The sequence below is a fragment of the Oncorhynchus kisutch genome, linkage group LG18, assembly GCF_002021735.2.
Source record: "Oncorhynchus kisutch isolate 150728-3 linkage group LG18, Okis_V2, whole genome shotgun sequence".
Taxonomy (NCBI): Eukaryota; Metazoa; Chordata; class Actinopteri; order Salmoniformes; family Salmonidae; genus Oncorhynchus; species Oncorhynchus kisutch.
The window spans coordinates 52,603,364-52,675,452 of NC_034191.2; the positions used below are offsets into that span (position 1 = coordinate 52,603,364).

The following is a 72,089-nucleotide window of genomic DNA, read 5'->3' on the forward strand; positions in this document are numbered from 1 at the left end:
TAATCGCTGTTCTGATGTCCAGAAGTCATAAGACACGGTAGCAACAACATTATGTACAAAATAAGTTACAAATAACTTGAAAAAAAGTAACAAAATAGCACAGTTGTTTAGGAACGGCCGCCATCCCCTCCGACGCCATTCTACATGTCTTTTCCATAACAAAGGGGATTACATGATGTGATGGGCCAAATTCCAACTACAGATGCATGCAAATTGGGATTTGATCCCTAAAGTAATAATCATGCATTTACATTGTCTTTCCAGAGCGGGACAGTGCTTTTTTTAAATGTAATTTTTTATTTGTGCTTTATATGTATCATCAACATTGTTTTACATACATACACAGTTGCTCAACTAAACCAGCCAGTAACAAGGCCTACATGAATCTCATGAAGGAAAGTTGAGAATTTCCCTGTTTTTTTGTTAGAAACATGGCATCCAAGGGGCCCTGGATCCTATCACCTGGTGCATTTTAAAGAGCTCATACAAGGCATCCCCAATGTACTACAGTATGCATGAGGAATCCCACAGACGCAGCTGCCCCGCCGCTCAGCCCGAATACATCAGGAAACACAGAAGAGATCTAAAGAGAATGCAAAAGTGAACACTAAATACCTTCTGAAACAGTCAACGCACATATTCTGATATCTCAGAACATGGTCAGAGAAGACCCATTCGTAACCACCAAATGTTGTTAATGTTTTTTTTTAAAGTGAGAGAAAAAAAGAGATCCTTGCAGCGAACCCACTGGACACAAAATGGTTGAATCAACATTGTTTCCATGTCATTTCAACAACGACAACAAAATATATATATATTTTTTTACATCTGATGACATTGAACACATTTTCCCAGGACATAGACATGTCTTATATGGGCAGAAATATAAAATGATTGTTAATCTAACTGCACTGTCCAATTTACAGTAGCTATTACAGTGAAGAAATACCATGCTATTGTTTGAGGAGAGTGCACAACAACAAAACACTTATCATGGCAACTGGTTTCATACATTCACCACTGAAGGTGAATAATGTACTTACATTCAGCAATCTTGCTCTGATTTGTCATCCTGAGGGTCCCAGAGATAAAATATAGCATATTTCTGTTTGATAAAATCTAATTGTATATTCAAATGTAGGAACTGGATTCTACAGTTTGAAACCCTGCTGTTTCTGGCTCCACACCCACCCTGCCCGGCCATCTAGATGAGTGAAATTTAGTGAATAAGCTAATGATCCATCATGTATGATATTCCTGGGAGTTTGAAAAACTTAAATGTTGTATTACCATATCATTTTTGTATGTTCTCTATAGTTATGTATCAATTGACCAATTTGGCACATTTGGGCAATATTGTTAACTTAAGTATTGACATGCTTCACTGGATCAATCTGAACTTTGCACACACACCGCTGCCATCTAGTGGCCAACATCTAAATTCGCTGAACTACAATACTAGATTATGGCCTTTCTCTTGCATTTCAAACATGATGGAACAAAAAAATATATATATTTGACCAGATCTAATGTGTTATATTGTCCTATATTAATTTCACATTCCCACCAACATCAAAGCTTTTCCTTTCAAATGGAATCAAGAATATGCAGATTTAGGTATGTCATTTCAGGTGAAAATTGAAAAAAGGGTTAGATTCTTAAGAGGTTAAAGGGCATGGTCAAAGACTTAATTGTTGTCATGATCTGGTTACCGTACAGTGCATTCGGAAAGTATTCAGACCACTTGACTTTTTCCACATTTTGATACATTACCGCCTAATTTTAAAATTGATTCTGTTTGGATTTTGGTTCACTTGCCCAAACACAATATCCCATAATGTCAAAGTGAAATTGGGTTTTAACAAATTTTCACAAATGAATTAAAAATGGAAATCTAAAATGTCTTGAGTCAATAAGTATTCAACCCCTTTGTTATGGCAAGCTTAAATAAGTTCAGGAGTCAAAATTTATAAGTAATAAGTTGTATGGATTCACAGTGTGCAATAATAGTGTTTACCGTGATTTTTGAATGACTACCTAATCTCTGCACCCAACACATACAATTATCTGTAAGGTCCCTTAGTCAAGCAGTGGATTTCAAACACAGATTTAACCACAAAGACCAGGGGCGTTTTCCAATGCCTCGCAAAGGAGGACACCTGTTGGTAGATGGGTAAAAAAACAAACATTAAATATCCCTTTGAGCATGGTGAAGTTATTAATTACAATTTGGATGGCATATTAATACTTTCAGTCACGACAAAGATACAGGCGTCCTTCCTAACTCAGTTGCCGGAGAGGAAGAAAACCGCACAGGGATTTCACCATGAGGTCACAGTTACAGAGTTTTAATGGCTGTGATAGAAGAAAACTGAGGATGGGATCAACAACATTGTAGTTACTCCACAATACTAACCTAAATGACAGATTGAACAGAAGGAACCCTGTACAGGAAAAAAATATTCCAAAACATGCTCCTGTTTGCAATAAGGCATTAAAGTAAAACTGCCCCCAAAAAATGAAATTTTTGTCCTGAATACAAAGCGTTATGTTTTGGGCAAATTCAACACAACACATTACTGAGAACCACTCTTCATATTTTCAATCATGGTGGCACTGCATCATGTTATGGGTATGTTTGTCATCAGCAACTATTAGGAGCTAAGCCAGTGGCGACCTGTCATTCAGGGCAGGTGGGCAGAGCCCCACCTATTTTGAGTCCCAACAGTTTAGCCCCACCAATATATATACAGTGGGGAGAACAAGTATTTGATACACTGCCGATTTTGCAGGTTTACCTACTTACAAAGCATGTAGAGGTCTGTAATTTTTATCATAGGTACACTTCAACTGTGAGAGACGGAATCTAAAACAAAATCCAGAAAATCACATTGTATGATTTTTAAGTAATTAATTAGCATTTTATTGCATGACATAAGTATTTGATACATCAGAAAAGCAGAACTTAATATTTGGTACAGAAACCTTTGTTTGCAATTACAGAGATCATACTTTTCCTGTAGTTCTTAACCAGGTTTGCACACACTGCAGCAGGGATTTTGGCCCACTCCTCCATACAGACCTTCTCCAGATCCTTCAGGTTTCGGGGCTGTCGCTGGGGAATATGGACTTTCAGCTCCCTCCAAAGATTTTCTATTGGGTTCAGGTCTGGAGACTGGCTAGGCCACTCCTGGACCTTGAGATACTTCTTACGGAGCCACTCCTTAGTTGCCCTGGCTGTGTGTTTCGGGTCGTTGTAATGCTGGAAGACCCAGACCCATCTTCAATGCTCTTTCTAAGGGAAGGAGGTTGTTGGCCAAGATCTCACGATACATGGCCCCGTCCATTCTCCCCTCAATACGGTGCAGTCATCCTGTTCCCTTTGCAGAAAAGCATCCCCAAAGAATGAAGTTTCCACCTCCATGCTTCACGGTTGGGATGGTGTTCTTGGGGTTGTACTCATCCTTCTTCTTCCTCCAAACACAGCGAGTGGAGTTTAGACCAAAAAGTTATATTTTTGTCTCATCAGACCACATGACCTTTTCCCATTCCTCCTCTGGATCATCCAGATGGTCATTGGCAAGCTTTAGACGGGCCTGGACATGCCCTGGCTTGAGCAGGGTGACCTTGCGTGCGCAGCAGGATTTTAATCCATGACGGCGTAGTGTGTTACTAATGGTTTTCTTTGAGACTGTGGTCCCAGCTCTCTTCAGGTTATTGACCAGGTCTTGCCGTGTAGTTCTGGGCTTATCCCTCACCTTCCTCATGATCATTGATGCCCCACGAGTTGAGATCTTGCATGGAGCCCCAGACCGAGGGTGATTGACCATCATCTTGAACTTCTTCCATTTTCGAATAATTGCGCCAACAGTTGTTGCCTTCTCACCAAGCTGCTTGCCTATTGTTCTGTAGCCCCTCCCAGCCTTGTGCAGGTCTACAATTTTATCCCCGATGTCCTTACACAGCTCACTGGTCTTGGCCATTGTGGAGAGGTTGGAGTCTGTTTGATTGAGTGTGTGGACAGGTGTCTTTTATACAGGTAACAAGTTCAAACAGGTGCAGTTAATACAGGTAATGAGTGGAGAACAGGAGTGCTTCTTAAAGAAAAACTCACAGGTCTGCGAGAGCCGGAATTCTTACTGGTTGGTAGGTGATCAGATACCTATGTCATGCAAGAAAATGCAAATTATTACTTAAAAATCATACAATGTGATTTTCTGGATTTTTTAGATTCCGTCTCTCATAGTTGAAGTGTAGCTATGATACAAATTACAGACCTCTACATGCTTTGTAAGTAGGAAAACCTGCAAAATTGGTGTATCAAATGCTTGTTCTCCCCACTCCCCACTCCCCACTGTATCTATATATAAATCTACGTTTTTCACAATTCCTTACATGTAATCTAGTGAAAATTCCATGTATTAGGTCAGTCAGGATGACCACTTTATTTTAAGAATTTGAAATGTCAGAATAATAGTAGAGGGAATTATTTATTTCAGCTTTTATTTCTGTCATCACATTCCCAGTGGGTCAGAAGTTTACATACACTCGATTAGTATATGGTAGCATTGTCTTTACATTGTTTAACTTGGGTCTAACATTTTGGTTAGCCTTCCACAAGCTTCCCAAAATAAGTTGGGTGAATTGTGGCCCATTCCTCCTGACAGATTTGGTGTAACTGAGTCAGGTTTGTAGGCCTACTTGCTCGCACACACTTTTTCAGTTCTGCCCGCAAATTGTCTATAGGATTGAGGTCAGAGCTTTGTGATGGTCACTCCAATACCTTGACTTTGTTGTCCTTAAGCCATTTTGCCACAACTTTGGAAGTATGCTTGGGGTTATTGTCCATTTGGAATACTCATTTGCGACTAAGCATTAACTTCATGACTGATGTCTTGAGATGTTGATTCAATATATCCACAATTTCCATCCTCATGATGCCATCTATTTTGTGAAGTGCACCAGTCCCTCCTGCAGCAAAGCACCCCCACAACATGATGCTGCCAACCCCATGCTTCACAGTTGGGATGGTGTTCTTCGGATTGCAAGCCTCCCCCTTTTCCCTCCAAACGTAACAATGGTCATTATGGCCAAACAGGTATATTTTTGTTTCATCAGACAAGAGGACATTTCTCAGAAAAGTACGATCTTTGTCCCCATGTGCAGTTGCAAACCGTAGTCTGTCTTTTTTATGGTGGTGTTGGAGCAGTGGCTTCTTCATTGCTGAGTGGTCTTTCAGGTTATGTCGATATAGGACTTGTTTTACTGTGGATATAGATACGTTTGTACCTGTTTCCTCGAGCATCTTCACAAGGTCCTTTGCTGTTGTTCTGGGATTGATTTGCACTTTTCGACCACCAAAGTACGTTCATCTCTAAGAAACAGAACGCGTCTCCTTCTTGAGTGGTATGACGGCTGTGTGGTCCCATGGTGTTTATACTTGCGTACTATTTGTACTGTTTGTAAAGATGAACGTGGTACCTTCAGGCATTTGGAAATTGCTCCCAAGGATGAACCAGACTTGTGGAGTTCTATAATTTTTTTTCTGAGGTCTTTTTTGATTTCTTTTGATTTTCCCACGATGTCAAGCAAAGAGGCAGTGAGTTTGAAGTTAGGCCTTGAAATACATCCACAGGTACATCTCCAACTGACTCAAATAATGTCAATCAGAAGATGCCTATCAGAAGCTTTTAAAGCCATGACATCATTTTCTGGAATTTTCCAAGCTGTTTAAAGGCACAGTCAACTTAGTGTTTGTAAACCACTGACCCACTGGAATTGTGATACAAAAAAATAAGTGAAATAATCTGTCTGTAAACAATTGTTGGAAAAATGACTTGTGTAATGCACAAAGTAGATGTCCTAAATGTCTTGCCAACCTAAGTGAATGTAAAGTTCCGACTTCAACTGTAATAAAAGACAAGGCATGTTTCGCATGTTATTTTGTCATTCATTTGTGTCACATATCAGTTTGCAAACAATGTAAAAAAAAAAAGCTGCATACAAACACGGTCTCTTTCTTGAGTAAGGCAGCTCCAAAATGCAGGTGTTTCAGCCTACTTCAGTGCTTTTTGTGGTGGTGGGGCGGTGTGTAGGCGTGGGAAATATTTTCTAGTTGCACAGTGATTGGCTCAGCATTCTGTCACTCATGGGTACACTACGTCACCGCATAATCTACCGGGAGAGCTTGGCAGTTCAAGCCCCCCTTGGGTGCTGCCATAGATTTCCAAAAAAGGTGCCCGTCCAAGAAGGCTCAATGTTATTGGCCACAGATACATTTAAGTCAAATCGCATTATATCCACCGTAGCTTTGATTTGACAGATGTCAACATCATACTTTCAAGCAGACAAGCAGTCATCATCATGAATCACTAACAATCTACTGGAAAATCCTTTTCAAGTCTTGTCATATGAGCAATTATAGATAAAACGTATCCATGCTCAACGGACATTGGACATAAACATTCTACAAGTCGGAAATTGCAAATTCAACAATGAGTGGTTTGGAAGGAATCAGTGGCTAACTGCGAGCGTCACGAAGCAATCACTATTTTGCTTCTACTTCTTGCTATTCGGTGGAGAGCTTGTGTAGTTCAAGTCGGGGTTTAAGGATTTCAATCATTTGCCTGAAAGGGTCTCTTTTCCAAGATTAAAAGGATAAATATTGGCATTCAATACCAGTTGACAAAAAAGGTTGAACACATTGGCCATGCTGTCAATCCAGCATGACTTCATCCAGAGAATGCCAGACTTTGATGACGAAGTTTGATGTCAAAGTTTGCCCACAAGAAGGACCGCTGCGAGCACAGCACAACAACAGTGAGTCCAAAAATATGTCTTGAATGCTGCTGCGTTGAGCATCAGTGAAGTGTTGGTGTTGTTTTCTACTTTGACCACCTGGGGGTGGCCCACCAGGAGTCCAGGGCCCAGCTGCATAGGGTGGGGTTCAGACCCAGGGCCCCACGAGTAATGATGTGCTTGGAGGGTGCTATGGTGTTGAAGGATGAGCTATAGTCAATGAACAGCATTCTTATAAAGGTTATTCTTCTAAGTCAGAGGGTACAGCAAGTGGGTACAGCAGACTATGGCTATGTTTTGGTTTTTTGCATGTCCATTCACCTTATGTTTACTGTGTTTCTTTACTGTTAATGTAACTAACCTAAATATAGATTGTGTCATGCCTTCATGAAGCTGATATTTTGTTTACTAGGTCTGCTACTTAGTACCGCTGTTTTGTTCTGTTGCATTTATTCGCATTCATTTGTGCTGGTTTTCTAAGCCAAACTGCTATTTGGTATTTTTGTTTGCATGCATGAATAACTAGGTTACTACATTCAGCATTTGATTTGCATTATTTTGGTAAAACAGTTGTGTGTACGGCTAGATTCACATAGACTTTTTGTAGCCTATATTCATTACCAAAACCGCCTAGCTGTAGCGCGCTGTCCATTATGCTAATACAGCGCAGCAGAGAAAAGCTACAGATTTTAAAAGCTCTCAATGATCTTGGAGTCTCGGTATTTGATCTTTGTTTATATTGGTATAGCGTGATTATATAAGCAGAATTCAATATAATTCCAAAGCAAGAACCCCCAAAAATATATCCCCCTCGCCAATTTACTGCCCCCTGAGTCACTTTATCCTGACACCGGGTCTGTGTTGGAGCTGTCTGTCTGTCTGTCTGTCTGTCTGTCTGTCTGTCTGTCTGTCTGTCTGTCTGTCTGTCTGTCTGCCTGTCTGTCTGTCTGTCTGTCTGTCTGTCTGTCAGTGTTGGAGAGCATAAAAGACAAAGTGAGAGAGAGAAAGTGTCCCAGGCTAAGCAGTCTTCTTTCTAGCTGACCGCGACCAATTAGAGTGGACTTCCCGCTTCCTGTGTGTTGTGCTTCTCTCCTCCTCTCAGCTTCTCTTCCCTCAGCCAGCCACGGACCCATCTCCCAGCCCAACTCCTCCAAACATCCCCCTAAGCATCACTGATCTCATTGCTCTGTCACTCGTGACAGTAAATACACAACAAGTCCTAGCCCTTTACCAAATAGGTTATAATGACGTCATGATTACAACCACATTACGTCCAGTTTGTGAAGCAGTCTGTTGGATACCCTCTTCACTCTTCACTGAAAATAGGTATACTCACTCCTGAAAAGTGTGGCCTGGAGAGTTACACAACATGTAATCAACAAAATCACAACGTGTGTCAGGAGAACTGTATTTGTTTGACCACACATTTTATTGAACAATTTGTTTTTACATTGTCAGCTGTCTGACTCGAGTGTCCCGCCACAACAAAGCTCGCTTTGCATCACTGCATTCCTGATTACAGCACCTCAATCTTTGTTAGATAGTTTTCTCATATCTGCCCTGCCGGCCTTGGAGGCCAAATCCTATGCTATGCTCCTGGACAGCTCTGTTTTTCTCTGCTCTGCTCTGTTTTTCTCCCTTTGGAGAAACCGGCTGGTTGACTGTAGGGAAATAAAATGGAGACTTCTACAATGAATAGTGATTGTATTTTGTGTTTGGATCACTGTTCACCTTCTGCGCACTGAATTATTGAACAACTGTGCGTTCTGTGGAAATGTCAGGTGCTCTTTTTGCTAAGACAGACGGGGGAGGAGTGGGGAGAGAGAGATAGAAACGATGGAAGCTATGCATGAACCAACCGCCGTGGATGGAGACAATGGAGACAACAAATGCCATTTCTAATGGGGTGTCATGACCGATCACTGATATGTTGATAGAACTTCAGCAGCCTAGTCCTCAAATTTGCTTTGTTACAATCCCCAGCTACAATAAATGCAGCCTCAGGATTTGTGGTTTCCAGTTTGCATAAAGTCCAGTGAAGTTCTTTGAGGGCCGTTGTGGGTATTCTAGGTCGTGTGAACAAAAGCACTTGAGTTCCTGTATGTTCCTAGAATTACACCATGAGTAGTTAATCATGAAACACACCCCTCCACCCTGCTTCCTGGAGTGATATTTATTCCTGTCTGTGTGATTTACTGAGAATCCTGCTGGCTTTACCGACTCCGACAGAGTATCTCGAGAGAGCCATGTTTCCTTGAAACAAAGTATGTTACAGGTCCCGATGTCTCTCTGGAAATAAATCTTTGCTCTAAGCTCGTCGACTTTGTTACCCAAAGACTGAATATTAGCAAGTGATATACTCGGAAGCGGTGGGTGGTGTGAGTGCCTCCTAAGTCGAACCAGCAGGCCTCCTCGAGTGTCTCTCCTCCACTGGCTATGTTTTGGGTCGGCCTCTGGAATAAGTTAAATTGCTCTGGGGATAGTGACCAAAGGATCTGCTCCAGGGAAGCAGTATTCCTGGTCGTAATGATGATAGTTCTGGTGAGTTACCGCCGCTCTAATATCCAATAGTTCTTCCGGGCTGTATGTAATGACAGAAATCATTTCCTGAGCCAATAATTTAAAACAAATAGCACATAAAAAACAAAATACTGCAAAGTTTCCGAAGAGCTAGTCGCGATAATTGCCTAATAATTGCATAGTAATTAAATTACTTATTTTGAGATTTATTGACACAAGTGAAACTATGTAGCCTTTTGTATTATGTGGTTACCAATTAAATGATTTCCAGTAAGTACCAGAAAATAGACAAACAAAGAGATGTAATGGGTTCGCACAAAAAAATGACATTGCATAAAGCTTCATTATTCAATGTTTTTAATTTTTTACTGCATCAGGGATAGCGTACACAGATGTTTCGGCTTCACAGCCATTGTTTTTCTGAATTTGCGGGAAAATCCCTCTGATTGTCGTCTTGTGGCTGGAGCCGTGTGTCGGAGAGAGGGTGCTGTTTCATCTGCTCCTTCTTCGGCGCTCTAGGTCAGCGGGTTCCCGCGTCCCCGGCCGGCTCGACAGGTTCACGCACTTCGGCAGAGGTGGCTAGTCCGCTTCTGATCCCCAGGATCGTCCCTGTTGTCGGCGTCTTGCGTCAGGAGCCGTGCGGCAGGGAGAGGGTACTGTCACGTATACACCCTCTCTGGCCTCTATGTCCCCAGACTGCTGATTATTACATACACCTGTCACCATCATCACACGCACCAGAGCTTATTGACACTCACCTGGACTCCATCACCTCCTTGATTACCTGCCCTATTTATGTCACTCCCTTTGGTTCCTTCCCCAGGCGTTATTGTTTCTATTTCAGTTTCATGTCTGTGCATTGTTCGTGTTTCTTGTTTTGTATTGTGTTTATTTTATTTATTAAATTATTCACTCCCTGAACTTCCTTCCCGACTCCCAGCGCACACATTACATCAGGAGCTAGAAGCAGAGCTGTCATGTCTGTCGGCGCCATGTCTGTATAAGAACAAATATTATACATCTACTAAACATAACTGTAATAATGTATGTGTATGGTGAATTATGATTGAAGGAGAACGCGGTTCTTATCGAGTTACACAAATATACAAGGAGACAGTGGAAACCATATTTACTTAAGCAAGTCAGCCATATCAACTATTGCTTTTAAAAAGTTAGGAAATGAGGCCTAAATAACTATTTTGCTGCCAGACGAGGATCCGCTGATATCCAGGTGTCGTGGCCACTCTATGGTGCTGAAAGGAAAGCTCTGCTTTTGTTGGCTCTAACAGTTTGTGGACACCGTTTGTTACCGTATAGTGCAATTCATGTATTGTCTAGTGTTAACGTTGTGTAGTGGATTTGTTGGCATGCATCTAAAAAAAATGTTGAGTTTGACCCGCCAATATTTATATTCTGAAATCAGCACTGAGCTAAGCACAGGGAACATTCTAGAGGAAAACCTGGTTCAGTCTGTTTTCCAACAGACACTGGGAGACAAATTCCCTTTTCATCAGGACAATAACCTAAAACACAAGGCAAAATATATACTGGAATTGCTTACCAAGATGACATGAAATGTTCCTGAGTGGCCTAGTTACCGTTTTGACTTAAAGTTGTCTTGAAAATGCATTGAAGATTGAAGATACATTTTCAAGCACATAACTATAGATAACATACAAAAATGATACGTTAATACAAAATTTAAGTTTACATACTCCCAGGAATGTCATACATGATGGATCATTAGCTTATACACTAACTTTCAAACATCTAGATGGCCGGGCGGAGTGGGTGTGAAGCCAGAGACAGCAGGGGTTCAAACCCCCTACATTTGAATATACAATTTGATTTTATCAAACAAAATTATACTACATTTTATCTCTGGGACCCCCAGGATGACAAATCAGAGCAAGATTACTGAATGTAAGTACAGTATTTAACTTCAGATGTGAATGTATCACACCAGTTGCCGTGATAAAAGTGTTTTGTTGTTGTGCACTCTCCTCAAACAATAGCATGGTATCTTTTCACTGTAATAGCTACTGTAAATTGGACAGTGCAGTTAGATTTACAAGAATTTACGCTTTCTACCCATATAAGACATGTCTATGTCCTAGAAAGGTTGCTGTTACAACTTCATTCTTGTCACATTAGCGCATGTTAGCGCACGTTAGCAACAACTGTCCCGTTATAGGGACACCGATCCCATAGGCGGAGAGGATATCATACACTGCATTTTTGAGGAACAATGGGAAAGTAATTCTGCTTTGAAAGATGATAAACTTGTAAACTCACTTTTGAGAAAAGGGGCTTTGAATGTTTTGGTACCTACTGGAGAGCTCTCCTTTGTCTTCACCCATTCAGCATTGTTCACACACTCATAAGCCAGCCCCACCCATCACTTTATGGATTCACATGTGAGGTCATGTGCTAAACACTAAGTAGTGTAGTAAAGATTAAGACTAAAAGTGGTAGTAGCCTACAATAAGAAAATAAAAATTCCAGGTAAACACAGTGTCCAGTTAAAAATATTTTCTAAATATTAGATGACGCTTATCCAGACACACAAATTGATGGGTCATGTGAAAGAAATGCTATAACCCCCAGCCACATCCAGTGATGGAAAAAGTAAATTGTCATACTTGAGTAAAAGTAAAAGTATAATCATCTCAAATTCCTTATATTAAACCAGACGGCACAAATTGTATTTAAAAAAATAATAATTATTGACTGATAGCCAGGGTCACACTCAAACACTTAGAAATAATTTACAAACGAAGCATGTGTGTTTAGTGAGTCTGCCCGTTCAGATGCAGTAGGGATGACCAGGGATGTTCTCTTGATAAGTGTGTGAATTTTCCTGTTAAAATGTAACGAGTACTTTTGGGTGTCAGGAAGTCTAAAGTACATTATTTTCTTTTGGAATGTAGGGAAGTAAAAGTAAAAGTTGCCAAAAATATAAATAGTAAAGTAATGTACAGATACCCCCAAAAAGACTTAAGTAGTACTTTAAAATATTTTTACTGAAGTACTTTTCACCCCCGTCCAAATGCCTTCACACCAGTACATTAGTGTACTTTATATACTGTTACACACGCACTTATCACATAATATTCCATAAATAAGTTAAGGCCATGCAAGCTGAGTTGAAACCTGAGTGAGGTGCACATGTACAGTCCATAAACAGATGCATCCGCCATATATTAATGTGGTGGACACTTGATATTGTTGTGGTATGTCACAAAATCATGTTACGACCACACATATCAATATTATTTTTATATATCAATAAGTCATGCTACATGAATGGGTCTCTACAGAAGGTGTAAACGGTAGAGCCAATATCACATTCCCAGTGGGTCAGAGGTTTACATACACTCAATTAGTATTTGGTAGCATTGCCTTTAAATTGTTTAACTTGGGTCAAACATTTCGGGAATCCTTCCACAAGCTTCCACAATAAGTTGGGTGAATTTTGGCCCATTCCTCCTGACAGAGCTGGTGTAACTGAGGAAGTATCATGTTGTAGGGGTGCTTTGCTGCAGGAGGGACTGGTGCACGTCACAAAACAGATGGCATCATGAGGATGGAAAATTATGTGGATATATTTGAAGCAACCTCTCAAGACATCAGTCAGGAAGTTAAGGCTTGGTTGCAAATGGGTCTTCTAAATGGACAATGACCCCAAGCATGCTTCCAAAGTTGTGGCAAAAGGGCATGTAATCCGTTACATGTAATTCGTTACAAAAAACAGTAACTGTAATCCGTTACGTTACCAGCAAAAATATGGTTAATCAGATTGCAGATACTTTTGAAGAACTAGATGATTATTTCAAGGATTACTTTCTAATTCAGAAAGGATTTTGGTTTTTGTAGGCTACAGTCCAAGGTATGTCTTCCAATGATGCGACTGCTGTCAGCATCCAAAGATGAATCAAGGTAAGAACGACAGCAGTTGTGTAGTCTACGGGAATATGGATATCACTTATTATTGATATTTACATAGCGCATTGATGTGCATCATACTGCTGCTCTCATTTAGCTATTTGCGCCCTACAGATTGTGGTTGTTGTGAATGGTTGTTCACAAATCTAAATGTGTATTTGAACCCAATAATGGTTGAATTCAAGATGTTTTTCAGCTGCCTATCATCATTGTTTTTGAACCAGCCAGTGAAAAATGCGCTGTTGCAGCAGCTGCATAGTGCGGATCCCAGCATTTGGAATAAAAGTTGGGCTTTTATTGCTCAATCTAATTAATGCTGATTTTTAAAAAATCCATAGGGTTAATGGACACATACTCAAACTCACATTTTTCATAGACTTAAATAGCCAATCTGTAGTTACTACATCCATTTATTAACTTATAAATTAATTTTATATATACATTGATTCTTGATGAAAATAACTTGTGGCATTTACAACTTAGCTTAGTTCAACTGTTACACTCCATGAGAACCCAAAATATAAGCTTGTTTTTCTCCAATGTTTGTCAACATTGTAAACGTAAACAAACACTTTTGACTCATAGCATGGTTAAAACATTACTTTTGATATCATGGATGGTCAGTCATTACATCCACAGCTCTGTCTATTAATATGAGAGTGGTTACATTTCTCCAGGCCCATCCCTCCAAAACAGAGGCAGGGTGTTGTTTTGTTATTGTTTCAACTGTGGATTTGCCCTTTAAACAGCTGCAAGATATCAAAGTGTCACCAACAAATCAAATCAAATCAAATTTTATTTGTCACATACACATGGTTAGCAGATGTTAATGCGAGTGTAGCGAAATGCTTGTGCTTTTAGTTCCGACAATGCAGTAATAACCAACAAGTAATCTAACTAACAATTCCAAAACTACTGTCTTATACACAGTGTAAGGGGATAAAGAATATGTACATAAGGATATATGAATGAGTGATGGTACAGAGCAGCATAGGCAAGATACAGTAGATGATATCGAGTACAGTATATACATATGAGATGAGTATGTAAACAAAGTGGCATAGTTAAAGTGGCTAGTGATACATGTATTACATAAGGATGCAGTCGATGATATAGAGTACAGTATATACGTATGAATATGAGATTAATAATGTAGGGTAAGTAACATTATATAAGGTAGCATTGTTTAAAGTGGCTAGTGATATATTTACATCATTTCCCGTCAATTCCCATTATTAAAGTGGCTGGAGTTGAGTCAGTGTCATTGTCAGTGTGTTGGCAGCAGCCACTCAATGTTAGTGGTGGCTGTTTAACAGTCTGATGGCCTTGAGATAGAAGCTGTTTTTCAGTTTCTCGGTCCCAGCTTTGATGCACCTGTCCTGACCTCGCCTTCTGGATGATAGCGGGGTGAACAGGCAGTGGCTCGGGTGGTTGATGTCCTTGATGATCTTTATGGCCTTCCTGTAACATCGGGTGGTGTACGTGTCCTGGAGGGCAGGTAGTTTGCCCCCGGTGATGCGTTGTGCAGACCTCACTACCCTCTGGAGAGCCTTACGGTTGAGGGCGGAGCAGTTGCCGTACCAGGCGGTGATACAGCCCGCCAGGATGCTCTCGATTGTGCATCTGTAGAAGTTTGTGAGTGCTTTTGGTGACAAGCCGAATTTCTTCAGCCTCCTGAGGTTGAAGAGGCGCTGCTGCGCCTTCTTCACGATGCTGTCTGTGTGAGTGGACCAATTCAGTGTGTCTGTGATGTGTATGCCGAGGAACAACAAAAAGGTAAACAATAGGCCTAGAGCAAATGCAGAAAATGGCATTCATTTTTCACATGTAAATAGCACTTTTCAGTAATGCTCAAAGCATGCCATTCCATGAGCGCAGCATTTCTGTATCAACTCAAATCAATGAGCCCAATCAGTCCTCCATGACAACAAAATCATAAAGGGCTGGCTAAGTCCTTCATTTTTGGGTTATGCTCAGGTAAAACATTTCCAAGTCCTATTCTTGAAGATCAAGGGGTACAACATTTATTGGAATGACTGGAATTCTGATATATCTTTACATTAAAAACCAAAGTCTAAGTTGTAACTTAAATAACTTCTTATGGATGGGGGGCAGTATTGAGTAGCTTGGATGAATAAGGTGCCCAGAGTAAACTGCCTGCTACTCAGGCCCAGAAGCTAAGATATGCATATTATTAGTAGATCTGGATAGAAAACACTCTGAAGTTTCTAAAACTGTTTGAATGATGTCTGTGAGTATAACAGAACTCATATGGCAGGCAGGTTTGTAGGTTTGCCTATCCAATATACAGTGTCTATGGGGTCATATTGCACTTCCTAAGGCTTCCACTAGATGTCAACAGTCTTTAGAACCTTGTTTCAGGCTTCTACTGTGAAGGATGAGGGAATGAGAGCTGTTTCAACCAGGTGTCTGGCAGAGTGCCATGAGCTCACTCAGGCGCACCCCCATGAGAGGTAGCTGGGTTCAAGACAAAGACAAAGGAATTCTCCGGTTGAAACATTATTCAAGATTGATGTTAAAAACATCCTAAAGATTGATTCTATACATTGTTTGACATGTTTCTACGAACTGTAATGGAATTGATTTACTTTTCGTCTGGCCTGCGCGTCATGAATTTGGATTTTTGAACTAAACGGGTGAACAAAGAGGAGGTATTAGGACATAAATGATGGACTTTAACGAACAAAACAAACCTTTATTATGGAACTGGGATTCCTGGGTGTGCATTCTGATGAAGATCATCAAAGGTAAGTGAATATTTATAATGCTATTTCTGACTTCTGTTGACTCCACAACATGATGGGTACCTGTTTGGCTTGTTTTTGTGTCTGAGTGCCGTACTCAGATTATTGCATGCTGTGCTTTTTCCGTAAAGTTTAAAAAAAATCTGACAGCGGTTGCATTAAGGAGAAGTTTATCTAAAGTTCTATGTATAACACTTGTATCATTTATCAATGTTTATTATGAGTATTTCTGTAAATTGATGTGGCTCTCTTAAAATCACCAGATGTTTTGGAGGCAAAACATTACTGAACATAACGCGCCAATGTAAACTAAGATTTTTAGATATAAATATGAACTTTATCGAACAAAACATACATGTATTGTGTAACATGACGTCCTATGAGTGTCGTCTGATGAAGATCATCAAAGGTTAGTGATTAATTTTATCTCTATTTCTGCTTTTTGTGACTCTTCTCTTTCTCCTCCCGATCTCAGCCGTAAGAATTTAATCGTATTATTATTATATGTAGGATAAGGCGATGAGTTAAAAGCAGCCTACTTATCCAAAATGTAACATCCATATAAGGCCAGCTATGTAAACTTCAACATTGATTTATCCTGCAATAGATGTTGTTCAATTGGTAACATACATTTTTGTCTTCTAATGTCTCTTAAGATTACGTTACTGAGTTTGGGGTGATCCAAAAGTTACGTTACTGATAAAAATTTTGGACAGGTAACTAGTAACTGTAACAGGTTACATTTAGAAAGTATCCTACCCAACCGTGGTAATGTCACGATTTCAAAGAGATACAATATTACAGAGGACAAGTTCATTATCTCAAATTCTGTGAAAGATTTGTAATGTTGAGCTTCTTGTTCACGTAATTCGTGCTCATGTTGAGTTTTTGTGCCAGCTCCCAATTGACTCCCACCAACTCCTGGAAGGAAAGCGCTCTTTGTCGGAGTGTACCTAGAATGCACTATGCGGCCCAGTGAGGCAACGTCCACAGTGGGCTATAATACGATTCAAATGGAGTTTCCTATCTCCTCAAAAGTATCTCTGACAATAAGCAGTCCGTTTCATTGCGCCAGATGTCATTAATTTCAATGGCAACCATCCATACTGGATGGAATCACAACACCTTTCCATCGAAGAACAGAAAATTACCATACACAGAAGGAAAAAAATGTGGTTTTCTTCTTAACAATTACCCAGTCCTATAACTGAGTACTATTTTAATAGTAATGTTAAGCCAATTATATTATATGACTGTTGCCTCTTGTTTAAGTTTATCTGGCTGGTAATGATTTTTGTTTTTGATGATAATTATTAGGTGGAGGTTGCTAGATACAGTGGTATCTTCAACCTAGCCTTTAGCTAGCTAGCTGCTCTGTTGATAGATGTACCGAGGTACTGGAGTCTGAACGCAATCATTGACATCGTTGAGCCGGCGCAAGATATGTGTTGTAAAACATATATGCAGGGGTGAGATATGCCTCTGCTAGGCCTCTCCAAATGTTATCTTTATCCTCACTGCTCCATCGAGAAGATTTTAAATACTGCTAGTTTTACTGTAAAACTGCCCTTTAAATCCTCATGCTAGCTAGCAGTAGCCACAGCAGCCGTCATGGAATGACACGCCGTGTTGAACAAACGAGCTGATTGGCTGACACGTTCATTCCAAACCCCTGGATTGAGGTACGTTTTCTGACCCATATGGGCGGCTCCACAGTCTCTTAAAGGGAAATTTCACCACTGCTCTATTACATTCGGTAATAATTCAGCCCTATTTGGTAAAATACCAATTCCATATTATGGCATGAACAGCTCAAATAAGCAAAGAGAAACAACAGTCCATCATTAGGTCAGTTAATGGTCACTCTGAAAAAGCTCAAGTTCCTCTGTGGAGATGCGAGAACCTTGCAGAAGGACAACCATCTCTGCAGCACTTCATAAATCAGGCCTTTATGGTAGAGTGGACAGACGGAAGCTACTCCTCAGAAAAAAGGCATATGACTGCCCATTTGGAGTTTGCCAAAAGGCACCAAAAGGACTCTTGACCATGAGAAACAAGATTCTCTGGTCTGATGAAACCAGGATGGAACTCTTTGGACTGAATGCCAAGACTCACGTCTGGAGGAAACCTGGCAACATCCCTACGGTGAAGCATGGTGGTGGTGGCAGCATCATTCTGTGTGGATGTTTTTCAGAGGCAGGGACTGGGAAACTAGTCACGATCGAGGGAAAGATGAACAGAGCAAAGTACACAGAGATCCTTGATGAAAACCTGCTCCAGAGTGCTCAGGACCTCAGACTGGGTGGAAGGTTCACCTTCCAACAGGATAACGACCCTAAGCACACAGCCAAGTCAATGCAGGAGTGGCTTTGGGACAAGTCTCTGAATGTCTTCGAGTGGCCCAGCCAAAGCCTGGACTTGAACCTGATCAAACATCTCTGGAGAGACCTGAAAATAGCAAAGCAGCGACACTCCCCATCCAACCTGACAGAGCTTGAGAGGATCTGTAAATGGGAAAGTAAAGGGTCTGAATACCTATGTAAATGTGGTAATTCAGTCTATTTTTACTGATACAGGCAGTTAGATTTGGGTATGTAATTTTAGGCAAATTGAAAAAAAGGGTTCGATCTAAAAATGTGTCAGAACAATTGCAAATTTCCTCACTACACGTAAATATGAGTGTTTCTGCAACCTCCAGCTACATTGCCTGATTGTAAGCAAACCACATAGCGATTTCAGGAAGAGGAGGACCGCCCCGTGGTGTGAGAAATATCTAAATGTCTGTGTTTGTAGCCAGCAGGTTCAACCAGTCTTAACTTCTCTAGGAAAGGGGGAAGCATTTGGAATTTTGGATGAAAATACACTTCCTGCTACTCATGCCCAGAAGCTAAAATATGCATATTATTAGATTTAGATAGAATACACTCTGAAGTTTCTAAAACTGTTTGAATCATGTCTGTGACTATAACAGAACTTATTTGGCAGGCGAAACCCCGAGAACAAACCATTCAGATTTTATTTTTTAGGTCACTCTCTTTTCAATGGGTTTTCATTGGGAATCCAGATATCTAAGGGACCTTCTTGCAGTTCCTATCGCTTCCACTGGAAGTCAAGTCTTTAGAAATTGGTTGAAGTTTTTCCTTTGAGAAATGAAGAAGTAGCCATGTTCAGAATGAGCCTTGAGGGAAGTGTACTCTTTAGAGGCGCGTGACCTGAAAGCATACTACACTTTGATCGATTATTCATAATATTTGGCGCGTTTTCTGGATCAAACACGCCCAATAAATGGACATTTGCATATATATCGACATAATTAATCGAACAAAAGGACCATTTGTGATGTTTGTGGAACATATTGGCGTTCCAACAGAAGAAGCTAGTCAAAGGTAAGGCATGAATTATATCTTAATTTCTGCATTTTGTGTCGCGCCTGGAGGGTTGAAATATGATTGTCTGTGTTTGCCATACACTCCACAGAGCTGTGCTTTACGGAAGAGTGGTCAGAAAAAAAGCTATTGCCATATGGAAGAAGGTACTCTGGTCAGATGATAATAAAATTCAGCTTTTTGGTCATCAAGGAAAATGCCAACTCTGGCGCAAACCCAACATCTCTCATCACCCCGCGAACACAATCACCATTTTTTCCATCGGCAGGGACTGGGAAACTGATCAGAATTGAAGGAACGATGGATAGTGCTAAATACAGGGAAATTCTTGAGGGAAACCTGTTACAGTCTTACAGAGATTTGAGACTGGGACAAAGGTTAAGCTTCCAGCAGGACATTGACCCTAAGCATACTGCTAAAGCAACACTCAAGTGGTTTAAGCGGAAACATTTAAATGTCTTGGAATGGCTAAGTCAAAGCCCAGACCTCACTCCAATTGAGAATCTGTGGTACGACTTAAAGATTGCTGTACACCAGCGGAACCCATCCAACTTGAAGGAGCTGGAGCAGTTTTGCCTTGAAGAATGGGCAACAAATCCCAGTGGCTAGATGTGTCATGCTTATAGAGACATGAAAGATGGCTACAAAAGATGGCTCTACAAGGTATTGACTTTGGGGGGGGGGGGGGGGGTGATGCACGCTCAAGTGTTCTGTTTTTTTGTCTTATTTCTTGTTATTTTCACAAGAAGAAATATTTTGCATCTTCAAAGTGGTAGGCATGTTGTGTAAATCTAAATGATATAAACACGCAAAAGGCAACAAAATAGGAAAAATGCCAAGGGGGGTGTATACTTTTGTTAGCCACTGTAGCTAGCTAGCGAAGATTTCTTTTTACCTAAACCAAAATCTAGCTAGCTTTCATAATATGCTGGCTAGACATTCCAAAGCTATCAATTTAATTAACCACCTGCTATCTGGCGATGTGATTTGTGAATGATTTGCAAGCTAACATTAGCTTTTGGTCAATATCAAGCTCAGCACCAGGAACTACTGTAAGTTGCCTATAAAAATGTTACTAAAATCCATTAAACCTTTCCATGACGAACAAATAAATATACTGGAGCCAGGCATAAACAAGATCTGTGCATGTCTTGCTGTCATAGTTGGGGCAGCAGGATAGCCTAGTGGTTAGAGCATTGGACTAGCAACCGCAAGGTTGCAAGTTCAAACCCCCGAGCTGACAAGGTACAAATCTGTCATGCTGCCCCTGAACAGGCAGTTAACCCACTGTTCCTAGGCTGTCATTGAAAATAACAATTTGTTCTTAACTCACTTGCCTAGTTAAATAAAGGTAAAATACATTTTAAAAAAATGTGTAAAACATCTCACGGTCCAAGAAATGCCTAAGACATAATCAAAACAAGCACAGATTCCCCCAGGGGGAAATTCCCCTTTTAAAATGGTCATACCAAAGATAATTTAGCTATTTGATTCAGAATTTCAGGACCCCTGTAAGTATAAAAATAATTTGTCCTTAATCCTATTAGCCTATAAAAACACATTGAATAACATACACACAGTATGTATGATATATATATATATACAGTTGAAGTCAGAAGTTTACATATATAGCTTTTATTTCTTTCATTACATTCCCAGTGGGTCAGAAGTTTACATACACTCAATTAGCATTTGGTAGCATTGCCTTTTAAATAGTTTAATTGGGTCAAACGTTTTGGGTAGCCTTCCACAAGCTTCCCACGATAAGTTGGGTGAATTTTGGCCGTGTGCAGTTGCAAACCGTAGTCTGGCTTTTTTTATGGTGGTTATGGAGCAGTGGCTTCTTCCTTGCTAAGCGGGCTTACAGGTTATGTCGATATAGGACTCGTTTTACTGTGGATATGGATACTTTTGTACCTGTTTCCTCCAGCATCTTCACAAGGTCCTTTGCTGTTGTTCTGAGATTGATTTGCACTTTTCGCACTGAAGTACGTTCATCCCTAGGAGATAGATAACGTCTCCTTCCTGAGCGGTATGGCGGCTGCATGGTCTCATAGTGTTTATATTGCGTACTATTGTTTGTACAGATGAATGTGGCACGTTCAGGCGTTTGGAAATTGCTCCCACGGATGTACCAGATGGAGGACTACAATTGTTTTCCTGAGGTCTTGGCTGATTTATTTGGATTTTCCCATGAAAATCAAGAAAAGGCCTTGAAATACATCCACAAGTACAGCTCCAACGGACTGAAATGATGTCAATTAGCCTATCAGAAGCTTCTAAAGCCATGACATCATTTTCTGGAATTTTCCAAGCTGTTTTAAGGCACGGTCAACAATGTAAACTTCTGACCAACTGGAATTGTGATACAGTGAATTATAAGTGAAATAATCCTTCTGTAAACAATTGCTGGAAAAATGACTTGTGTCATGCACAATGTAGATGTCCTAACCGACTTGCCCAAACTGTAGTTTGTTCACAAGAAATTTGTGAAGTGGTTGAAAAACTAGTTTTAATGACACCAAGTCATTAAAGTGTATGTAAACATCTGACTTCAACTGTATGTATATACAGTGGGAATAACAAGTATTTGATAAACTGCCGATTTTGCAGGTTTTCCTACTTACAAAGCATGTAGAGGTCTGGACATTTTTATCATAGGTACACTTCAACTGTGTGAGACGGAATCTAAAACAAAAATCCAGAAAATAACATTCTATGATTTTTAAGTAATTAATTTGCATTTTATTGCATGACATAAGTATTTGATCACCTACCAACCAGTAAGAATTAGTTAGTTAGTTTTTCTTTAAGAAGCCCTCCTGTTCTCCACTCATTATATATATTAACTCCACCTGTATAAAAGACAACTCGTTACCTGTATAAAATACACCTGTCCACATACTCAATCAAACAGACTCCAACCTCTCCACAATGGCCAAGACCAGAGGGCTGTGTAAGGACATCAGGGTTAAAATTGTAGACCTGCACAAGGCTGGGATGGGCTACAGGACAATAGGCAAGCAGCTTGGTGAGAAAGCAACAACTGTTGGCGCAATTATTCGAAAATGGAAGAAGTTCAAGATGACGGTCAATCACCCTCGGTCTGGGGCTCCATGCAAGATCTCACCTCGTGGGACATCAATTATCTTGAGGAAGGTGAGGGATCAGCCCAGAACTACACAGCAGGACCTGGTCAATGACCTGAAGAGAGCTGGGACCACAGTCTCAAAGAAAACCATTAGTAACACACTATGCCGTCATGGATTAAAATCCTGCAGTGCACACAAGGTCCCCCTGCTCAAGACAGCGCATGTCCAGGCCCGTTTGAAGTTTGCCAATGACCATCTGGATGATCCAGAGAAGGAATGGGAGAAGGTCATGTGGTCTGATGAGACAAAAATAGAGCTTTTCTGTCTAAACTCCACTTGCTGTGTTTGGAGGAAGAAGAAGGATGAGTCCAACCCCAAGAACACCATCAAAACCGTGAAGCATGGAGGTGGAAACATCACTCTTTGGGAATGCTTCTCTGCAAAGGGGACAGGACGACTGCACCGTATTGAGGGGAGGATGGATGGGGCCATGTATCGCGAGAGCTTGGCCAACAACCTCCTTCCCTCAGAAAGAGCATTGAAGATGGGTCGTGGCTGGGTCTTCCAGCATGACAACGACCCGAAACACACAGCCAGGGAAACTAAGGAGTGGCTCCATAAGAAGCATCTTAAGGTCCTGGAGTGGCCTAGCCAGTCTCCAGACCTAAACCCAATAGACAATCTTTGGAGGGAGTTGAAAGTCTGTGTTGCCCAGCAACAGCCCCAAAACATCACTGCTCTAGAGGAGATCTGCATGGAGGAATGGGCCAAAATACCAGCAACAGTGTGTGAAAATCTTATGAAGACTTACAGAAAACATTTGACCTCTGTCATTGCCAACAAAGGGTATATAACAAAGTATTGAGATAAACTTTTGTTTTTGACCAAATAATTATTTTCCACCATAACGTCGGGCCCTCATACCACCCTCATGGAGTCATTTGAGCAGACACATGCACATTTGTGGCCTGCTGGAGGTCATTTTGCAGGGCTCTGGCAGTGTTCCTCCTGCTCCTCCTTGCACAAAGGCGGAGGTAGCGGTCCTGCTGCTGGGTTGTTGCCCTCATACGGCCTTCTTCACGTCTCCTGATGTACTGGCCTGTCTCCTGGTAGCGCCTCCATGCTCTGGACACTACGCTGACAGACACAGCAAACCTTGCCACATCTCGCATTGATGTGCCATCCTGGATGAGCTGCACTACCTGAGCCAGTTGTGTGGGTTGTAGACTCTGTCTTATGCTACCACTAGAGTGAAAGCACCACCAGCATTCAAAAGTGACCAAAACATCAGCCAGGAAGCATAGGAAATGAGAAGTGGTCTGTGGTCCCACCTGCAGAACCACTCCTTTATTGGGGGTGTCTTGCTAATTGCCTATAATTTCCACCTGTTGTCTATTCCATTTGCACAACAGCATGTGACATTTATTGTCAATCAGTGTTGCTTCCTAAGTGGACAGTTTGATTTCACAGAAGTGTGACTGACTTGGAGTTACATTGTGTTGTTTAAGTGTTCCCTTTATTTTTTTGAGCAGTGTATATTGATTTACCAATATTTAACCCCTATTTTGTCAGTAAACTATTTCCTTATATACTGTACTTCCATTTTCTTTATTTGACTTGTACCGGTCTACCTTCAGACATGTCTTGTGGGCAAAACAACTGACGTATGTGTTTGTGAGAGCCTCACCTTTCCATAGATGGCTCATATTATATTGAACAAAAATATAAACGCAACATGTGAAGCACAGGACGCTGCTGAGGGGAGAATGGCTCATAATAATGTCTGGAACCGCTCAAATGGAATGGCATCAAACATATGGAAATATGTTCACTTGAAAGGTGTGGCATATCAAGAAGCTGATTAAACAGAATGATCATTACACAGGGGTACGTTATGCTGGGCACAATAAAAGGCCACTCTAAAAGGTGAAGTTTTGCCACACAACACAATGCCACAGATGTCTCAAGTTTTGAAGAAGCGTGCAATTGGCATGCTGACTGCAGGAATGTCCACCAGAGCTGTTGCCAGAGAATGTAATGTTCATTTATCTACCATAAGCCACCTCCAATGTTTTAGAGAATTTGGCAGTATGTCCAATTGGCCACACTACCACATGTAACCACACCAGCCCAGGACCTCCATATCCGGCTTCTTCACCTGTGAGATCATCTGAGACCAGCCACCCGAACAGCTGAAGAAACTGAGGAGTATTTCTGTTTGCAATAAAGCCCACTGGGGAGACAGGCCCAGCGATTCTCATTCGCTGGGCCTAATAGCTGGGCCTGGCTCCCCAGTGGGTGGGCCTATGATCTCCCAGGCTCACCCGTGGCTTGCCCCTGCCCAGCCATGTGAAATCCATAGATGAGGGCCTAATCAATTAATTGAAATGAACTGTCACTCGGTAAAATCTTTGAAATTGTTGCATGTTGCGTTATATTTTTGTTCAGTGTAGTTAGTAGGCCGCACCGTTTGACCCGACAGACATTTTCATGGACTGTTCTGACAAACACCCCTGTAGCTCTGCCACCTTCCACCACAGCTGTAGAAGGCCGACATCGTTATTGCAAAAAAAAACATTTCCCTAGCTAATTAGATTTCCGCAGACATCAATTCTATGGATTTAAGCCACTTTTTGACTGTTGCCTCCCACTTTAGTTTATTGTGATGGTAATGACGTTTGCTTTTTTACTATAATTATTAGGTGGCAGTGGCTAGCTACAGTATCTACAACCTAGGTTAGAGAAACAATTTGAGGATGACAGGTGATGGCTGCATGGTACAGTTGGTGAGAAGCAACTGCAGTTTCATCAAAAACTCCATGACCATTGATCACATGATTTTTGTAATGTTCTTCATTTCTTCCACATGGTTGCAAGTATGATCATTTTATAACCAGATAATGCATCACAATTTGAAAGGTTGTGACCAACGATGGTCAACCGCTTGACCGCAGTGACCAGCCGAAATGCGCCCAATATTTTTCTCCTGTCTGAATGAAAAGGTCCTATTTTACAATCTCCCAAAATAAATGTGATATCTGACAAGCGACTATGATCTCCTCCATCCTGTCTTGTGCTGTGAAACTGTGGCCTTTTCTCTTTTTTTGGTCCTTGTGTCCTCTCTCCTCGTCTCAGTCAAAACCCATTGGATGAGAAAGCCAGAGGTCCCGCCCCTCTGACCTTCTCCTTCAATGGGTTGTGAGAAGCAGACGAGCAAAGAGGCAACATGACACGAGGAGGCTCCAATTGAAAAGGCACCACTATTATTGACTTTATGCTCTCTCTCCAGTAGAGGTACGAGATTGCATGAAGATGACGTACGGCGTAATGAACACGTCATGATGTAAACAAGGCATTAGCCAATGGTGAAAGCAACGAAGGTGAGGGGGAGGGTTCTGGATTGTAAACAGCGAATTAATTTATTCGAATTGTCTTGTACAACCAGGGCTGCTACTGTACTTTGGACTGAAATTACACCACTGTCATGTCTGTAGCTTTACGCATATTTTCACCGTGGCGATTTTTCAGGTAAGATTACCTAAAAACACCACACTCACTTGCAAGGTGGATTTACTGCTAACTTGATGTGGACTTGGTACACGGAGCTGAGGTCAAACTGAGTAGATTTTAGTTTAGTTGTTCCGTATGTAGGGAGCAATAGATTGCTAGTTTAGCATAGCTCAATTATTAATGGAAACGAATGGTCATTTTATTTTCACCATGTAGTTTTAGCTGGTTGGCACGAGAGCCTCTATCGGTGCCTGTATTTAGCTAAGGTTGTCTCAAAGATGTCATGTTCTGCACAGATAACGTTACCGGTTAATTTCTGTACGACTCACGAGCAAGTGGTGTCTGTCTTGCTTGGAAAGATGTTTACTCAACCATGCTTGCTAATAATCGTTGAGCTGTTCTGTAGGAGATCTACCGTACATAAATTACCCTACATTACAGCGTATCAGCTTCCACCACAAAAGCTTGCATGATGATCTGCTTGGTAGCTAGCTAGTTAATACTTCTAGTTAAAGCAAATATTCTGTGGTTAGAAAGTAGCTAAACTTTGAATAACTATGACCTTTCCCCCACATCCAGATTTATGAGCCTTGTCTAATCATCAGACCAATGAGGGTGTGTCTAACTACCAATGAATGAAAATCAGAGGAATCGTCAAGTAACTAATTATTGATGGCCCATCGAATTCTGTCGCAACATGGTTGTATCACAAACAGTACTGCAACTCTCACAGTACATTTATGTGTCATCCTGTCCCAATCCTCCCCATATCCAATGTGATAATTTAAAAAGGTCATTGTAGGTGTTCGGAGCGATTTTAGTGCCCTCAGCCAAGTTAATTTGTGATTTTGCATTTTATTGAAACATTTAGGCTTATGTATAATATTATTTAACCTTTTGTGGCAGTTCATAATTGTTTAGGAAACAGTACCAGTTAGCTATGTCACTCATTTGTCCTGAAATTATCTCAGCAGGGCTGTCCAAGTATAACATACTCCCACTCTGAAGCTGCACACAGCTGATTCTATGATGGGGGCGACGGTGGAGCAATTCAACTGTGCAAAGAGTCAGATGGGCACGCTGAAGAAAGACCCTGGCAATGAGGCCAAGCTGAAAATCTATGCTCTCTTCAAACAGGTGAAAGGTCTTTGTTCTTAACTACTTGGCTGTCATGTCTCCGAACATCAAGAACATGAGCGATAGAGGGGGTGGGCTACTTGTTCAGTTTTGCTGTGTCACAGTTGTATTGAGTAGCATCTTGCTGTCACCAGTTGTATTGGATGACAGAAAGCTTTGGGGTTATAGGAGCAGGCCAGTATCTGAACAGTTGAAGATTTTGAATCCCAGGGCTTACAGGAAAAATCTTGAGGGTTGCCGGTCATCAACTCTGCTGACTCAACTGACCCTGTATGAGTCTTACCTCAGTGATTCACTATAAGGATAGCCATGCTAACCTCGCCCTCATGTCGGAGGCTAGCTAATGCTAGGTATCAACAGCCAATCCAGTAGGGGCTGGAAACTATAGTAAGCTTTGATTGGTCAATAGCAACGCGATGTCGTGGAGTATGTGAATACATTTCAGCTTTTCCCAACTTTGGTCCCGCCCTGTTCACGTTCCATCGCCCATGCTCACGTCGGCCAACGGTCCCCCCGCCCACTTAGGTTCCCTTCATTGAAAATTAATGGGGCTCCATTGTTTTATCGCCCCCTATGTGCTTGCTAGATGTAGTTCTGCCATTAGGCTGTCGTGTGTATGTATGTATGTGATTGGGTGTTTGCACGATGGATGCTGTGTCAGCAAAAAGACAAGTTTCCATTGTACAGTAGATGAATAACATCTGTTGTAATGGTTGTAAAGCTATCCAGGGCAGTTTCTTATTGGACAAGTCAAAGTAGTCCCTCCCTGTTTCAGTCTGTTTTCTTTCATTTGAGACCTAATGACAATGACCCAGATTGTTAACCTATCAGAGTGCATGAGGGAGACAGGATGAAGAAAGTAAGCACCTTAAAGTCTATTGGAGACACTGATCCTCACATTTTAGTATCTTCTCCTCTCTCTTTGTTGTTTTATTAGGCTACTGAGGGACCCTGTAACACCCCCAAGCCAGGGATGCTTGACTTTGTCGGCAAGGCCAAATGGGATGCCTGGAAGTCTCTGGGCTCTGTATCTCAGGTAATCTGCAGTCTCATTATTGAATATACATAACAGCACTGTCATACACATTTTATTGAAGATGCAGTCCGGGATATTAAGCACTTATTAATTCATAACTTATTGTACGAATTGGAATTTGTAACATACTGTATACAGATTGCAAAACATGTTCGTTTTTTTATTCAGGACGTAACATATCATACGAAATGGATGATGTAGTTCACAACTTTACAATTTTTGGGGACCCGTTTTGGCTCGTGAGCACTATCAAAACTACTAGCTGAAATTATACAAAAGCTCGGGAGCAATATACCCATTTGTCTATCAAGGCTATTCCTCCCAAGTTTGTTAAAAACAACAGACAAAAATACATGACTTGTGAGAAAGGTCAAACACAGCTGAAAATGATTATAGTTAATAAAATGAAAAACAAATTAGAAGCAGCCATTCTTATTGAATGTCACAATTTCAGTGCCCATAAAAAACAACTCTAATTTCCTCAATGTGGTAAAGTGCCATTTTCTTCACACAATGACATTGACAGGCATACATTGATACATTGTATAACTCTCTTCCTCCCTCTCAGGAAGATGCCAGACAGCAGTATGTGGACCTGATTGATTCTCTCCTCGCTCCTGAGGGACCTGTGGTAGCCGCACAGCCCACTGGGAGAGCTGCCACCTTTGACACGCTGCTGGTCTCCACAGAGGACAACGTCACCACTATCCGGTTCAATAGGCCACAGAAGAAGAACGCCATCAATGTGGAGGTACATCAATTAAGTTATTAGGCATTCGTGTCATTGTCTATTCCTTCCTCCCAACATCACCCTTACTGGAAGAAAAAAACAGGCTTCTGGCAAACATCTAGTGGTGACTTTTGAACTTCTGGCAAATCATTTTGTGAAGCTTGTGGCAAACAATCTGTTTGCTAATAACTCATTGTGTATGCAAATCAGGTTTTTGGTTACACATATAACTTTAAATGAACTTGCTTCCCAGTGAGAACTAAACTTACTAAACATGTTTTCAATGTCTTAACTTCTCTAGGGTAGGGGGCAGCATTTGGAATTTTGGATGAAAAGCGTGCCCAAATTAAACTGCCTTCTACTCAGGCCCAGAAGATAGGATATGCATATAATTAGTAGATTTGGATAGAAACCACTCTATAGTTTCCAAAACTGTTCAAATAATGTCTGTGAGTATAACAAAACTGATTTGGCAGGCGAAAACCCGAGAAAAATCCATTCAGGAAATAGGATTTTTTGTTGTTGTTAGTTTTTTATTCAATGCCATTACAGTATCCATTGACTTAGGACTCAAATTCCAGTTCCTATGCCTTCCACTAGATGTCTTTAGAAATAGTTTCAGGCTTGTATTCTGAAAAATGAGGGAGTAAGAGCAGTCTGAATGAGTGGACCCTGCCGTGTCACAGAGCTTTTTCATGCGCGCGACCGAGAGAGTGCCTTTCTTGTTTATCTTTTATATTGACGACGTTATTGTCCGGTTGAAATATTATCGATTATTTAGGCTAAAAACAACCTGATGATTGAATAATAACATAATTTGTCATGTTTCTATGAACTTTACGGATACAATTTGGATTTTTCTTCAGCCTGTTGTGACTGCGTTTGAGCCTGTGGATTACTGAAGAAAATGTGCGAACAAAACAGAGGTTTTTGGATATAAAGAGACATTATCGAACAAAAGGAACATTTATTGAATCAATGAATGTCTTCTCAGTGCAACCATATGAAGATCATCAAAGGTAAGTGATTCATTTTATATCTATTTCTGACTTCTACTTGGCTGGTTACTGTTTGTAATGATTTGTCTGCTGGGCTATGTTCTCAAATAATTGTAAGGTATGCACAGCCATGCAATATCCATAGACAAACATTGGCAGTAGAATGGCCTTACTGAAGTGCTCAGTGACTTTCAACGTGGTACCGTCATGGGATGCCACCTTTCAGTTCGTCATATTTCTGTCCAGCTAGAGTAGAGCTGCCCGGGTCAACTGTAAGCTCTGTTATTGTGAAGTGGAAACGTTGAGGAGCAACAACAGCACAGTTGCAAAGTGGTAGGCCACACAAGCTCACAGAACGGGACCTCTAAATGCTGAGAAAAAAAAATGCCTGTCCTTGGTTGTAAAACTCACTGTTCCAGTGAAGGGAAATCTTCGCTCTACAGCTTAGAATGACATTCTAGACGATTCTGTGCTTCCGACTTTGGAGGCAACAGTTTGGAGAAGGCCAGTTCCTGTTTCAGCATGCAAGGTACATACAGAAATGGTTTGATGAGATCAGTGTGGAAGAACTTGACTGGCCTGCACAGAACCCTGACCTCAACCCTATCGAACACCTTTTGGGATGAGTTAAAATGCAGACTGCGATTCAGGCCTAATCACCCAACATCAGTGCCCAACCTCACTAATGCTCTTGTGGCCGAATGGAAGCATGTCCCCGCAGCAACGTTCCAACATCTAGTAGAAAACTTTCCCAGTAGAGTGAAGGCTGTTATAGCAGCAAAGGTGGGACCAAATCCATATTAATGCCCATGATTTTGGAATGAGATGTTCGACGAGCAGGTATCCACTAGGGCTGTGGTAGTCATGACATTTTGTCAGCCGGTGATTGTCAAGCAAATGACTGCCGGTCTCACGGTAATTGATCGTTAATTAACAAACACATTTAGCATCTCCTGGCCGCTGACTCAGACCTTTGGAACATCCACAATTTTAAAAAAGTTTAATAAATCCATGTAATATAGCCTAAATCATCACAATAAATCCATTATTTATTTTAAACCGATCTAAATAAACTTGATATGAAGAAAATGTAGTCTATTTCAGAAGAAAAGAATAGCATATCCTGCGTTGTCCTTATGTTTGGTCCTGATCTGGCTGTGGGCTACACTAGTTCATTTAGCAGACAAGATTTGCTTCCATGTTATTATTTTATAGTATAAGGAATCAAATTGAACATGGCTGAATGAAATAGAAAATATGTTCTCCAAAAGATTTGATGGAGTACGTAGAAACAGGTACTCCTACAGTTGAAGTCGGTGGTTTACATACACTTAGGTTGGAGTCATTAAAACTTGTTTTTCAACCACTCCACACATTTCTTGTTAACAAGCAATAGTTTAGGCAAGTCGGTTAGGACATCTACTTTGTGCATGACACAAGTAATATTTCTAACAATTGTTTACAGACCGATTATTTCACTGTATCACAATTCCAGAATCAGAATACACTAAGTTGACTGTGTGCATTTAAACAGCTTGGAAAATTCCAGAAAATGGTGTCATGGCTTTAGAAGCTTCTAATAGACTCAAATTATTTCAATTAGGGCATTGGAGGTGTACCTGGGGATGTATTTCAATGCCTACCCTCAAACTCAGTGCCTCTTTGCTTGACATGGGAAAATCAAAATAAATCAGCCAAGACTTAAGAAAAGGATTGTAGACCTCCACAAGTCTGGTTCATCCTTGGGAGCAATTTCCAAATGCCTGAAGGTACCACGTTCATCTGCACAAACTACAGTACGCAAGTATAAACACCTTGGGACCACACAGCCGTCATACCACTCAGGAAGAAGACACTTACTGTCTCCTAGAGATGAACGTGCTTTGGTGCAAAAAGTGCAAATCAATCCCAGGACCACAGCAAAGGACCTTCTGAAGATGCTGTAGGAAACGGGTACAAAAGTATCTATATCCACAGTAAAACGAGTCCTATATTGACATAACCTGAAAGGCCGCTCAGCAAGGAAGAATATGTATATGCTGTATATGCTGTATAACAACAACTGTATAATTTAGAGTTATTTATGTAACTTTAGTTGTGATAGAAATGTTGATGTATGTTTAGATTTTTATACATTCAAAGGCTGTATGGTGCGACTGATGAGGATTTGAAAAAAGTTGCATTGAAGGGATGAGCTCTGCTTTGTGTTTTTGTGCAGGTTAGTACATACTTCATCAGTCTTTCATTCACAATTTGACAAGCACTTGTTTGGTAGGCTACTGATGATCAGCAGCATCAGACCTTGGAGAAGCCACGACTTGACTTGACTTGTGACCGCCAGTGTTGCGGTAATACGGTCACTGTAACAGCCATAGTGTCCACATACTTTTGTAATGTAGTGTATATATTTTTCAGCAATAAAATGTCTCTGTTTGTTTATATAGCATTTATACAAGGCAATCTAGCTAGCATAAACTGCGTAGGATTGATCACCCTGTCGCTGGCCGCCTCTGGGGAGGGTGTATAGTGTGAAAGGCCGAAACACCCTAGGAACCAAAGGTACACTACTGACGATGCGCTCCCCAAATTTCACCAGGCTCACTGTCCGTGAACTCTTGGAAGTACTTGCACAAAGGATAGTAACATCTCATCCTGTGTTCTTGGAATCTGAATATCTGGACTTGTCCAGTGACTGCTGAGAAAGATCTGACAACGGGGGAAAGTCCTTGTGGCGGCACGGAGAGACGGCTGACAGGAGGGAATAGACCCCACTGGGACAGTCATGGGGTAGCTTCCAATTTCTGTAGTTTCCCATGCTTCGCAGTATGTTGGAAAAACCCGCTTTAGCTACAGAAAGTCAACATATGAGAATACCCCTAGAGTCTGCGAGAGCGGGGGCGGAAGATAACTCATCGGCTGACAACATGGTAACGACTGTTCCGGAAACGACTACGAGTAATGAGAGCACAGCACAAGAGAACACCACAGCAACTGTCACAAGTTCCGCTGCAACAGATGCAGGTATGTGTCTGTGGTTGGAGGAAAGTTACATCACACCATGGGTTGAGGATCCACCAGGGGAAGAAGGGGTGTTTGGGTAAAGAGAGACAGAGGCCTCGCATTGATTACTTTCTGCGAAAGCGAGCAAATCAGTCGAATGAAGCACAGCAACTGGATGCAAACCATAGTTTGTAGTGCATCAGTACCACTGTCATGGAGAACGTAAACTCAAGCACCGAAGTAACAACTGAGGTGGAACCAACAGCAGGAGTGGAACTCACCCAGCCTCCCAGACCTGCAGTCGAGAGGAGACTACCAGGGCACAGACCGTATGTGAAGTGGCCTGGCGCCAGTGACAAGAAGTTGTGGGAAACAGTGAATACTGACCTTACCTTGACCCTCGAGAAACTTCGAGGCACAGTGGAGAAGAAGAGAGGATGGGGGACATCATCTATGAGTACGGGGCAGAAAGCTTTGGAGTGCAATAGGCAAAAGGCGGGAGAAAGGTTCCAACCCCACCAGTTTCCAGGAGGCAACAAGAAATCTAGCGCCTCGTTCAAGAAAGGAGACAGCTTAAGAAACAGTGGAAGAAGGCCTCGGAAGTGGAAAAGGATGGTGTCCTCAAGCTGCCCCTCACCAGTCTAACAGAGGAATTCAAGTGTGCAAAAACCAGGCTCCAGATGACACTGAATGAATCTGGAGACCCAGTGATGAGCAACAACGCGCCGACTTTGGCAACTGGGTGCAAATGGAGGCCAGGAAAAGCAGTCCAGGAGGCAACAGCAGCCCTCAGACATGCTGACATTGTGGGTCATCTTCAGCAAGGGAGAGGAGGCCTTGGGCTAACTAGCCGTGCTGCTTGGAGTAAGGCCACTGCACCAGAGCGGCGGAAGATGGTAGTGCAGGAAGTACGCCATCAGGAGGAGGCTGCAAGGTGGGCCAAGGCAGTCTCTCTTGCCAAACAGGGGCAGTGGACTCGATGGGACAGTGTGGAGAAGAGGAAGATCAGCTGGAAGGATCTGTGGGCCATGGAAGCGAGGCGGTTGAGCTTTTCCATCAGAGCAACATATGACGTCCTTCCAACACCAGTTAATCTTCACCAATGGTATGGTGAATATCCGGACTGTGCCCTCTGTTCCATGCCAGCCAACCTCAGGCACATTCTCACAGGGTGTAAAACAAGCCTCACCCAAGGACGCTACACTTGGCGTCACAACCAAGTCCTTAAAAACCTTGCGTCCGCCCTGGAGGACAGGCGAGCTGCCACCAACTTCCTACCACCCCCAGCAGCATCAACCCCTTACGGACGACCTTTGTCCCCGAAGGGGCTAAACCACAGAAGAGCGGCTCTACACCATTAGAGCGAGACCAGCTTGGCCCGCGACTGGAAAATGCTAGCTGACATTGGCCGGCAACTTGTGTTTCCTCCGGAGATCGCAACAACCACCCTAAGACCTGACATGGTGCTCTTGTCCCGTTCCCTCAAGAAGGTCTTCATCATTGAGCTCACAGTACCCTGGGAGGACTCAGTAGATGAGGCTTATGAGCGAAAACATCTGCGCTATGCCGATCTAGCTGCCGAAGCACGGCATCATGGCTGGAACACAGAAGTCCGACCAGTGGAGGTGGGCTGCAGAGGACGCCCCTCCCATGCATAGTCCCATGGGATGTTGGCTATCAACAACAAGGCAATCCTATGACTAATTGGGAATGGGACTCAAGCGTAGTATTGATCACCCTGTCGCTGGCCGCCTTTGGGGAGGGTGTATAGTGTGAAAGGTACACTACTGACGATGCGCTCCCCAAATTTCACCAGGCTCACTGTTCATGAACTCTTGGAAGTGCTTGCACAAAGGATAGTAACATCTCATCCTGTGTTCTTGGAATCTGGGACTTAGGCCTACTAAATCTACCTTTTAAATGTATGGCCAACTTTTGTATGTAGTGTCTGTCTCCAGCCAAGCCTAAACAAAATTGATTCAAACTAATCAGCTAAATATGATCTTCAATATAGACTGGGGTCTCCATAATTTAAGAGCCAGTTGTCTACTAGTTGTTTCTTTTTCCTGACTCAGGTGTATATTGTTCTAAAATTAATTATTGTTAACTTACAGTGCCTTGCGAAAGTATTCGGCCCCCTTGAACTTTGCGACCTTTTGCCACATTTCAGGCTTCAAATATAAAGATATAAAACTGTATTTTTTTTGTGAAGAATCAACAAGTGGGACACAATCATGAAGTGGAACGCCATTTTTTGGATATTTCAAACTTTTTTAACAAATCAAAAACTGAAAAAGTGGGCGTGCTAAATTATTCAGCCCCCTTAAGTTAATACTTTGTAGCGCCACCTTTTGCTGCGATTACAGCTGTAAGTCGTTTGGGGTATGTCTCTATCAGTTTTGCACATCGAGAGACAGAATTTTTTTCCCATTCCTCCTTGCAAAACAGCTCGAGCTCAGTGAGGTTGGATGGAGAGCATTTGTGAACAGCAATTTTCAGTTCTTTCCACAGATTCTCGATTGGATTCAGGTCTGGACTTTGACTTGGCCATTCTAACACCTGGATATGTTTATTTTTGAACCATTCCATTGTAGATTTTGCTTTATGTTTTGGATCATTGTCTTGTTGGAAGACAAATCTCCGTCCCAGTCTCAGGTCTTTTGCAGACTCCATCATGTTTTCTTCCAGAATGGTCCTGTATTTGGCTCCATCCATCTTCCCATCAATTTTAACCATCTTCCCTGTCCCTGCTGAAGAAAAGCAGGCCCAAACCATGATGCTGCCACCACCATGTTTGACAGTGGATGGTGTGTTCAGGGTGATGAGCTGTGTTGCTTTTACGCCAAACATAACGTTTTGCATTGTTGCCAAAAAGTTCAATTTTGGTTTCATCTGACCAGAGCACCTTCTTCCACATGTTTGGTGTGTCTCCCAGGTGGCTTGTGGCAAACTTTAAACAACACTTTTTATGGATATCTTTAAGAAATGGCTTTCTTCTTGCCACTCTTCCATAAAGGCCAGATTTGTGCAATATTGATTGTTGTCCTATGGACAGAGTCTCCCACGTCAGCTGTAGATCTCTGCAGTTCATCCAGAGTGATCATGGGCCTCTTGGCTGCATCTCTGATCAGTCTTCTCCTTGTATGAGCTGAAAGTTTAGAGGGACGGCCAGGCCTTGGTAGATTTGCAGTGGTCTGATACTCCTTCCATTTCAATATTATCGCTTGCACAGTGCTCCTTGGGATGTTTAAAGCTTGGGAAATCTTTTTGTATCCAAATCCGGCTTTAAACTTCTTCACAACAGTATCTCGGACCTGCCTGGTGTGTTCCTTGTTCTTCATGATGCTCTCTGCGCTTTTAACGGACCTCTGAGACTATCACAGTGCAGGTGCATTTATACAGAGACTTGATTACACACAGGTGGATTGTATTTATCATCATTAGTCATTTAGGTCAACATTGGATCATTCAGAGATCCTCACTGAACTTCTGGAGAGAGTTTGCTGCACTGAAAGTAAAGGGGCTGAATAATTTTTCAGTTTTTGATTTGTTAAAAAAGTTTGAAATATCCAATAAATGTCGTTCCACTTCATGATTGTGTCCCAAAACAGTTTTATATCTTTGTTTGAAGCCTGAAATGTGGCAAAAGGTCGCAAAGTTCAAGGGGGCCGAATACTTTCGCAAGCACTGTACATCTCAAAGCCATGCAAGGAACCTTGACCTGGTGCACACATTTCTCTTTCCTTAGTTTGAAGCCTTCAGTCAATCTGTCTTGATTATATCCAGAAAGAAAGAGAGAAGGAACAACACATGAACAAGATGAGCTAGCTACTAGTTTAAAGCAATGAAAGATCTAATTGTTACAAAGTCGAAATGTACATTTATGATAATACATTTATTTGCTTACCTTATCAAGTTTGAAGATGATTCACTCAAAGGGTTTTGATGCATCCTCTTCCAACACCACGGCTAAGGGAGGGTATCCAAATCAAATCAAATGTATTTATATAGCCCTTCGTACATCAGCTGATATCTCAAAGTGCTGTACAGAAACCCAGCCTAAAACCCCAAACAGCAAGCAATGCAGGTGTAGAAGCACGGTGGCTAGGAAAAACTCCCTAGAAAGGCCAAAACCTAGAAAGAAACCTAGAGAGGAAACAGGCTATGTGGGGTGGCCAGTCCTCTTCTGGCTGTGCCGGGTGGAGATTATAACAGAACATGGCCAAGATGTTCAAATGTTCATAAATGACCAGCATGGTCGAATAATAATAAGGCAGAACAGTTGAAACTGGAGCAGCAGCACGGCCAGGTGGACTGGGGACAGCAAGGAGTCATCATGTCAGGTAGTCCTGGGGCATGGTCCTAGGGCTCAGGTCCTCTGAGAGAAAGAGAGAATTAGAGAACGCACACTTAGATTCACACAGGACACCGAATAGGACATGAGAGGTACTCCAGATATAACAAACTGAACCTAGCCCCCCGACACAAACTACTGCAGCATAAATACTGGAGGCTGAGACGGGAGGGGTCAGGAGACACTGTGCCCCATCCGAGGACACCCCCGGACAGGGCCAAACAGGAAGGATATAACCCCACCCACTCGATAGCCCACAAAGATCTCCGCCATGGCACAACCCAAGGGGGGGGCGCCAACCCAGACAGGATGACCACATCAGTGAATCAACCCACTCAGGTGACGCACCCCTTCCAGGGACGGCATGAGAGAGCCCCAGTAAGCCAGTGACTCAGCCCCTGTAATAGGGTTAGAGGCAGAGAATCCCAGTGGAAAGAGGGGAACCGGCCAGGCAGAGACAGCAAGGGCGGTTCGTTGCTCCAGAGCCTTTCCGTTCACCTTCCCACTCCTGGGCCAGACTACACTCAATCATATGACCCACTGAAGAGATGAGTCTTCATTAAAGACTTAAAGGTTGAGACCGAGTTTGCGTCTCTGACATGGGTAGGCAGACCGTTCCATAAAAATTGAGCTCTATAGGAGAAAGCCCTGCCTCCAGCTGTTTGCTTAGAAATTCTAGGGACAATTAGGAGGCCTGCGTCTTGTGACCCTAGCGTACGTGTAGGTATGTACGGCAGGACCAAATCAGAGAGATAGGTAGGAGCAAGCCCATGTAATGCTTTGTAGGTTAGCAGTAAAACCTTGAAATCAGCCCTTGCTTTGACAGGAAGCCAGTGTAGAGAGGATAGCACTGGAGTAATATAATCACATTTTTTGGTTCTAGTCAGGATTCTAGCAGCCGTATTTAGCACCAACTGAAGTTTATTTAGTGCTTTATCCGGGTAGCCGGAAAGTAGAGCATTGTAGTAGTCTAACCTAGAAGTGACAAAAGCATGGATAAATTTTTCTGCATCATTTTTGGACAGAAAGTTTCTGATTTTTGCAATGTTACGTAGATGGAAAAAAAGCTGTCCTTGAAATGGTCTTGATATGTTCTTCAAAAGAGAGATCAGTGTCCAGAGTAACGCCGAGGTCCTTCACAGTTTTATTTGAGACGACTGTACAACCATCAAGATTAATTGTCAGATTCAACAGAAGATCTCTTTTGTTTCTTGGGACCTACAACAAGCATCTCTGTTTTGTCCGAGTTTAAAAGTAGAAAGTTTGCAGCCATCCACTTCCTTATGTCTGGGGCAATTTTGGGGCTTCACCATGTTTCATTGAAATGTACAGCTGTGTGTCATCCGCATAGCAGTGAAAGTTAACATTATGTTTTCGAATAACATCCCCAAGATGTAAAATATATAGTGAAAACAATAGTGGTCCTAAAACGGAACCTTGAGGAACACCGAAATTTACAGTTGATTTGTCAGAGGACAAACCATTCACAGAGACAAACTGATATCTTTCCGACAGATAAGATCTTAACCAGGCCAGAACTTGTCCGTGTAGACCATTTTGGGTTTCCAATCTCTCCAAAAGAATGTGGTGATCGATGGTATCAAAAGCAGCACTAAGGTCTAGGAGCACGAGGACAGATGCAGAGCCTCGGTCCGATGCCATTAAAATGTCATTTACCACCTTCACAAGTGCCGTCTCAGTGCTATGATGGGGTCTAAAACCAGACTGAAGCATTTCATATACATTGTTTGTCTTCAGGAAGGCAGTAAGTTGCTGCGCAACAGCCTTTTCTAAAATTTTTGAGAGGAATGGAAGATTCGATATAGGCCGATAGTTTTTTATATTTTCTGGGTCAAGGTTTGGCTTTTTCAAGAGAGGCTTTATTACTGCCACTTTTAGTGAGTTTGGTACACATCCGGTGGATAGAGAGACATTTATTATGTTCAACATAGGTGGGCCAAGCACAGGAAGCAGCTCTTTCAGTAGTTTAGTTGGAATAGGGTCCAGTATGCAGCTTGAAGGTTTAGAGGCCATGATTATTTTCATCATTGTGTCAAGAGATCTAGTACTAAAACACTTGAGTGTCTCCTTTGATCCTAAGTCCTGGGAGAGTTGTGCAGACTCAGGACAACTGAGCTTTGAAGGAATACGCAGATTTAAAGAGGAGTCCATAATTTGCTTTCTAATAATCATAATCTTTTCCTCAAAGAAGTTCATGAATTTATGACTGCTAAAGTGAAAGTCATCCTCTCTTGGGGAATGCTGATTTTTAGTTAGCTTTGCGACAGTATCAAAAAGGAATTTCAGATTGTTCTTATTTTCCTCAATTAAGTTAGAAAAATATGATGATCGAGCAGCAGTAAGGGCTCTACGGTACTGCACGGTACTGTCTTTCCAAGCTAGTCGGAAGACTTCCAGTTTGGTGTGGCGCCATTTTCGTTCCAATTTTCTGGAAGCTTGCCTCAGAGCTCGGGTATTTTCTGTGTACCAGGGAGCTAGTTTCTTATGAGAAATGTTTTTAGGGGTGCAACTGCATCTAGGGTATTGTGCAAGGTTAAATTGAGTTCCTCAGTTAGGTGGTTAACTGATTTTTGTCCTCTGGCGTCCTTGGGTAGACAGAGGGAATCTGGAAGGACATCAAGGAATCTTTGTGTTGTCTGTGAATTTATAGCACGACTTTTGATGTTCCTTGGTTGGGGTCTGAGCAGATTATTTGTTGCAATTGCAAACGTAATAAAATAGTGGTCCGATAGTCCAGGATTATGAGGAAAAACATTAAGATCAACAACATTTATTCCATGGGACAAAACTTGGTCCAGCGTATGACTGTGACAGTGAGTGGGTCCAGAGACATGTTGGACAAAACCCACTGAGTCGATGATGGCTCCGAAGGCCTTTTGGAGTGGGTCTGTGGACTTTTCCATGTGAATATTAAAGTCACCAAAGATTAGAATATTATCTGCTATGACTACAAGGTCCGATAGGAATTCAGGGAACTCAGTGAGGAACGCTGTATATGGCCCAGGAGGCCTGTAAACAGTAGCTATAAAAAGTGATTGAGTAGGCTGCATAGATTTCATGACTAGAAGCTCAAAAGACGAAAACGTCTTTTTTTTTTTGTAAATTGAAATTTGCTATCTTAAATGTTAGCAACACCTCCGCCTTTGTGGGATGCACGGGGGATATGGTCACTAGTGTAGCCAGGAGGTGAGGCCTCATTTAACACAGTAAATTCATCAGGCTTAAGCCATGTTTCAGTCAGGCCAATCACATCAAGATTATGATCAGTGATTAGTTCATTGACTATAATTGCCTTTGAAGTAAAGGATCTAACATTAAGTAGCCCTATTTTGAGATGTGAGGTATCATAATCTCTTTCAATAATGACAGGAATGGAGGTGGTCTTTATCCTAGTGAGATTGCTAAGGCGAACACCGCCATGTTTAGTTTTGCCCAACCTAGGTCGAGGCACAGACACGGTCTCAATGGTGATAGCTGAGCTGACTACACTGACTGTGCTAGTGGCAGACTCCACTATGCCTGCACCCTATTTCATTGTGGAGCTAGAGGAGTTAGAGCCCTGTCTATGTTGGTAGATAAGATGAGAGCACCCCTCCAGCTAGGATGGAGTCCGTCACTCCTCAGCAGGTCAGGCTTGGTCCTGTTTGTGGGTGAGTCCCAGAAAGAGGGCCAATTATCTACAAATTCTATCTTTTGGGAGGGGCAGAGAACAGTTTTCAACCAGCGATTGAGTTGTGAGACTCTGCTGTAGAGCTCATCACTCCCCCTAACTGGGAGGGGGCCAGAGACAATTACTCGATGCCGACACATCTTTCTAGCTGATTTACACGCAGAAGCTATGTTGCGCTTGGTGATCTCTGACTGTTTCATCCTAACATCGTTGGTGCCGACGTGGATAACAATATCTCTATACTCTCTACTCTCGCCAGTTTTAGCTTTAGCCAGCACCATCTTCAGATTAGCCTTAACGTCGGTAGCCCTGCCCCCTGGTAAACAGTGTATGATCGCTGGATGATTCGTTTTAAGTGTAATACTGCGGGTAATGGAGTCGCCAATGACTAGAGTTTTCAATTTGTCAGAGGTAATGGTGGGAAGCTTCGGCGTCTCAGACCCCGTAACGAGAGGAGTAGAGACCAGAGAAGACTCGGCCTCTGACTCCGACTCGCTGCTTAATGGGGAAAACCGGTTGAAAGTTTCTGTCGGCTGAATGAGCGACACCGGTTGAGCGTTCCTACAGCATTTCCTTCCAGAAACCGTGAGAAAGTTGTCCGGCTGCGGGGACTGTGCCAGGGGATTTACACTACTATCTGTACTTACTGGTGGCACAGACACTGTTTCATCCTTTCCTACACTGAAATTACCCTTGCCTAACGATTGCGTCTGAAGCTGGGCTTGTAGCACAGCTATCCTCGCCGTAAGGCGAGTACAGCGACTGCAATTAGAATGCATCATGTTAATGTTACTACTTAGCTTCGGCTGTTGGAGGTCTTGACGAATCGTGTGCAGATAAAGCGTCCGGAGTGAAAAAGTTGAGGAAAAAAAAAAAAATATATATATATATATATATATATAACGGTAATTAAAAAGTAAAAACCGTAAAGTTGTCAGGTAGCAAAATAGGTTGGCAACAAAACGCACAGCAACTCGAAAACAAGTCTGCAAGTTGTGCCCGGAAATGAAATATCCATCTACGATGCTTTGTCAAATCAGCTAATATTGTTGCTACCTTAGCTGTTGTGCTAGCTAACATTTTACTGAACAGTGACATAGCATATTGAGTGGCATATTGTTATTAAAAGACAACAATGTATTCACCTAAAAAGGTTTAGGCAAATAATTAGTTAGCTAGCTAGCTATCACATTAATTGTGCAAAAATATGATAGCTAGATAAGCGCTAGCCAGTCAGTGGTACTGACGGATTGAAACTGATAAACAAAATGTGTTTCACTGTTTCCCATAAAGCATAACATTGCTAACTAGGCATCAATTAGCTAACATAATTATGAAGTTTAATTAAGTTAGACACTCACTGGACAACTTTGGTAAGTAGCTAGCTAACTGTTGGAAAATGGAAACTAAGCTTTCTTCTCCCACAGACTGGTCATCAGCTGTTACTGGTCTTGGAACTCGTGTCTTTGCCACTAGTGTTATTACCACTAGTGGCAATAAATATTGTTGCCAAAGGTTTGCCGCAGATTCACCAGTGGCATTTTGTGGCATGCCTTGTAGAGTGGCTTACGAAGGTATTCACCCCCCTTGGCATTTTCCAATTTTGTTGCCTTACAACCTGGAATTAAAATATTTTTTTTGGGGGGGGGGTTGTATCATTTGATTTACATAACATCCCTATCACTTTGAAGATGCAAAATATGTTTTATTGTGAAACAAACTAGAAAACTTAAGCGGGGATGAGTACTTTTTGCAAAGCACTGTAATAGTGAAATTTCCAACTGCCTATGCACATCCCAAATATCCAGTAATCATCCAGTTCTTCAATTCTATTGTTTTCCTCCTTCTATCCAGATGTACAACGAGATCATCAAGGCTCTGGAGGAATCTGGCAAAGATGACTCTGTCATTACTGTAATCACAGGTAGAGCCAACCAACCTATTCATCCCATTTGAAATAGTGAATCCGTTAAAGAGAGCATCGGTGATATGAATATGTGACCGACCAGCTCGATTTGGTCTTGTGTTGCAAAATTTGAAATGTTTTTATTTTATTTATTTTTTGACATTGAATGAAAGTAGAGCCTCAGAGCTAGAAAATGGTATATCATACACTACACTTGAGGAACAATGGGAAAGTAATTATGCTTTGAAAGTTGATAAACTTGTAACCTCACTTTTGAGAAAATGGCCCTTAAATGTTTTGGTACTGACTGGAGAGCTCTTTGTCTACATCCATGCAGCATCATTCACACCCCTTTAAGCTTTAGCTGCACCCATCTCTTTAACCTCTCTGGGATATTCGGGACAGTAGTGTCCCACCCTGCCAACAGCTAGTGAAAATGCAGGGCGCCAAATTCAAAACAACAAAAATCTCATAATTAAAATTCCTCAATCATACAAGTATTTTACACCATTTTAAAGATAACATTCTCGTTAATCCAACCACAGTGTCGGATTTTAAAAAGGCTTTACAGCGAAAAAACCATAAAAGATTATGTTAGGTCACCACCAAGTCACAGAAAAAAACACACATTTTTCCAACCAAAGAGTGGAGTCACAAAAAACGAAATATAGATACAATTAATCACTAACCTTTGATGATCTTCATCAGATGACACTCATAGGACTTCATGTTACACAATACATGTATGTTTTGTTCTGTAAAGTGCATATTTATATCAAAAAATCTCATTTTACATCGGCGTGTTATGTTCAGTAGTTCCAAAACATGCAGTGATTTTACACAGAGCCACATCAATTCACAGAAATATTCATAATAAACATTGATAAAAGATACAACTATCATACATGGAACTTTAGATAAACTTCTCCTTAATGCAACCGCTGTGTCACATTTAAATTTTTTTATACAAAAAAAGCAAACCATGCAATAATCTGAGTATGGCGTTCAGAGACCCAACAAGCCAAAAAGATATCCGCCATGTTGTGGATTCAACATTAGTCAGAAATAGCATTATAAATATTTACTTACCTTTGATCTTCATCAGAATCCACTCCCAGGAATCCCAGTTCCACAATAAATGTTTGATTTGTTCGATAATGTCCATCATTTATGTCCAAATAGCACGTTTTGTAAACAAATCCAGTCACGAAGCGCGTTCACTAGGAGCAGACGAAATGTCAAAAGGTTCTGTTACAGTCCGTAGCAACATGTCAAACGATGTATAGAATCAATCTTTAGGATGTTTTTAACATAAATCTTCAATAATGTTCCAACCGGAGAATTCCTGTATCTTCAGAAATGCAATGGAACGGGAGTTACTTCTCACATTACCGCGCGTCACGAGCCTGTGGCACTCTGCCACTGACTCAAAGAGCCCTTATGAGCCCCTCCTTTACAGTAGAAGCCTCAAAAATGTTCTAAAGACGGTTGATATCTAGTGGAAGCCTTAGGAATTGCAACATGACCAATATCCCACTGTATCTTCAATAGGGGCTGAGTTGAAAATCGACCAACCTCAGATTTCCCACTTCCTGGTTGCATTTTTTTCTCAGGTTTTCGCCTGCCATATGAGTTCTGTTATACACACAGACATCATTCAAACAGTTTTAGAAACTTCAGAGTGTTTTCTATCCAAACATACAAATGATTTAGCTTTTATGGCTGAGTAGCATGAGGTTTACTCTGGGCACCTTATTCATCCAAGCTACTCAATACTGTCCCCCAGTCACCAAGAAGTTAAAGATTCACATGTGAGGCTATGTGCTAAACAACTAAAGATTTCAAGACTAAAGGCTGGCTTATACTACGGGTGTGTTCGTAAATTTAATCTGGAGTGCCAGAGTGTGCTCAGGGCGTTCGTAACTCAGAGCGTTATGATTGTACGTTCGTAAATTCAAATAGTTTCGTTCTCAGAGCATTCATAGCGCACACTGTACACTCTGGCTGAAAAGTAGGGTTGATCCGATCATTCTGACCGAACAGCAGTCAAGGCTCTTAGCTAACTGACTATCGACAGTTTTCACAGTGACTTCGTAAGCATTCTATTGAAATAGTTACTTGCATAAGGGAGTCTTGTTTAGGCATGTAGCTAGCTAGCTAAACAGTAAACCATAATCCCAACTCATAACGTTACTTCCCTGCATGAATCTGCAGGTAGCTAACCAACCAGGTTCAATTACTACACAGATCATTCACATAATGTTAGCTAACTAACAGTAAACTTTTTCTTGAAATGAAAACGACTTTCTGACAAAATTAGTAACGTGTAACGTGAAAATGTAGCTAGCTAGACTATTTTACCCATATACATGGATGGACACTTCTCCCTCTCTGTCACGGATGCCATGGTTGCCCATAGTTTGAAGATGTAATCCGGAGACAGGTGTTTTATACAACAGCCTTCTGTGTTATTTTTTTCGACTCTGTCTGCATATTTGCAATTAACCACCAGAATTTTCTCTATCATACTCTAATTCCACTGATTTCAAAACTCGGTCCTCCAGAACGTGGAGAGCAACTTTTATGCAGTTCTACAACGTAATATCTTTCAAAAAAGCAGCGTCACAAAGGATTACCTACCCATACTGACCAGCTCATATTATAGACAGAAGCGTGCTACATGGCGGACCAATCTGACCTCGTCTCTCAGCATGTCCAGTCCACTCATTATCTAGCGGGAAGGTTATGGAATGTTTTGTGGCTAAACAAACTAGGCTTGTAATCTAACAATTTTATTAATATTTACAGATGGCATACAAGTTTGTTATTAAGGCACATGAAAGTTCACATGTTCCAGACGGCCAAAAAACGCATTTTGATAAAACAAAAAAAAAGTTTACGTTCATGTGGCGCTCCTGTAAAGTAGTGCCGTGCGACATATGCCTAGTTTCCTGAAACGAGTAACATACAGTGAATTCGGAAAGTAGTCAGACCCCTTGACTTTTTCCATATTGTTACGTTACAGCCTTATTCTAAAATGTATTTTAAAAATACTCAGTAATCTACACACAATACCCCATAATGACAAGGCAAATGTATTCAAAATGAAAAACAGAAATACCTTATTTACTTAAGTATTCATACCCTTTGATATGAGACTCGAAATTGAGCTCAGTTGCATCCTGTTTCCATTGATCATCCTTGAGATGTTTCTACAACTTTATTGGAGTCCACCAGATGTTTCTACAACTTGATTAGAGTCCACCTGTGGTAAATTTAACTGATTGGACATGATTTGGAAAGGCACACACCTGTCAAATCAAGCCATGTGGTCAAAGAAATTGTCCGTAGAGCTCAGAGACGGGTTTGTGTCGAGGCGCTTATCTGGGGAAGCATACCAAAAAATTGCTGCAGCATTGAAGGTCCCCAAGAACACAGTGGCCACCATTATTCTTAAATGGAGGAAGTTTGAAACCACCAAGGCTCTTTCTAGAGCTGGCAGCCCGGCCAAACTGAGCAATCGGGAGAGAAAGGCCTTAGTGACAGAGCTCTAGAGTTCCTCTATGGAGATGGGAGAACCTTCAAGAAGGACAACAGCCTTTGCAGCACTCTACCAATCAGGCTTTTATGGTGGAGTGGCCAGACTGATTCCACTCCTCAGTGAAAGGTACATGACAGCCCTCTTGGAGTTTGCCAAAAGGCACCTAAAGACTCTCAGACCATGAGAAACAAGATTCTCTGCTCTGATGACACCAAGATTGAACTATTTGGCCTGAATGCCAAGCGCCATATCTGGAGGAAACCTGGCACCATCCCTATGGTGAAGCATAGTGGTGGCAGCATCATGCTGTGGGGGTTTTTCAGCGGCAGGGACTGGGAGATTAGGCAGGATCGAGGCAACGATGAACAGAGCAAAGTACAGATATCTTTATTGAAAACCTGCTCCCGAGCGTTCAGGACCTCAGACTAGGACGAAGATTCAGCTTTCAATGGGACAACAACCCTAAGCACAAAGTCAAGACAACCAAGGAGTGGTTTTGAGACAAGTCTCTGAATGTCCTTTAGTGGCCCAGTCAGAGCCCAGACTTGAACCCGATCGAACGTCTCTGGAGGGACCTGAAAATAGCTGGTCTGCAACGCTCCCCATTCAGCCTCACAGAGCTTGAGGGGATTTGCAGAGAAGAATGGGAGAAACTCCCCAAATACAGGTGTGCCATGCTTGCATCGTCATACCCAAGAAGACCCAAGGCTGTAATCGCTGCCAAAGGTGCTTCAACAAAGTACTGAGGAAAGGGTCTGAATACTTATGTAAATATGATATTTCAGTTTAAAATTATTTTATAAATTACCAAAAATCTCTAAGAGCCTGTTTTTTCTTTGTCTTCATTTTATTTAACCTTTATTTAACTAGTCTAATGTCAGTTAAGAACAAATTCTTATTTACAATTGTGCGCCGCCCTATGGGACTCCCAATCACTTCTGGTTTTGATACAGCCTGGAATGGAACCAGGGTCTGTAGTGATGCCTCTAGCACTGAGACTCAGTGCCTTAGACCGCTGCTCCACTCGGGAGCCCCTACACACAATACCCCTTTGTGGTACTGTGTGTAGATTGATGAGGAAAAATAACAATTGAATACATTTTTGAATAAGGCTGTAACCTAACAAAATGTGGAAAAATTCAAGGGGCCTGAATACTTTCTGAAATCACTGTATGTACTGCTGGGCCAAAAATGAACACTAGGACTAAAGAAAAGCCAGAACACAGTATATTACACACAGTTTATTATGGTGCACAAAAAAAGCATGTGGTTGCAACGTACTGTTCGTGGGTTTTTCTTTCTTTAGTCCACAGGTGTCAATCTCATTCCACGGAGGGCCAAGTATCTGGGGGTTCTCTCCTCCCTTGTACTTGATTCATGAATTAAGGTCACTGATTAGTAAGTGTCTCTCCTCACCTGGTTGTCTAGGTCTTAACTGAAAGGAAAAACAAAAAAACAGCAGAGGCTCTCCATGGAATTAGTTTGACACCCCACCCCTGCTTTATATCTTTAAAGGGGCAATCTGTAATTGCTACATCAATTTTTTGACTTTTAAATTAATGATATATAGCCATTGAGTCTTGAAAAATACAATTTATAAATCCCTCTTGAGCTTAGTTCAACTGTCTAACCCCACCAGAACCCAAAATATAAGCTGTAAATGATGTAATTGTAAACAAACACTCTATAGCCTTAAAACATGATTAAATGTTGGAAATTGCTATCGTGGATGGACAGCCTCTGTCTATTAATTTAAGAGTACTTATATTTCACCAGCCCCATCCCTTTGGATTTTTACCAAAACGGTGGCGGGGTGCCCCTTTTTAATTCTTTGAATTGCCCCTTTAAGTCTTTACAGTGATGCAGTGACTTGCAAATAGTGCTCCAGTCTTCTTAATTGTTAAATGTGGCTATTCTTGTTCACCCCCTCAAGGTAGTGGAGACTTCTACTGCAGTGGCAACGACCTGACAAACTTCACCAAAATCCCTGAGGGCGGGATGCAGCAGATGGCAAAAGATGGAGGCGAGTTGCTGAGGTAAGAACTTACCCAAAAAGACCAAGCAAGAGGTTCACTTTGAGAGAACCATTTTTATAACGTGTGTGTGTGGTTGTGTGTGTGTGTGTGGTTGTGTAGGGAGTTTGTCAAAGCATTCATCGACTTCCCCAAGCCCCTGATTGCAGTGATCAACGGTCCGGCTGTGGGTGTGTCCGTCACTCTACTGGGCCTGTTCGAGGTGGTCTACGCCACGGAGAGGGTAAGGTGCTTTGTCATGTCCACTCAGTATTAGCTTTAGAACACGTTTATATCTTCCCTCTATATATGTATGTTAGTTGATGGTACAAGACTAGCATTGGTTTATATTAGGGGTATCAAACTCCGGTCCTGGAGAGAAACTGGGTGTCCAGGCTGTGGATCCTGTCCACCAGCACTGACATATTGACTATGATTAGTTGATTTTCTGAAACTTGTGTTGATACTGGGTTGGATGAAAAGCTCTCCAGGATCTTAATTGGAGACCACTGTTTTACATGCGTACCTCAATCGAGGTCAAATAAGCAAAACAGTATTGTGACCACTAGCGCACCACCCATACCACTACATTGCCATTCTCCACTTCCATTTTTCACTATACTCTGCCGTAAGCAGTTGGGGCTGTTCCTGCCTAACTTGTGCCCTCCCCTCCTGACAGGCTACATTCCACACCCCCTTCAGCCAGCTGGGACAGAGCCCAGAGGCCTGCTCCTCCTACACCTTCCCCAAAATGATGGGCAATGCAAAGGTATGGATACTCCCCCTTGTTCCTTTGCTGCAACTGATGCATTTCATAGAGGGGTTTTCCCAGGTATTTATTTTACTTTTGTTCTTTTCGTATGTATTAGACTTGCAGTTTGAATTGAATGAAATTACACTAGTGGACAACATTGTCATGCTCTGTGACTAGGCCAGTGAGATGCTGCTGTTCAACAAGAAACTGACAGCGACCCAGGCGTGTGCCCAGGGCCTGGTTACCGAGGTCTTTCCCGACAGCAGCTTCCAAACCGAGGTGGCCACCAGACTGAAGGCTTATGCCAAGCTTCCCAGGAATGTGAGTCAAATCCCCAGCAAACATTGAACATCAGGCAACGTTTGACATGTTTGTGTGTTTTGTATAAAGTTGTGCATTCAGAAACATTCCTGAACGAATCAATATTGATGAAAGCTGGTTGTATTTTACATAACTTCCTTTCGGAACGTTCCAGGAATTTTGTATTATGTTATTGGCCGTGGCTGTGCTTCCGTGGACGGACTCCTTTTCCTATTTTTAAGTGACCGGAGCCACATTCTGCACATTGAATTTCATTCACAATTTCATTGACATTTTCAACAAGGTCTGATTTGATTACAGCACAGTTTACAGTGATTTGAATGAATATTCCAAAATGTTAAGTGTCAGTAATATAGGATATGGCAGTATATCTAGGCCACAATATTACATAATCACTCAAATAAGCAGGGAAAATGTTACAGGAAAGCGTAATTATGCTACAATATGTGCACAATTGGTAGGCAGTTAGACAACTAGGAAGCAAAATTATAGTTGTAATATGGTTAAAACACAGATTGTTCTGCTTCAGAACAGTAGGAAGATAAGCCAATAATTGTTTGTCATGTTGTGAAGGCTTTAAATAGATTTCAGCTCAAATTCACCTGTTGATTCCGCTGTGACACTGGTCGTTTGGGCAGTACCATTCACTTACTATTGGGCAAGGCATAACCAAAACACAATTTAAATGCATCCACAGTTTCTAAAGTCACAGGCGTGATGCCTTTATTGCATGCAAGGGATATTTTATTTTATTTATTTCACCTTTATTTAACCAGGTAGGCAAGTTGAGAACAAGTTCTCATTTACAATTGTGACCTGGCCATATGGGACCAACCTACTTATGGTTCCCTTAAAAGGTGGACTAGAGGCATAATGTGCTTTTTATTTCTAATATAAAAAAAACTGCTATGCATGAAAGTACCATAAAGGACTGTAGACATCAATTGTTATTACATCCAAATTGCTGGAGTACAGGGCACTGCATTTGAAAACGTGTTTATTATTTTATGTCAGTATAATGAAACCATAGACACATTTCCACATTTTGTGGACAGTACTGTTTTTTTTAACCCACTTTTGTTTTGTATCCACATTTTTATTCTGTCTATTTGACCTTTACTTTCTTCCTATTGCTGTTTCCTGGCTGTCCTAGTCCCTAACACTTTCCAAGCAGCTGATCCGTGGGACAGAGAAGGAACGTCTCCACACTGTCAACGACCAGGAGGTGGAGCGCCTGGTGGAGCGCTGGCTCTCAGACGAGTGCATGCAGGCCATCATGAGCTTCTTCCAGGCTAAGGCTAAGCTGTGAGGAGGTGATCCTCCCCCTGCAGAGTCCCGCAGACAGAGTCCCATGGAGCAGAGCGCCTAGCCTGAGTCGTGTTCATTAGGTACCAAGCAGAAGAAAAATCTGACTTACAGGGAGTGACTACTACTACCTGTTCTTAGAAGAAACACAAATTTCTATTTTTGATTGAATTATTTTTTTATGTATTCCATTGCGTGCCCTAATGAGCATTACCCACATTACACCAGCCTTAAGCAGATGCCTTATTTTATACTGTTTTATCGGATTGGCTGTGTAAATTAATTATAATAATACACAAAAACCCATTATGTACATTTGACCATTGGTTGGTTTTGCATTTAACATATCTGGACATTCCCTGTTTTGAAACACCTTTGAGGGAATGTAACTTACATGGACTTAAGCTACCAAGGGGTGTGTATTGTAAATTGAAGGTGGGTGGTGCCTTAGTCCAGATTGCCTTAGGACTGAACAAAGGCTTTGGAATACCTTCCAAGAGGAAGTGTCTTGTGGTTTTATATGCACTAAAAATCATTTGTGGAGATGACATTGTTTCACACGTCCAACTATATCTGTTTGAAAATAAATCTATTTCTGCAATCAAGCAAATATGTTTTTCAATGTCTTTTTGTGACAATGGGACAATGATTTGAGGAAGAGGATAGGGATGGGTTGTAGGATAAGTCTGTCCTTTCCCTTAATATTCCACAGAGGGCGTACTGCACCAACAAAAAAAACGTATTCAACAGCTCTTCAGCCTTCATGCCAGAAATGTGAGTTTGTCCCTTTTCATTTGAAAGATGAACTATGGAAGTGTAGTTGCTAATTGTATACATAGGTTTGAATGTTATACATAAATTATATAATATGAATCAATTTCTCATGAAACCTGTATGCTTTTTCTCATGGGTATGGGGAGGTGTGCCTCGTCTGTCCAATATGCTAAATACGAGACAGACAATATTTCTGTCCATTTGGAGTGACCCCTTTTGGCCCAATAGCACCCCAGAGGCACATTCCAACACTTCATCTATTGAGACCCTCCCCACTAGATGGCATAGGTCCTCTATCCATTGCATTTGGTTTGACACTGCCAATGCAGTGTACCTCAAGGCATGAGAGATAAGTACATTTATTTTGCATGATGTTTCACACTAACACAACTGAGATGGAAAATACAACACATTGTCCACACCTGTCTGTCCCTTACCCTTACGGGGGCCCTGCTTTGCATGTCACACCTGGTTTGCTTAACCTTTCACTGATCGATAGCAAGAACATAACCTGCTGTAGCCAAACAAAACACTTAAAATGTCTTATTTACTATCTGTGGGCTGCAAATTCAAATGGTTGTGAATGGATATGGAACGTGATAAATTGGGTACAACGCTAGTGTAACAAAACATAGTTTGAAGTACGATAAACTAGACTCCTCGGTATTTAGAATAATGGAAATTCAAACAAATTATGTTTAAGGTTGTACCACCCTTTCAATAAATCATACCTTTTGTGAAATCAGTCACTTTGAATGTAACCAAGACTGGTCAAATAAATAAGTGATAATGAATGATGTTGACTCATTTGGATATATTCAAACCTCATCAGCACTGAAATCTACCAAGGAGATTATAAATCCTACAGTGAACTGACAATGAGGAATCAATGAAGTAATGAGTAGATACAGTACCAGTCAAAAGTTGACACCTACTCATTCCAGGGGTTTTCTTTGTTTTTACTATTTTCTACATTGTATAATAGTGAAGACAAACTACGAAAAACACATGGAATCATGTAGTAACCAAAACAAGGATTAAATCTAAATATATTTTATGAGATTCTTCAAAGTAGCCACCCCTTTGCCAAGTGTGCAGAGCTGTCATCAAGGCATTCTCTCAACTAGCTTCATGAGATAGTCACCTGGTATGTATTTCAATGAACAGGTGTGCTTTGTTAAAATATTAATTTGTGAAATTTATTTTATTAATACGTTGGGGCCAATCAGTTGTTGTGACTAGATAAGGGTGGTATAGATAAGATAGCCCTATTTGGTAAAAGACAAGTCCATATTATGGAAAGAACAGCTCAAATAAGCAAAGAGAAATGACAGTCCATCATTACTTTAAGACATGAAGGTCAGTCAATGCGGGAAATTGCAGTCAGAAAAATCATCAAGCGCTATGAAGAAACTGTCTCTCACGAGGACCGCCACTGGAAAGGAAGACCCAGAGTTACCTCTGCTGCAGAGGAAAAATAAATTATTTACAGAGTTCAAATAACAGACACATCTCAACATCAACTGTTCAGAGGAGACTGCATGAATCAGGCCTTCATGGTCAGATTGCTGCAAAGAAACCACTACTAAAGGACACTAATAATAAGAAGAGACTTGCTTGGGCCAAGAAAGATGAATAATAGTCATTAGACCTGTGGAAATCTGTCCTTTGGTCTGATGAGTCCAAATGTGAGAGTTTTGGTTCCAACTGCCGTGTCTTTGTGAGACGCAGAGTAGGTGAACGGATGATCTCTGCATGTGTGGTTCACACCATGAAGCGTGGAGGTGCTTTGCTGGTGACACTGTCAGTGATTTGTTTAGAATTCAAGGCACACTTCCCCAGCATGGCTACCACAGCATTCTGCAGTGATATGCCATCCCAACTGGTTTGCACTTAATGGCCTCCACAATCACCCCACCTCAACCCAATTGAGATGATTTGTGAGGAGTTGGACCACAGAGTGAAGGAAAAGCAGCCAACAATTGCTCAGCATATGTAGGAACTCCTTCAAGACTGTTGAAAAAGTATTCCAAGTGAAGCTGGTTGAGAGAATGCGAAGTGTGTGCAATGCTGTCACCGAGGCAAAGAATCTAAAATGTAAAATATATTTGTTTTATACTTGTCTGTTTACTATGTAATCCCATATGTGTTATTTCATAGTTTTGATGTCTTCACTATTATTTTACAATGTAGAAAATTGTCAAAATAAAGAAAAACCCTTGAATGAGTAGGTGTATCCAAACTTTTTATTGGCACTGTATATACAAAAGGAAATATCCATATAGAGATGTATAGCCTAGACAGACATAGCCAGGTAAGCAACATTTGCAGTGATCTGCTCATTAACTCCTACCTGCCGTGATGCGGCACATGTTAGCATTGTCACTGAAAGGCGAACGTTGAAACACCAGTCTCCTTTGTCCAGGAAGTTAGCCACTTTATCGCCCAACTTTCCTCTCCGGGCAGTCAGCACCGCTTCACAGTCACGCTTCACCCACCGCCCCCTGATGACCCATCCAACCAAATGTTTGCATTTCCAGAAGTGGCTGGGCAATAACACTGATAACGTTTCCCTGAGTGATGCCACAGAGTAGGGCCCACAAACACAACATTTTGAATTCCGCTCTTGGCGCTGCAACCCGGGCCAGTGTCCAAGGACAGACGGATTGGAAGACGGGTAGTGGGGGTGGAGCTATTGTGCCGGTATAACCTTTTTGTTTAAAAGCCAGACGGTGGAATAGTCAATGTTTCAGTGGGTTGGGCCCAGCATAATGGACTGTTGTGGTTTCCTTGTAGAATGTACCGTCGGGCTCCTCCTGATTCACAACCTCTGACAGATGAAGTCAAATCGAAAAGACATCCGACTGTGTCATGTTCATTTTGAGTTAAAAAAAAAAAATGATATCAGAAAAACATCTTATGTAGAGCAGTTAATCTACCATTACAAGTGTTGAGTGGAGGACTCTGAAACCCATGTCTATTTTATTTTACATGGGTGCTGGCAATACAAAACAGCTCTATGATGGGATGATAACTCAGAAGCTTGTTACTTCTCTGTCCTGATTCAATCATTCCAAAGTGATAGAAACATAAGATCAACGTCATCAACTCAAGACTCATGAGAGCAACACTATCCCATATTACATAAAACTACAGCGTCATCTCAAACCCCCTTTCCCTCTGAAGCTGAAAACAGATCAAACCCTATAACAGAGGCCATCCTAGCCATCGCAATCATATCACAGTCTCTCTAATTATATGATGCAATTGACCGACTTGACTGATACTTCCATTGAAAACTAGGAGTCCTTGATGAGCTCAGATTTGAATCGGCATCACTCTCTCAGCTGCAGTGTTGTCTGACCATCAAGGACAATTTACCTGTCCATCTATGATGCGTTAGTGGTTGTAAAAGGATGCACTGCACTACCCATAATGCTCTAACTATTTCCAGTTCATCTTGATAAACACACTCCTAAATCTAACTCTATGGTATACCGTCTCCTTATTAATAGATGGTGTCGGAAATAGAAATCCGATGTTGAAACCGAATGAGCTTGCTACCCGTCTCCTTATTAATACAGTAGTATTCATGTGACATTGAAATGTGAACAACCAGATGTGACCATTCATTGAGGATGTCAGTAATGTATGTACAGTGAACTTGATCCACAACCATTGCAATATGCGTGGGCGGTCCAGCTACAATATTTTGTAAATGTTCTGTTTTTGACTGTACGCCTATATGGGGCCTCAGCATGCAAGCCGAAGCCAAGGCCAGACAGACCTCTCCTTCCTCTCCCACTCCACTCTGGGTTTGACAGATGGCAGTTAAGCACAGCCCGTCACACTGCTGATGAATGAGCCCTCCCAACAGGGACCGGCAATCAGGCCTCTGTCTAGTGTTACCACAGACACTGGAGGCACAGCCATGGGGAGGAAGTAAAAGAGAAACAGAGAGAGGGAAGCGCATCGAAGGACCATACGAGAGTGAGGGTGGGGGTGGAAATACTGTAGTTGTCGGACATCTGGGAGAGCAGCTCTGCTCTTACAGGTGCAAAAGATAATTAGCAAACTCTCGGAAGGAACATATTCACTTTTATTGCTGACAAGGTAATTGGCCAATTGGTGCCATTGATTAGGTAGCAATTTCACACACTTACTATTCAGCCTAAATCAGGTACAGCATAATGAATTCTTATTACAAGGCAAAGATTAACCTGAACACATGCTAATGTTATTCTTAATTTCTGTATAGGGACATACTGCTTTGGGCCTTGGCCCACCTCAGATTAGTATTCAGAGTGCCTTGGAGAGACACTACATATCTGGTAACAAAGTTTTCCCCATGAAAGGTTGGGTCTGTTTTCTTCCCAAATAACAATGATTCCACAGGCACTATAATGGGAGAGAGAGAGAGATGTCAAGGTGGACTTCAGTTCCAACTCATCACGTCCTTCCTGTGTTGCATTCAGACTGCATTGTAGGGATACATTGACGTAAACAGGCTTCAGTAGAATTTTTATTTTTTTATCCCCCTTAAATAATTGTTCCCATATACATTTAGTGTGGTATTATCCATAATGTGTACTCGGTGAGTCACATACATCACCATTACTGTGCATACAGTTAATTCATGTCCAGTAAAAAAGGATAAAGAATGTATCCTTTTGCTAATCCAAGGATGACCCCCAAAGGTCATGAATACTGTGTCCCGGTGACTTCATCATAAATGTACAGTGTAAACCAGAGTTGTAGAGGGGACCCACCTGGGTCTTTAGGCCTATTGGTAGACATCTCTCACTTTGTTTCCCTCTTTCATTGTCAGCGTGTTAATTAACTAGATGCCTTTGAGTGCTCCTACACAAGCATTCGACGTACCCCACATACGCCGAACCTTCCAACATGTGACACTGTTTATAGGGTGCGAGGAGATAAGGCCTGTGGGTCATCACTATGTGGATGGCAGCTCTGTGGAAGGAGGAGCAAGGGGACTGAGGGGTTTTAAGAGTCAGAGAAAGGGAAGAGGGAGGAAGGCCCCTGTCGGCTCGAGGAGTAGACTGAAGGGCCACGAGATGAGTGATGTTCCCCAGGGGAGATCACCTTCCTACCCCAAGCAAGTCCTGCCTAAGCTGGGACTCCTCAGTTAACATTTAGGTGGTGGGGGCAAAGATGGGGCCCCAGGGGCTCCGATTAGGACAAGAGGGAAGAAGAGGGGAGGAACGAAAGATAAGAGTGCCCCAGCATCCCTGTTGCTGGGTATCGGTCCGTCCCGCACGAGGACCGTAGGCGTCTAACAGGAGGTCCATCAGGCGTGAAATGTTTATTACATCACAAGTGCACTTTGGGGGCTTGGGGAGCGACAGTCATGGGCGGCTGACTCTCTTACATAGTAAAAAAGGAAACATTCACACACCCAACTTCAAGGAAGGCACCAATGATGAAAAAGGGCAGATATTTTGCTCCCCCTTGTGTATGCTGCCTGCTACCTGGAGTGGACTTCCCTTTCTGTACATTGCTTGCATTAGAGTGTACACTGTTTGCAAAGTTGATGATTTAGATGTTTCTGTATGGGTCACATTTACGTTTTTGTTAGCTTTGGATAAAATGCATTCATTTTTATGTAAACCGATGTCCCTATCTAAGGGTCAGTTAGATTTGCACTGTAAATTCAATACTTCAGTTTTACTATTATGTCCTCTTATTAGGTTGAGACTAAATGGAATAAGAAGTGACTTTTCACAGCAGGTTAGGATAATTAAATGTTTGGGCGTATACTGGTAAAAAAAAAAAACACATTTGCTATCTCAGCCACTGAGACTCACATACATTTGGACATTTAAATTAGCTACCAACTTCACAGGGCTGCAGGCTTTCCTTTTTTACCAACACCGAAGGATTAGCTACTGCCTGTAGTCAAATAGTATGGATGGATTCAAGGTTTGGAAACTTATGTTAGAACTACTAAGGCACTATAACAGCAATAAACGGAGACAGATTATTTGACAAGTGTGAGTCTGTTCTGTCCATTGCTTTGTCACTTAGTATTCCTGATATGTTTGTTGTTAGCTAGCTACTAATTGTGATTGCTAAGCTAGCTAAAAACTGTTGCAATTTTTGTATAATTTTTTTTATTTCACCTTTATTTAACCAGATAGGCTAGTTGAGAACAAGTTCTCATTTACAACTGCGACCTGGCCAAGATAAAGCAAAGCAGTGTGACACAGACAACAACACAGTGCTAAACATGGAATAAACAATAAACAAGCCAATAACGCAATAAACAAGTCAATGACACAGTAGAAAAAAGAAAGTCTATATACAGTGTGTGCAAAATGCATGAGGAGGTAAATAGGCCATAGGAGCGAATAATTACAAATTGGCAGATTAACACTGGAGTGATAAATGAGCAGATGAAGATGTGCAAGTAGAGATACTGGTGTGCAAAAGAGCAGAAAGGTAATTAGAAACAGTATGGGGATGAGGTATGTAGATCGGGTGGTCTATTTACAGATGGACTATGTACAGCTGCAGTGATCGGTTAGCTGCTCAGATAGCTCATGTTTAAAGTTGGTGAGGGAAATAAAAGTCTCCAACTTCAGCGATTTTTGCAATTCGTTCCAGTCACAGGCAGCAGAGAACTGGAACGAAAGGCGGCCAAATGAGGTGTTGGCTTTGGTGATGATCAGTGAGATATACCTGCTGGAACGTGTGCTATGGGTGGGTGTTGTTATCGTGACCAGTGAGCTGAGATAAGGCGGAGCTTTACCTAGCATAGTCTTATAGATGACCTGGAGCCAGTGGGTCTGGCGATGAATATGTAGCGAGGGCCAGCCGACTAGAGCATACAGGTCGCAGTGGTTGGTGGTATAAGGTGATTTGGTAACAAAAGAGCTGTTGGCCGGGGAGTCAGTGCAGTCAAAAAAGTTTCCTGTGTTAGATCTAACACACACACACACACACACACACACACACACACACACACACACACACACACACACACACACACACACACACACACACACACACACACACACACACACACACAGAGTGCATTAGGAAGTATTGAGACCCTTGAAAATTTCTACATTGTTACGTTATTGTTACGTTATTCTACAATACCCCATAATTACAAACCAAATTGTTGCAATTTTTGGGTATGACGCTACAAACTTGGCACATCTGATTTGGGGAGTTTCTCCTATTATTCTCCTCAGAGCATCTCAAGCTCTGTCAGGTTGGATGGGGAGCGTCGCAGAACAGCTATTTTCAGGACTCTCCAGAGATACTCGATCGGATTCAAGTCCAGGCTCTTGCTGGGTCACTCAAGGACATTCAGAGACTTGTCCCGAAGCCACTCCTGCATTGTATTGGCTATGTGCTTAGGGTTGTTGTCCTGTTGGAAACGGAACCTTTGCCCCAGTCTGAAGTCCTGAGAGCTCTGGAGCAGATTTTCATCAAGGATCTCTCTGTACTTTGCTCTGCTCATCTTTCCCTCGATCGTGATCCCCACAGCATGATGCTGCCACCACTGTGCTTCACCGTAGGGATGGTGCCAGGTTTCATCAAGACGGGATGCTTGGCATTCAGGCCAAAGAGTTCAATTTTGGTTTCATCAGACCAGAGAATCTTGTTTCTCATGGTCTGAGAGTCTTTAGGTGCCGTTTGGCAAACTCCAAACGGGCTGTCATGTGCCTTTTACTGAGGCGTGGCTTCCATCTGGCCACTCTACCATAAAGGCCTGATTGTTGGAGTGCTGCAGAGATGGTTGTCCAAGGCCTTTCTCCCCCGACTTCCCAGTTTAGCCAGGCTGTCAACTCTAGGAAGAGTCTTGGTGTTTCCAAACTTCTTCCATTTAAGAATGATGGAGGCCACTGTGTTCTTGGGGACCTTCAATGTTGCAGACACATTTGGTACCCTTCCCCAAATCTGTGCCTCGATACAATCTTGTCTTGGAGCTCTACAGAGAATTCCTTCGACCGCATGGCTTTGGTTTTGCTCTGACATGCACTGTCAACTGTGGTACCTTATATATACAGGTGTGTGCCTATCCAAATCATGTCCAATCAATTTAATTTACCACAGGTTGACTTCAATCAAGTTGTAGAAACTTCAAGGATGATCAATGGAAACAGGATGCACCTAGGCTCAATTTTGAGTCACATAGCAAGGAGTCTGAATAATTACGTAAATAAGGTATTGTTTTTTAAAATTAATTTGCAAACATTTCTGAACACCTGTTTTCTCATTGTCATTATGGGGAATTGCCTGTAGATTAACCTTTGGTTGTAGATATGCACCTGACACTTCTGAGCTTGGGCTACATTCCCCTACACTTGCTGTAGGATCTGCTGCTGCCGCTGAACAACATTATAGGCTTTTTGGTTTGGGTCTGGAAGCTGAGTCAACAGTCGCTCTAGAGGACCCTTCAGTTTTCTTCCCAAAGCGACCTCTGCAGGAGAGAAGCCTGTGCTCTCATGGTAGGCCATGTTGATAGAAAAACTCCCAGCCACAGATCCCAGTTCTGGGGATCAACCTTAACCTATAGGAGGCCAATATTGTCTTTAGGGTCAGAGCAACTCTCTCCGTCAAGTTGATTTGGGTGTGGTAGCTTGTGTTAAGTTTCTGAATGACCGCCCAGGGCCTGTAGAGCACCTTCAGCAGCTGACTTGTGAACTGTGGCCCCTTGTCCAATAGGAGGAACTTTGGCTTCCCCCATCAAAGGAAGATCTCCTGCCTGAGTATGTTGACCATCTTTGTCTTGGCATCCAGCAGCGGGAAGTGTTCAACCCACTTTGAACCCTAGTCAACAATGACGAGCAGGTAGTTGTTGCCCTTTTTGCTTCTCGGAAAGGGTCCAATCAGATCCACTCCCAGCATCTCAGCTGGTTCTTTCACGGTAGTGGACTTGAGGAGTCCGGCTGGTTTCTGGCACACAGGCTTGTACTGCTGGCAGACAAGGCAGTTATTTGTGTGTGCCCATACATTGTTTCTGACTTGGGGCCAGTAATCTACATCCAGCAGTCACAATAGTTTCTTCAGCTGTCCCATGTGCACATTCAGAGGGCAATCATGAAGTAATCCAAGAATTGGTTATGGAGCTTTTGGGGCAACCCTCTGTCCTGGTATCAGCATTCTCGAGGATGTAAGTGATTTGGCCTGGTCTTGTGTCTCCTTGCCAGAGGCTTGAGCATCTTCAATCTCCGACCAGTAAGACAGAAGGTTGCAGGGTTGGATAGTCTCACTCCTTATACAAGGCATCAGGTGCAATGCTGTGCATTCCCTTCCTATACACCACTTGAAGTCAAAGTCTTGCAGCCGGATCATCCATCTGGTGAGCCTTGGGGACAGTTTAGGGGTGATGAAAGCCCACACCAGGGCAGCATGGTCTGTGACTACTTCAAACTGCTGTCCTTCTAGCATGGCACGCCACTTCTCTGCAGCCCAAGCAACAGCGAGACATTCCTTCTCTAAGACAGCAGTTGACCTCGCCAGGATTCAGCAGTCTCAAGGGATATGCAATAGCATGCTCTTGGATATCCAAACCAATGTAGATGGCATCTGCCTGGGAGGCTGTAGTCTGGCTGCAATAGGATTGGTGCTGCTTGAAGGGCTTTCTTTAGGTCCTCAAGTGTCACTTGGCATTCTTGAGTCCACTTCCATGTGGCATCTTTCTCTTTCTTCAAGGCATTCAGAAGCTGATCTCTCTGCGAACTTTGGAATTAATTTGTGATACCAGCCGCCATACCTAGGAAGCAATGGGCTTCATTCACACATTTTGGGGTAGAGAAGGCCTGTACTGCTTCCACTTCCTGGTTGTCCATCACAATTCCATCAGCAGATATGATGTGGCCAAGGAATTTCAAGCAGTGCTGCATCAGGTTGCACTTTGAGGTTCAGGAGGTATGCATCTTCCAGCCGGAGGAAGACATGTCCCAGGTCCTGGAGATGTTGCGTTTCAGACTTGTAATAGACGATGATGTCGTCTATGACTCCCTTCAGATCAGCCAACACAACCTCCATCAGCCGTTGGAATGTGGCAGCAGCATTCTTCAATCCGAAACTCATGTACTTGAATAGGCCCAAAGGCTCTCTTCTGTCACAAAGGCTCTCTTCTGCTGGCTAGCAGGATCCATCTTCACCTGCCAGTAGTCACTTTTAAGGTCCAAGGAGCTGAAGACCTTTGTTCCATGCAGGCTCAAGGATTTCCTGGAGGTTGGGCATGAGATAGGCATCCTGGTGTGCTTTTGAATTCAGACCTCGGTAGTCAACACAGAATCGGATGCTGCCATCCTTAACAAGGACAACCGGAACAGCCCAGGGAGATGTCAATCACAACCCTTATTGGGGATACTCAATAAGCTTTTTTCCTGATTGGCTGTTCATCTCTGGTTTGAATGGACTTTGGATCTTGCTCTTTTGCCTCCATCTGGTGGCCACTTCTCCTGGTCCTTGCTGGGATTTTGGATTTTGAACTGCTCTTTGCCTGTAATAGCATTCACCAGATTCCAGTAGGTGGTCTGGCCTGACCAGTCAGCTTCTATGGGGGTCCCAATCCACACCAGCTCATCAACTATGTGGGTTGTCCCTCAGACTGCTGGACAATTTTGGGTTACAATTTCTGAGTATAAGATTCATGATATATTTTTAAGCGTTACCAGGCTTGCCGCACACACTCAGAGTTCTGTACTGAAAAGAGAAGTTTTGGATGCTTTCTTTTTGGCCTAAAATCCAGTTTCAAAGCCTCTTCTCCATAGTCTTCAGTGAGATATGCCCAGAAGAATGCAGTCGTGAAACTCCACCAGGTATCAACCTGTGAACTTTCACCTCGCCACCAGTCTTTGGCTGTGCCCTGTAGAACACTATTCATAGCCAACACCTCTTCATGTGTTTAAAGGATGATGAGCCAGAAATTATTCACATTTCTCCAGATAGGTCAAAGGACCTTTATCATCATCCCTTTCTCCAAAGCTGGGAAACTGAACCTTCACTGGTAGTTTGTACCTGTGAACGGCAACGCCACTCTCTTCCCGGCGTAAGCCTCCAGTTGCATTCTCTGTTGCCCCATTAGGCTCCCTTCCTGTCCACGACCCCACCATGTCAATTCTCTGTACAAACCCAGCATCTCTCCTTGTCCCACTCATTGAGAAAATGACAGAGGGAGCTTCATCACGCATGGAGGTGCTCACTTTCCTAGTAAGGTCCTTGAGTTGTGTATCCAACTGTCTGTCTCTCTGCGGCAAACAATCAACCATTGACTGCCTGATTTTCATCATAGCACCATCAAAGGCATTTTGCAAGCGTTGGCATTTATAGTCAATATAGTACCGGAGAACGTCTTTTTGCCTTACAGCATTGAAATGGAATGCCTGGATATCTCTTTCCACAGGCTTTAATCGTGAAGCCAAACTATTGTATTCATCATCATCCTCATCATGGTGTATTGGTGACTTGACAGGATAAATAATATGACCTAACCAACAAACAGTGGTCTGGGTGGGGTAGGCCGTAATTGTAAATAAGAATTTGTTCTTAAACTTGCCAAGTTAAATAAAGGCTAAGTAAAAAATAATAATAATCCGGAGGAAAAAAACTAACCAACAAACAGTAGATTGGATGAGAAAAGAGGCCTGAAATCCGTATATGGCACACGGCAAAACAATGCCAGCTCTCTCTCAAAATGGGCTTGCAGACAAATTAAACCTTCTTGGTGACGGTGCAGTATTTTCACATCCGGATGAAATGCATGCCCAAATTCAACTGCCTGCTGCTCGTCCCCAGAAGATAAGATATGCATAGTATTAGTAGATTTGGATAGAAAACAATCTGAAGTTTCTAAAACGGTTTGAATCATGTCTGTGAGTATAACAGAACTTTTTGAGGACAAACCATTCAGATTTTTTTGTTTTGAGGTCACTCTCTTTTCAATGGGTTTTCATTGGGAATCCACATTTCTAAGGGACCTTCCTCCAGTTCCTATCGCTTCCACTGGATGTCAACAGTCTTTAGAAATTGGTTGAGGTTTTTCCTTTGTGTAATGAAGAAGTACTGCCATCTTGAACAAGAGTAACTTGAAGTGTACCAGAAAGTATGCTACAGTTTGTTTTCCTCCTGTATTGAACACAGATCATCCCGTCTTCAATTTTATTGATTATTTACGTAAAAAAATACCTCAAGTTGTATTACAAAAGTAATTTTGAGATATTTTGTAGTCACGTTGCAAGTTGGAATTGGTGTTTTTCTGGATCATTGGACATTTTGGACATATATCGATGGAATTAATCGAACAAAAGGACAATTTGTGATGTTTATGGGACATATTGGAGTGCCAACAAAAGAAGCTCGTCAAAGGTAAGGCATGAATTGTATTTTTATTTCTGCATTGTGTCGCGCCTGCAGGGTTGAAATATGCTTTTCTCTCTTTGTTAACTATGGTGCTATACTCAGATAATAGCATTGTTTGCTTTAGCCGAAAAGCCTTTTTGAAATCTGACATGTTGGCTGGATTCACAACAAGACTAGCTTTAATTTGTTATGTGTGATTTCAGGAAAGTTTGATTATTGCAGTAATTTATTTGAATTTAGCGCTCTGCATTTTCTCTGGCTTTTGGCCAGGTGGGACGCTAACGTCCCACATATCCCAGAGAGGTTTAAGATGCCAAGCCTCTGACCGCACCCATACCTGCAGCCTTAAGGACCCACTACATAATAGGCAACTAAACTCAGCAAAAAAAGAAACGTGCTCTCACTATCAACTGTGTTCATTTTCAGCAACCTTAACATGTGTAAATATTTGTATGAACATAACAAGATTCAACAACTGAGGACCGTTCCATCATGATATGACAATAAATAACCATATTTTAAAATGTATATCCCATATCTGCACAAACTTGAATGCTCTCTCTCACAACCCTTTCTCACCAACACACATGGGCTCTGGGATATGCAACCATTTTTCTTTTTCACTGACTTAACTCCACACTTTTCCAAACACAAACACCCCCCCCTCACCTTTCACCACAATACATCCGCACATACCCACATACTCTGCCTTCTATGTCCTCTGTTTCCTGTGTTTTATCTCTACCATGTTGATTGAGTACTTTTGTGTTCCAGTTGCTTATATTTGAAGATATATTATTTAACTAATTATCCTTTCTTCTAATGATGTCTTATTCATTTATAAAATACTTTACATGGACAGTCTAATACTCATTATTTTCCAACATTCCCTATCTAGAATGGTATACTGTAGTTTCTTTCTTTAATAATTGTTGTATTCTATTACTTTTCTCTCTTTTTTTTTTACAATCCCTACCATCGCTAGTATTGGGTGTTCCATTATTCGACTCCTCTATGGGAACTTTGTAATATTTAGAATTGATATCGAGTAGTCTTTGTGTCTCCGAATATTTGGTTATAAATATACAGTTTATCAACTATGAGAGCTACCCATTTCCCTTTTAATCTATTCTCCTTGAAGATTGGGAACAGAACCTTGCGCCGTTCTGCAACTTCACCTTCTTTTTATTGGATACCAGTAAGTATCAGATTTTCTCTTATAGTTCTAATCTGTATTTCAAGTAAGGCTTCTCTCAGAAAGATGTTCCTTCTGTTTAAATTCATTAACAACCGTTTCAATCTAATTGACTGTCCCTTTTAGCTTGTTTGTTTCTTGCTCCATTGTCGCAGCTTTTTAGTAACTCATCTCGAGGCTCGCCTTCAACTCCTTTATATCTTTACTGACTAATTCAAGTATGCCCAGTTTGTCATTGATTCATTTTAACAGATCGGGTTTCCACCCTTATCATTCCCGGTGGTGAAAAGCATAAATCGACGGTGTCCGTCGAGGAGATTGGTTCTCTTTGTTTACTCTCCGTCATGTTCGGGTGTTGCTTGTTTTCATAATATTTGTCGATACATTTCTCTAGCCTTATGATTTGTTTAGTGTTGTTATGCAAATTGAAGGTTATAACACAGACGTATATAAAGTAATAATATCTAGTGTAACAGATGTTGAATATAATGATTTTATCTTGAGGCGATCTGCACTGCTGTGTTCAGTCCGCCATCTTACCTCACGTCCCCTATTGCAGAGTTAAATAGAACTAACAAGCACTAGCATTATTTAATGTTAATGTTTTTGACATAACATATGTTTATCTTATTGTATATACGGTATATACGTAGTCATAGCAAGCTCTTCGGCAGCAGGCTTTTTTAGCAATAATATTTAGCTAGTTAGCTAGCTAGCTAGCTAGCTGGCATCAAGTTTAGGTGATATAAAAATGGCTTTAAAAACAGCTCTAGCTTAATTTAGAAGAAAGACTGATTGAAGAATGGAGAATTACTTTTGACGCACTGTAGCAAAGATTTGAATAACTAGCTCTGTGTTCTATTTGTGCCCTTAGTTTACAGCATCTGCCATTACTACAGCAGTGAAAAAACAGAAACAGTAATCCCTTCCTTCTTTGGTATTATGGCGGTCCGCAAACAAATATTATAGATACATGCCGCCACCTACTGTATTGGCTGTGTATTTTTTAGTATGAATTCATTAGACTTTGTGAAAAAATTTGTCCACCAACTAACCCTGCACCCATTAAAACCTCACCACTATTTTACTACTTTGATCCTAGCCTGGGAGGAAGAGACACTGTTGTTCAAAACATCTTGTAACTCTTCTGCAGTAAAATCTCGTATACCCAAGTACTTCTCTAAAGCTGCCACCACAACATCTGTCCTCTTTGATTTACGTTCCATTCCTGTGGTACAATTGACAAACATGGCCATGAAAAAATACAAAAATTCTGAAGCATATGTTATTCCTATCACTCTCGATTGGCCTCGGCCTACTCACGGGGATCCTCTTAGGACTCCTCAGCCATCTTCCTCTACTACAATCGTCACTGCCTCAGCATACAACAACATCTACAGTACTCTAATCCTGGAAACCTCAACCTGCCTTTCTCTCAATGGACACCTCTGATCTCCAGCCGCTGCAGTTTTACACACCAAACCTTTTCCACTAATACAACACATTCCTTTGTCTCATGTCGCCCTGTACACTTCTCACATCTAGGAATCTTCCTCCTACACACTGCTGCCACATGACCATAATCTTGACACCTAAAACACTGTAATGGTTTCAGGACAAAACCTCTCACAGGATAACTGCCACATCCTAATTTGACTTTATCTTGTAAAGACACTGCATCAAAACTCAGTCGTACAGACATCGGCTTCTCTGTTTCATCACACTCTCCACCAGGTCTGCGTCACACCAAACACCGGACGTCACAGAGCCCGTGAATCTTCAACTTCAATGGATCCTTTTCAACACTTAACATCACTTCAGTTATCACTCCTTTCAATGGCGTCATGCTCCAGAGAGGAAAGCAAATCACAGTTCTTGTCCCCAGTCACGTGGTGAGGAGCGCACACTCCCTCTGGAGAGCAGAGATGCATAAAATCTACATGATTCCACTTCGAGTCACTTTTACCGACCCAAACTTCCTCAACTCTTCTTCATGCAACCTGACAGAAGGCAAGGATGCATTCTCTACCAAAAATCTCACTCCCACTCGGTCAGAATCATCTTTGCATCTAGGGACAAGGCTCAAACTCGCCGGTATTTTCTCCCCACCTGCCACCGCAATTAATTCCTCCTCACTCTCGTCACGTTCAATTTCTGCAGCTCTTCCAAAGGTTTTATGCCATCCACCACTCAATATTCAATCAAAACAATTTCCACTTTTCTCCTTTTGTCCTCCATCTTCCCCTCACCTTATGGCCACGACAATAATCCACAGAAAATCCCCTGCAATTTGAACCCCCTCTTCATCTCCTTCTTTGTGTGAATTTCTAGCAGACTATACACTTTGGCATGTTGCTGCATTTCTCAGTTTGGAGTGTGCATTCCAAATTGTGACAAAAAAAATAAAAATAAGGGAAAAGGGAAGCGGAAAAATTTAAATGACACCAGCCTTAACCCTGCAACTATAAATCCAACCCCCCCCTTATCCCACTACTTTGAACTAACCATTCCTTCTCCTGGTCACTGGTCTGGGAGGATGGGACACCTTCCTTCAACACCTGAAACCATTCTGCCATAAGATCTTTCACTACAGCTACTACTTTTAGCTTCTGAGACTTTTCTTCCATCTGTAAAATACAGTTAATTACCATAGCAATGAACGCCAAGAAACCAACCATAGCAATGAACGCCAAGAAACCAACCTTGCTAAAACACATACTGTTCGGGTCACTCAGTACTGACCTACTACTGGTATCCTCTCATGATCCCTGACTCTTAGCCCACCATCCTCTACTTTCCTCACTGCTCAAACCCTGACAGCCTCAACCTGTCTCACTTGCACGGGACATTTCTCACCCCACAATTGAAACACTACTTTTTCCTCCGACACTACACACTCCTTTGTCTCATGTCCTCCTGCACACTTCTCACACCTCGGCATCTTCACCAGACACACTGCTGCTACGTTACCGTGGCACCTGAAAAATCATAGCAGATTCGGAACAAACGCTCTCACAGGATAACTCATATATTCTAGCATGACTTTATCAGGCAAACACTCAATATCAAAACTAAAAAGGACAGATGGGGTCCTAAAAAGGATAGAAATTAGTCAGCCAAAAGACGACTCAATTTCTCCACAAACTCACTCCCACTGGGCCAGAGTCATCTCAGGCAGTTTCCTGCTCATTGGGGTGAGGCTCGGAAGTATTCCCCACACCTGTCAACACAGGTTCTTTCTCTTCACTTTTGTTGGATTCGATCTCTGAACTCCCATTATCCGCCTCCATCTCAAGGTTCTCAAGCGATAAAGTAGATTTATAAGTTCCAGTTGGCTTGTATTCCTGGAACGTAGGTTTATACTTAATGCCGGCATCCTTGACGCCCCTCATGCCAGTTGACTGATTTGATGCAATGTTGCACTTCACTAGCGATAGCTTAAGTGAAGACGGCAGAGTAGATAGATTAATGTGATTGAAAGAAGCTGAAGTTTCATCAGGATATTTTCTACAGTTTTTATTTGTTGGCTTAATCAATTTTTACTTTGTTGACAATGGAAGTTATAGGCCTACTGCTGCTTAGTCTAATTTGGCCTATAGGCTATCTCTGTGTTCCATGCACTCATTTCTTTAGCCGCCAATGGCTCATGGTATAGGCCTATCAATGTGCCCATATGGCAGAGGCTGGTGCTCTTGCATTAGTTAGTTAAACATTTTTGTAAATTAAGATTTGTATTATTAACCATGTGACAATAATTTGGAGAAATTAAAATATTATTGTTGAAATGAAATGAAAATTTTATCCACGAAAATGTGAATATGAAAATCATAACTGACACATCGATTCTTAGCTTCCTCAAACTTGAAAGTCACATGTTGTGCCGCCTGTGTCAGTTATAGGCCTACCCAAGTTTTTTCAGGCGTTGCGCTATCTTGGAGAATTGTCAATTTTACTTTGGCTATTGTAAATTTTACTTTGACCTGTCTTGTTTTTAGGATATGGTGTGTTTGTTAACATGTGAATTAATACTTACATTTAGGCAATTTTTTCTTTGATAGGGCGCCATTTAGGCTAATTGATTGGAAACACGCATGATGTAAAAAGTGTCGGTCTCATGACATTCTGTCGCACTATAGGCTACAGAAAAGACCACTGAGGCTATATACTCATTCTACCATATATGTTAGATGACTTTGACGGAGCATTTGTGGAGCGATGGAGCACAGCGTCTCTCCAACAGCACTATTGAGAGACATGCTGGGTATGGTCAAGATACATATGTTGTACTCCTGCATCAGTGCTCACTTTAATAGCCCATATGCCACCGGGTGAGGGAAGTGTTCATCATTGTTTTGGGGCAGAATTATGTGAGGTGTTGGAGGTGCCTCTTGGTCATTGGCTCAGAAAATGCCATCCTCGTCAATCTGCCGCACTAGGCAGCCGCCTAATCCTACCAAGTGGGCGGGCTTGCCTTGCCTGGGCCGGCCACAGACCACCAGCTCTCTAACCATTATAGAGGAAGTGGAGTCTGGATGTTCTCCAAAGTTACTAAGATTGACACTCTGACACTCTCCCGCTCTCCCTCGGCTGCTCTGGAAAAATATAGAAAGACATTTTGGATTACTATGCAGTCTTCGCAACTCATTCACATCTACTGAAACTGTTTATATTGCAAAAACATGAGCCACCTCTGTTCTCCCGGGTTCTCTTTCCCTTCACTTGTTTGTTTCGTAAAGCAGGAGTGCAGGTTTAACCAGAGCGCTCTGCGACACGTGCACCGTTCATGCCAGACAGGCCGAAAGTACCAGCGTTAGTTATTTTGAGAGGCCAGGAAAGAGGGGGAGGGACACTATTAAAAACAAGCGATAACATGCAACGCACAAGGATTCGTAACAGCCTCTTCAGTGCTTTGGGTTCAGATTTGAGGGCCATGCAGCTCTTGGAGGATGTTTCAGCGTCCTCTTTTCCATTCTTCTGTTGTGGTTACTATTCCGAGAACATTGGAAAAGGAGACAAAAATAAACATCTCGGCTGTGACATTTAAGATGTGTATGGCTTGGGATAAAAATAATCCCTTTACCAGTTTCAATCTGAACATGGCCAAAATGAAATACCATAAATACATTTAGTGTAGAGGCCTCATACATAGTGGAAGTGTTGCCTAACTTGTTCTGGACAGACAAGGTGATAGAACTCCAAGTGGAATACAATATCCTGCATTGTGTGTTTATTCATGACTTATTCAAGGAACTATCTGTCCATAGGACCACATTAAGTCGTACACTCCACAGAGCTGGGCCTAATGGAAGAGTGGCCAGAAAAAAGCCATTCATTTAAGAAAAAAATAAGCAAACACTTTTGGTGTTTGCCAAAAGGCATGTGGGTGACTCCCCAAACATATGGACGGAGGTACTCTGGTCAGATGAGACGAAAATTTAGCTTTTTGGCCTTCAAGGAAAACACTATGTCTGGCTCAAACCCAATACCTCTCATCACCCCGAGAACATCACCCACTCAGTGAAGCATGTTGGTTGCAGCATCGTGCTGTGGGGCTGTTTTTCCTCGACAGGAACTGGGAAACAGGTCAGAATTGAAGGAATGATGGATGCCGCTAAATACAGAAAAATTCTTGAGGGAAACCTGTTTCAGTCTTCCAGAGATTTGAGACTGGGACGAAGGTTCACCTTCCAGCAGGACAATGACCCTAAGCATACTGCTAAAACAACACTCGAGTGGTTTAAGGGGAAACATTTAAACGTATTGGAATGGCCTAGTCAAAGCCCAGACCTCAATCCAATTGAGAATATGTGGTATGACTTAAAGATTGCTGTACACCAGCGGAACCCATCCAACTTGAAGGAGCTGTAGCAGTTTTACCTTGAAGAATGGGCAACAATCCCAGTTGCTAGATGTGCCAAGTTTATAGAAACATACCCCAAGAGACTTGCAGCTGTAATTGCTGCAAAAGCTGGCTCTAGTTATGCACTCTCAAGTTTTTTTTGTCTTATTTCTTGTTTGTTTCACAATAAAAAATATTTTGCATCTTCAAAGTGGCAGGCATGTTGTGTAAATCAAATGATATAAACCCATAATTCCATACTGTAAGGCAACAAAATAGGAAAAATGCCAAGGGGGTGAATACTTTCTCTATCCACTGTATACTTATCTAGGCCTATTCATTTGTAATTGTTGGAAGGTTTTATTTCAATCACAATAAAAAACATATTTGTTCTGAATGTATAATGTGAAAGTGAGTTTGGATGCTTGAAAAAGTAACATTTTATAGCCCATCCCCTTGCAGGTAAGCAAATGTGTGTTTCAGTATGGGCCAATATAGTTTGGCAAGTGGATGTTTGAAAGTAACAACACAAAATCTTTTGTAAACAAGCCTTTTTTTATTTTTTACTTTTCCCCCTTTTAAAAAGTCTCTGAAACTCCACAACAGGCTCGGGAGAGGTGAAGATCAGGTAATGTGTCCTCCGAAACATGACCTGCCAAACCGCGCTTCTTAACACCCGCCCGCTTAACCCGCAAGCCAGTTGCACCAATGTGTTGGAGGAAACACCAACTGCTGACCGAAGTCAGCTTGCAGGTGCCCGGCTCGCCACAAGGAGTCGCTACAGCGCGATGTTCTAAGTAAAGCCCTCCCGGCCAAACTAACCATTAACCCGGACGACGCTGGGCCAATTGTCTGCCTCCCTATGGGACTCCCAGTCACGGACGACAGAGATGGCCGCCTCGCTTCGCGTTCCTAGGAAACTATGCAGTATTTAGTTTTTTTACGTGTTAGTTCTTACATTTGTACCCCAGGAAATCTTAGGTTTTATCACATACAGTCGGGAGGAACTACTGGATATAAGAGCAACGTCAACTCACCATCATTACGACCAGGAATACGACTTTTCCGAAGCGGATCCTGTGTTTTGCCCACCACCCAGGACAATGGATTGGTTCCCAGCCAACGAACCAAAACA

The 72,089-nt window shown here is 41.9% G+C and overlaps 1 protein-coding gene across 7 annotated transcripts; it reads left to right on the plus strand.

Annotated features, from left to right (window-relative positions):
- The first annotated feature begins 25,887 nt into the window (after positions 1 to 25,887).
- On the plus strand, positions 25,888 to 51,411 carry LOC109908747 (enoyl-CoA delta isomerase 2, mitochondrial). 7 transcript variants are annotated; one of them, XM_020507418.2, is made up of 11 exons: positions 25,915 to 26,034; positions 26,596 to 26,716; positions 26,988 to 27,153; positions 28,091 to 28,189; positions 28,758 to 28,940; positions 42,817 to 42,886; positions 48,343 to 48,445; positions 48,545 to 48,665; positions 49,101 to 49,190; positions 49,353 to 49,496; positions 50,650 to 51,411. In XM_020507418.2, the coding sequence occupies exons 3-11, from the start codon at positions 27,043 to 27,045 to the stop codon at positions 50,803 to 50,805; spliced, it is 1,077 nt and encodes a 358-aa protein (XP_020363007.1). In that variant the 5' UTR covers positions 25,915 to 26,034; positions 26,596 to 26,716; positions 26,988 to 27,042; the 3' UTR covers positions 50,806 to 51,411. The 7 variants fall into 7 exon arrangements, with proteins under 7 accessions (XP_020363005.1, XP_020363004.1, XP_020363007.1 ...); XM_020507419.2 differs by having other exon boundaries at positions 26,991 to 27,153; XM_020507417.2 differs by having other exon boundaries at positions 26,596 to 26,674.
- The last annotated feature ends 20,678 nt before the right edge of the window (positions 51,412 to 72,089 follow it).

Bases quoted from the DNA above. Each gene is read 5' to 3' on its own strand.
- LOC109908747 (XM_020507416.2), top strand. From the start codon at position 27,043: ATGATGGGGGCGACGGTGGAGCAATTCAACTGTGCAAAGAGTCAGATG. The intron at 48,666-49,100 runs GTAAGGTGCTTT...CCCTCCTGACAG, and splicing joins TGGTCTACGCCACGGAGAGG to GCTACATTCCACACCCCCTT. The intron at 49,497-50,649 runs GTGAGTCAAATC...TGGCTGTCCTAG, and splicing joins ATGCCAAGCTTCCCAGGAAT to TCCCTAACACTTTCCAAGCA.